The following is a 72,089-nucleotide window of genomic DNA, read 5'->3' on the forward strand; positions in this document are numbered from 1 at the left end:
AGAACTTAATGTGAAAGTTGGGATCGACTGAGATGAAAAACCTAAACTTGGGGGTCGACCGAATTGGTTTACCAAAGGTCCTAACCCCTGGTAGGGTGGGAATGGCGACGATGGATTTTTGCCAAATGTCAAACTTCTATTATGCATACTTGTCATAAATTCAATTGGCATTCCTAAAGTTCGATACATGGGCATTGTGAAACTGGGCATATATTGCCCTGAAGTCCTTATCGTCGTCGGCCTTGGAGTCTTAGGCTGACGTGGTGTTAATATTGGTCCATCATATGCAGTCGAAACTGCAGATATAGTGCCAAAACCAACATCAGTTGCTTGTGACGCAACTGTATCTCCTCCCGAAGACGTTTCTTCGTTTGGATTTGGACGTGGTGATACCATTTTACCACTATGTAGTTTCATATACTGAACAAAACGTGTCCCATCGGGTGTGCCAATTTTTTTGCACGTGGTTTTCACGCGAACAGTCTCTAGCCTTCCTATCGAGGTTTAGTTGCAAGACCGGCTACAAAGTCCTAGACTAATGTGTTGAGCATATGGTGTGTTTTGGTGAAGTGTTTGAATTAAGAAGAATGATAGGTAAAAATGCTTGTAAGAAAGGGTGCAATGAAAATAAACAGACAAAAGCAAGATAAAGATGTAAATAAACAAAGCAAATGAAATGACTTGATAAGTTATATTGTTGGAAAATAAATGTGGAAGCAAGTGTACATTTTTGCAGGAAGTTAACTCTTTTCTCTTAGACGCTTGATACTTCAAGTGTTTTCCTTTTGCAATGTTACAAATCCCACCCTTTAAAATTGGAAATGAAATCTAATTAAATAGTAATAAAAAATAACTATTATGTGATTGTTATCCATTCACGATGCACCACACGTCTGATCTTGTAAACCCGCGTCCTTTGTAACTTCCTCCACGTTCTGCTTAACCGATTTATATCAATCCTTGCATGTTTCGCTTCGACTTCAATAAGATCACCCCCCATCGACCTTCTTTCGACTTGGCTTAGGTCCCTCTTGATTATCGAACCGCTTCGACTACATTCCTCCTACTTCGATTTTTTTCTCCTACGTAGTCAAAATTTGCTGGCTAATAATGATGTGTGAGCCTACCTATTATATTTGGTTGGCACTACCATTTTTGTGGACAAGAGTGCCACTTATGAAGATGTCGTCTACCTACGGTACTTCGAGGACCCATGCGTACAATTAGGGGACCACATGTTTGGCTTACTTATACTCTAAGTTATCTGAGGGTTGTAAGTGGAAGACGAAGCAGGTGACAGGAAACATCGCACTTCTGACGGTAATATTTATTCGTCTTTTAGTGTTTGTGTATCATTTTCATTACATTTTTGCAATTCCCTAATTGATGATTTGTGTGTTCCAACACTTTTTAGACTTGGGTCCTCCAGCACTTCCCGCGCATCTCCTGTTGATCGTGTATACCGACCTATAGTGAAGATATACCACATGTTTCTTCATTTTCCCTGCTCATAGGTAATCAGATGACAGAGTCGTTTCGAGTGCATCTTGACTACTTGATAGCCAAAGATATGCACTTTAACAGCTATGTCGATCACTGTGAGATGCGACCTGTAGCGGGAAATTCATGATCATCAAGCTATTGACAAGCTAGAGATCAAATAACAAGAGTCGCCACCGCGCTTTTATTGTTTCCAAGGGAAAAGGGAAAAAGTACGAACAAAACCCAAAAAGTAAGAAGTTTTCAAATCAAAACTAATAAAAAGTCAGAGATCACAGGTAAGGGGGTTGGTTACACAGAGGGAAGGTGTTAGCACCCAAAGTGTCCTAGGTACTCCTAGGGAGCCCTTTTTGTGTGCATATGTATTTTGTACAAAGTGATGTTTACAAACAAATAGAATGGGGGGATGAGGAAAGAATTCATTAGTTATATTTTTGTGTTTGACAAGACCTTCGGTCTTGTGCCTACGTACCAACATAAAAATGAGGGATCAAAACCTCTTAGTTCGTGATACAAATTTCAAAATGGATGCATTGCTTTTAACAAAATTAAGTTTGAAAGGCACAAATGCCTAAAATGGTTTGAATGAGTTAGTTCTTTTTGGCTTTTTTGAAAGTTTAAGTCAAGTATAGTTAAGTTTATTTACAAGTTTGATTTAAGAAAAGAAGTTTGAAAATGCAATGGCATAAGGCCAAAGTTTCTATCCTTTTGCAAAAGTGGTCAAAGTTTAGAACAAAAGTAGTTCACACAAAGAATATTTTTAAAAATGGAGGGAGAGATTTTGAAATTAAAGAAATGGGGAGAAGATGAAGAGACTATCCTATGTACAAAATTAAAAGTTTAGAGTTGAAAAGATCTGACCAAGTGGGTAGCAATCCAATAGACAAGAATGTCAATAGAAACCCAGAATTCCCTTGGACTTTTAGAATCAAGCAACACACAAATGCACAATTATATTATCTTGAAGAGTAATGCATCAAATAAAGATGGCCACATCCAAGATTATCCATTCCATGATCTTCTTCAAAGTAGCCCATGCAACAGATGAATTCCACAAGTCACAGGTTCAAAATAACAGCTTCACAATGGTCATGTTGTAGATGAGCTTAGGGATGTCTTCAAAGATGTATCAGATGAATTTCAAATTACAAGCACTTGGTTCTTCAACAAGTTGGCATTGGCCAAGTTCTTTAGCTTAGGAAGGTTGCCTAGATTCTAAGTCCATTTGTCCAAGATCAAGCCAACAGTTCACTCAAAAAAAAATTAGGGTTTTTGTTATTATTATGTACATTAATGGTCAAAGACCACACAAACGAGCAAAGTATACACAAACAAAATATATCACACAATATGGTCCAAATGGACAAAGTGAAAATTTCATTAACATAAACAATTAGAATGATATGAACAATGGCAAATGAAATAGAGTGCTAAAAATAAATGGCATTAAAGTAAAAGCTTGAAATTAAAAGTTAGTAGTTAATAGGTTAGAAGTTAGTATTGTTTTGCTTTTGCTTTTCATTTCAAGACATTCTTTGGAGAACACTCAACCCACTTATCACAAGCATGGATCCTTGAGCCAAAATATCTTCCAAAGGAAGGAAAGAAGGCCAAGTTTCCACACAATACCATGAAAGAGGGGAGACTTACAATCTCACAAATTAGAATGCTTATGCCTTTTATGTCACAAATTTAGCGTTATGTTAAGCAATCGTAATTGGACTTATGTAGAAGTCACAACTATTTGAGACCGGGCAATAGAATTTTGGTGTTAGTGCATGTTAGAGACATAGTATAATGGACTATGCTCATGAAACATACCACACACAAAAAGAATATGCAAAAGGTGTGGCCTAATCTCATCCATACTCATGTTAATTTTTCAATCAACTAGCATTAGGACTTTGAGATATCATAGGCCAAATAGAATGAATGAATGAAGAAGAGGAATGAGATGAAGTCGGAGGGGAATGGATCAAAACACAAATTGGTCAAAGGAGAACTTTTACCAAATTAATATCATCCATTCATTTTGGGAGATGGAATGTACATTCCATCAATCCCCTAAATCCAATGATATTAATTTGACAAAGTCAAATCAACCTTGACCAAGGCCCAACAACAAGAGTTAAACATAAACAAGTCATCACAATTGGTCAACAAATTTATTTGGCATTTATTCAATTTAAAAATACTAAAATAGTGCATTTAAATTAAATATGGTTTGTCCAATTCCTAAAATCTCATCAAAACACCAAAGAAATGGCTATGAGATTTATCATAGGTCAAACAAGGTCAAAAGACCTTGGAGAAAAAATTTCATAGTTTTTGGACATTTAAAAATATTTTTAAACAATTAAAAACAAATTCAAAATCAATTAATTCATGAAAAATATTAATAATGATCCAAAAAATAATTTTAATTCAGAATATGAAAGAGAAAAATATTTGAAAATTTTTGGTGAAAGTCTCATATTTTTTGGATCAATATTGAATTTAATATGAATTATTGAAAATAATGCAATTAAAATGAAAATTAAAATATCAGAAAAAACGTGGACCACTTGTTCTCCCTCATTAATTGAGGTGGCGGATCAAGTGGCCAGAAACACGTGTTCTACCATGGTCATGAGTCAGCGGGCTGCATAGTTGGTAATCACAATGGACGCGTGAGATTAAAACAAATCAAGAGGATCATGTGGTTGTGAGACATGCCAGCGCATGGCCGGAGCTATAGCTCCGGTCTTCTTCTCCGGTGGACCTCACCGGACTGGTCCACCATCAACCATCACCAAAATTAAAAACAAGGACATGATGATTTCAAAGTAAAAATGGCACTGAGCTCAAATCTGGCCTCAATTCACTCTAACTCCAGGTATATTGAGAGATACATGGAGTTGAAATTTGAGGTACATGAACTGAGTTGCTTCGATTTGGCCTCAAAGCATCTCAATCTTCTTGCCTACATTGGTAAGACTTCAGACAACCAAAGAATCAATAGAATTGAGCAAGAATTTGAGAGAATCGAAGAGATCAAAATTTCTGGAAAATACCTTCAATGGAGGTCTGGATTCAACTGATCTTGATCTTGCTTGTGCTTGATCTCACTCCACTTGCTTGCAGAAGAAGGATTAGAAGCTTACAAGATTGTGGATTCCTGGAGATTTGAATTTCAAAACAGTGGAAATCCAACCTCAAATTCAAATGAATTTCTCAGGTTTATCATTTGCAAAGTGAGGGTTTGAGATGAGGGATCAAAGCTGACGCGAATGTGTGTGAAATTCTGAGCATATGGAGCTCTATTTATAGCCAATTCAGTTGATATTTGCACACTTGAAATGAACTTCCAAAATTAGCAATGTGTGATGCATGAGTGCATAGGCGTGTGCAGGCCCATGAAATCACTCTATCTGATCCATAATTGAGTGTAAGCAAGGCTGAAGTCATGTTGGAATGCTAAGCAATTGTGTATGGATGTTTGAAGTTTGATTCTTGCCAAGTGATGTCACCATGTTCATGCCATGCGCAGCCTATGCATTACTTGTCCAAAATGAATGAATTTGAGCTCTTTGGAAAGGTGAGATCAAGAGGAACAACTTTCATGTTCAACATTTTTTCATTTGGAGCTTGGAACTTGTAGAAATTTGAGGTGGAAGTTTGGAAATTTTTGACATATCAAAAGTTTTCTAAGTGTCAAGCCATATGTCTCAATATTCCATCTTGCTTAACTTTTATATGAGCTTCAAATGAGAAACGTGTCTTCATAAAAGTTGTAGATCTTTCAAATACCTTAAAAATGGTCATCAATTTCATGTCATTTGGATTTTAAATGATAGAGTTATGCATTTTTGAAGTTTCGGAAAAATCACTTGATCAATGGTATAGGTCAAAAGTGACATATATTGTAACCTCATATCACATGCTCAAAAAATTTGAATTAGCTCTCACTCCAAACATAAATGTTGAATTAGACACATTGAATTTGATTTTGCAACTTGGAAATGTTTCATCTTATAAAAATTGAGCAAGTTATGGCCTTGGGAAGTTGACTTTCAAATTAGGGTTTAGACAAAATGACCTATAATGTTTCAACATAGAAAATGATTTCCCAAGCAAAACTAGCTCTAGGTCTCAACATTAAAGTTGTTTGTAATGTAATTTAGAGTAAGTTTTATCTTGGAATAATTTTCATATGGTGAAAATTGTAGGAGATAGGGTCTAGGGAGACCCAGTTTTGATCAGATGAATTCATCTGGCCAACCACCATCAACCAACTTGTTAACTTCCAATTCTCTTGACTTTTTTGGCTCATTGTAGATCATATATGCATAAGATGATGAATTTTGAAGTGTCCCTTGAGAAATTTGATCAATTGGTGAGATAGCTTGTTGGATAAGTTACTCAAGATACCTAGTCAAAGTAGGGTTTCCAAGGCAAATCACCCTCAAACTCTTGAAGAAAACTTGATCAATATAACATTTAGAGAACATTGGGACTCATATATGATGTTCATGACCATTCTTGAATCAATTCTTGGTTATGCTCTTTGTTCATGAGGGTCTCAAACCCTAGATGTGAACTTGATGAAACAATGGAATCATGCTCTTCCTACAAAAGAGTTAGACAAATGCAAAGACATATTTTTGGTATTTTGGTTAGTGAAATGATAAAATACAAGTATGATATAATCATAAAGTGCTTGGTGATCTCTCCCAAAACAAACCCAATGAAAGAGGGGTAAGTAGGATGCCAAGGTGTGATCCCAATGCTAGTGCTTATGATGAGATTGCATGAGGGAATTTAGGGTCAAAATCGGGGTCTTACATGAACATTTAACGATATAATGTTATACTCGGGATGGTTGACTTGCGATTCACGTGTGACATTTCCTCGTCTTCCTAACCGCGTCATGAGGCAGCTCAACTACACTCAGATTATTCCTAGACATCTTATTGTCTATGTTCCTCCTGTTATGACACAAAGAGATATGGATGTCATGTTTCATGATTATCTTAGTCATCTGGTATCGGAGGAGGCACGAAGTATCATAATTGAGAGCGATTAGAGCTATGTCGACAAGTACATCAAGTGGCTCTTCAGGGCATCACATCCATATATGGTGTGGCTTTTCTAGAAGGTCCATCGAGACCATCCCATTAGGAGATATTAGAGGAGGAGCGGTCACAATTAAATCATGCACATGATGTCTTGCCTAGATGTCGTCGTATTATGGAGATTATGTAGGCATACATTGACACATGTATCTTTCTTGATGGTTCTGAGGTGAGGCATGTCCTAAATGCCATTATGACGGAGGCACAATAGGCATTGATGTACCGGAGGCAGCGTTTAAAGACAGTGGGCAGAGGAGGTCGATGAGCTCTAGTTCGGCATACGCATTAGTTGATAGTATTTGTAGTTTTGATTTAGTATCGATAGTATTTTATTTTGACGTATTTAGACTTTATTGTGTATTTCGACTTTATTATGTATCGATTGATGACTTATTTTGATCATTTAAATTTATATGTCATTTTTTGCATATTGATTGTATGCTTATCATATAACATTGTCTTTAACATTTATAAATCATCATTTTCATCTGAGTAACCATAAAACCAACTTAACTTCATTGTTCTGATAGATTGCGGAGATGCATCTCCGTAAACCCTAAACGGAGATGCATCTCTGGATCAATGAATGTTTAAAATGGATCTTTCTGAGAGGGGTGTATGGGATGTATTTTAAAATATTTTTGAGATGCATCTCCAGATCAGTTAATGTTTTGATTTTACACAAGTACGTTTGAAGATGCATCTTTGAAATCTGAAAAATATTTTCAGTAGAGTATTTTTTTCACCTAATAGGATGAAATAAAAAAATTAAATTCCCTTAGATAAAACTTTATTATAAAAAGTACTACTGCACTTGATGTGGCGTCGGCTATGCTGTTCTGGTTTCACATCTTTTGTTGGAATAGAATCTCATAAAACCAAGTCGAAAAGGAAACCCACCACAAGTTGTCGGGGAATGGAAATAAAAATGGACAAGGATGTGCTTAATTTACTTTAGTTTTAATGATACGTCTCATTCTTTACACTTTCTTTCCAAATTATGAAGTTTACCCGGAAAAGAATGAACTTTATAAAAACTGAGCACACAGACAATTTGATACCTCAATGAAACACAATAAAAAAAATTAGTTCTTATTATAGAATAAGTAAACCATTAGTTTGTTCTTTAAACTTTTACTCTACAATAGTCTTGAATTATAGAAATATAATAAGTAATCCATAAACTATCTTGAATGCGACTTCAAAATTCCTTAATTATTATTTAATTTTTAAAAGCAATTGGATGACTAACTTGATAGATTAATAATAGTTTAAGAATTATTTGGCATGATGATGCCAATCATATAGCATAACATATGCTAATAAATAAAATTGTGATTGTTAAATTCTGTTTTTATAAATTACTACATAGGGCTTAAGAAAACAAATGTATATAACATTAAGACCTGGTGCACATAAATAGAGTGTAAAGTGTTAACAAGATATCACAGTAGTTTCATTCATACTCAAGCTCAAGCAACCTCGATAAAATCATTTCTTGAATTCAGTCCGGCCGATTCAATTGAAACCAAAGCAAATACACTCTAAAATACAAGTGTAGGACGGAACAACAGGATAGACAAGCATAGAACAAAGAAAACCATCAATATTATGTCCAACCAACAGAATGCTGGATTACAGTTTATGTAAGATCATCCTCTTCAAGTTCTTTGGCTTTCAGCTTTTCCTTCACCCTCAAAAGAAGCGTTGTCTTCCAAGAATCCTGCACAACCAGGCAAATAATGTTGATGAACTGCAGACACTAAAGCTACTTATGATCAAAAAGATGAGGAAAGAAATCGGCACTGTCGTGACGTTTAAGTCAACAACATTTCCAAATCATTTCCACAACAGTTATGTAGGCTTTGAACACTAGAATGACAAGCACACGGTATTTCAGAAGCAATAATTTATTTTTATTTTAAAATTTCATACAACTTGTCTTAACAAAAGATACACAGCTATCATTACAGGAAAAGAACCAGTTGCATGAGTCAAGAACAGGTAACATCCTGTCCATGAACCATAAACGCTGACCACTCTCAAATACACCAGAAGGATAACATCATAACAGAGCTGTCTATCATCAAAATTCAAAGCATAATGTATTATGTAACACTGACAAAAGAGGGGGAAAAATGAAAAACCGATGCTACAAAGCTCCCACTCTAGCAAACCAAGGGAAGGATTGGTTCCACTGAGTTAATTATAGGTACTCCTACCTTGAATTTACAAGAAATTGATTCTACTGCTTAAACCCTTGACCGTCTAGTCACAGCATTTGTAACACCGATAAAAGAGACATATTCTATATTTCCTTGATTAAAAATGACAATATTAGAGAAATTGTAGTAGCACATTTAATAGAAAAGATTATCGAAAATAGTAGTTTTGGTGTGTAAAGGAAATATTTGTAAATTATATTATACAGAGAGTAGATCAAATGAAGAGTAGTCAAACAACTAAAGTGGAGGAAGACCTAGAGAAACTATTTAAAAAGATCATGAGATTCATAAATTGGATAGAAACATGATCTTGAATAAAACATTATTGCGGATCATGTAGCCGATCCCACTAGTGAGATAAGGCTTAGTTGGTTTTTTCTTTTTATCTATTAGTCTAGTGGCCGGAATCTCACTCCTTGAGATTAATAAGTGGAATGTCGCAGATTCGAACTCAACCACTTGCAGTCGATGACCCTGAACAACTATCAATTGAATTGACTTAACGAGCCATAAGACATGGTTGTTGTTGCGTTAAAGAGAAACCAGAGGAGTGCCATGGGCAATAGTTGGAGTTGCTGTCGTGTAACTAGAAAGTCATGAGTTCATGGCATGAAAGCAACATTTTGCAAACACAAAGACTACCTCAATAGATCATTAGACCTACAATCAATCCAACCCTTCCCTAAAAGATTCATAAAGGGAGCTTTGTATCATTAGGAAACTGAAAAAAGCAGCTGAGATATAAAAATAACATCAGAATTCAGAACTTCAAAATCAATCCAACCCTTCCCTAGAAGATTCATAAAGGGAGCTTTGTATCATTAGGAAACTGAAAAAAGCAGCTGAGATATAAAAATAACATCAGAATTCAGAACTTCAAACTTGGCTCCTCAAAAGTGAAAACTTACTTCGGGGCATCTCTTTTAACCATTAAGTTGAAAGGTTTAATAGGACAAAAAAACAACTAATGTTTCTAAGCATAACCATGCGGCATGGGTCAAATCTCACCAATTTTCATGACTTCTTATTGCCCATTATTCTACCATTCTAAACAAGAATGCTTGAATTCAATCAAATAATGCACATTTGTTAAGAAATGTGGTTTGGTCTAACTTAACAATATAAAACTGGCTCATAAGGTGAGGATTGCCCCCCACTTATAAATATATGTTCGGTCATATATTCTCCAATGTGGAACTTTTAACTCACCCTCAAACCCAGGACTGGTCCTGGAGCATTGGACACTCGTTATTGCTCTCGATTTCTCCGGACTCCCCAACAAGTGGTATCAAAGCAGGAGCTGAATTCGGTGTTGGATCCTGTTATAGGATGTTCCCACGTCGCCTATGAATGAGAGGAATGTTGGATTTATAAGAGAGGGGATCCAAATAGCTGATGTCTTAAGATTTTGGATCGAGACGTAGTGTATCCCTCTCTAGTGGTTTTGGAGCAATGGGCGCGCCAGTTGGAGCTCCCGACTTTTCCGTTCTCCCTAACAAGTGGTATCATAGTCTGATTAAAGACAACAATGTGGACATTTGACCCAACGTGAAAGTGAGTGTTGAATATATATTTATGTTGGTGGAGTACTTAGCTTCCTGGACTATTGAACATATAATATCTGAGGACACAACCTCACCCTTTGAGATTTTCTTTGACTTCTTTTTTAAAATCTTTTAAGTCAAACAGTTCCTGGATAACCAATTAATTTCCATCCCAACTTTGCTTCTTATTGCCTCTTATCCCTTTCTCTCAACAATGAGCAACGACAACAAGCAAGTTTTCAACCTTTCATATCTCTCTTTTGCTCTCAATGATGATGGCGGTGGAGAAGTAATTAACACTCTCAAGGGCTTGACCGGACAGCCCGAGAACAAAATCATAGATTCTAAAAAAAAAGTCAAAGAAAAGCTCAAAGGCAGTTAACGCTTTCACATATTTATATGTTCAATAGTCCAAGAATCTAAGCAATGTGAGACTTCAAACAAGCTCCAACGACACATGCATATTCAAAATTCACCCTTACGTTGCGTTAAATGTTCACATTGCAGTTCTTAACCCGACTCATATACCACTTGTTAGGGAGATCGGGGAAGTCGGGACCACCAACAGACGGCCAATGCTTTATGACCACAAGAGAAGGAGACATCACGTCTCCACCCAAAACCTTAAGGCATGAGTCTCTCTTATAAATTCAACATTCCACTCATTCATAGGCGATGTGCAACTTTAACCACTCACACTTGCACCCAACATTCTCTCCCACATATGTGAGCCCCACATCATATAATAGGATCCAACACCAAATCCAACACCCAATCCAGCTCCCTCGCTAAGCCTATCCCCGATACCACTTACTAAGGAATCAGAGGAAGTGCAACAACAAACGCTCAATGCTCCCGAATTGGACATCTAGAGCGTGTGGAAATAAATGGTGGGTGACCCGATAGCAGGTGGTCCAATGGATCTTAAACGAAACTCTAATACCATGTTAAAAAATGTGATTTGTCCTAACACAACCATACAAACCGGCTTGTATGACGAGGATTGTCCCCACTTATAAACACATATTCAGGGTATATATTGTCCGATGTGAGACTCTTAACAATATTAGTTAAACAACATAACATACAAGTTTTACAAGAGTTTAGTCAATTAGAACTTAATTTTAGCATAAAACTCCAAGCAGGTGTAAGTTAATGAAAATATTTCCATTTAATTGAAAATTTATTTTTATTTTGTTATAATTTAATATGAACAGAAACTACACGTGAGAAATTATCTGCTAAATATAAACTATATGGGAATGTTGATTTCAAATTTACATTTTTTGAAGCTTACCAGAGGGGTCATGCTGTCAAATTCCTTGACAACATCAGTAAACTTTCCAACATCCTCTTCATCAACTGCTGCAGCAACATCCTATTCATCCAAAAATATATGATTATTTCATATGCAAAACATAAGTAAACTGTTATTAGAGTTTGACCTAACTCATTCTTACAAAACTGACTTGTAAGATGAGAGGTGTCACTCTATATAAATTCTTTCAAGACTCTATGTCTAACCAATGTGGAACTTAGAATCTTTAGTCATGAAAAAAACTAATAATGAAATTCAATATTCAATAATGGTGACCTACCGCCAATAACCTATATTCACGTGTTCCTGAAAATGTTGGATCTAATTCCTGCAAAACAAATACAAACCCAACCAAAGAATTCAGCAGCTAGTAAGTTGTTTAATGTCCTAAAGATGTATACTGTTAAAATTTATAAACCTGGTATTTCTCTAATGCATTGTTTATGGCAACAACATCCCCTTTGCAGAGTTGGCAAAGGCCAGCATTAAGAAGATGGCCTTTAACTCCATATTTCAGCAAATTATTATTTAGAGATTGGCGTGCGATCTCTTCATAAATCTCAATCGACTTCTGATATCTGAAGAGTTATAATAAAAAGAAAAGGAACAGTAAATATTCAACCCAACATAAAGTAGAGGCAGTTATAAAATCCCTTCCCTTTAAAAAAATAAAATCTGCATTCCTCTAATAGTTGCTGCACTTACTAGAGCAAATCACACACCCACATGTCAGAGACCAAAGGCAGAAATGGACACACTTTTGCTAACACCGTGTATACAAGTAAACACTATGAATTGTAGAGAGAAACATGCTAGATTTTGTAAGATAATAGACATTACTACAACAATCTGCAATGCACTGAAAGAATGTTAATCTGAAACGAAGAGTGAGGTGGGGAAATACTGAGAAAAAAGAAAGCCAAAAAGGAAATTCTCAGAGCAAATTACTAACCAAAGGACAAAGGAATAAAAAAATATGCAGAGTATAGAATCTTACTGTTCCAGCTGAGCAGCGAATTGGGCCACTTTCTGCTTGCACTGGTTTGCCGAAGTTGTCACCTCTTCACTTTGATAAAAATCAGCTGACTTTTCATAGTAAACAACAGCCTGCTCAATATTTTGTTCGGATTCATATAACTCTGCAATTTCCTGTGTATAATAGTAAAACCCAGTTATCACATGTTCATGAAGATTCCAGTTCAGTCACACAAGTCAATACCCAGAAGCAGGGATATGGGCAAGAGTGCACAAAAAAAATGTCAACCCACAAGAGGGGATAACATTAGCCATTAGTATAAAATTATTGTACTGAATCAAAAATCTAATAAAGATGCAGAGATATACCTTCAAATATCTAGCAGCCATAGAGAGCCGGCCAATATCACACAAAAGATTCACAGCATGGTCTAAGCATGATACAGCCTCTGTACCAGAAAAGAGAGAAAAAAAAGAATAAACAGTATCATTTTTTACACTATGCAAGTGGTAAAAATGCTAACATGTGCTAAACTGATACATATCTCATTCAAGTTAAGGTACATGATCAAGAATTCCAACTAATCAATATCCAGAAAACATCAAATCAAAATAAGGAATAAAGACATCTATAAATGATGGAGGCAAGTGCAGCATTTGGAGCATAAATTATAAAGATACCAATGGAAGGATAAGAATTCGCAGCACACACATATATGTAGTTTTATATTGAAGTGCACGACAGATATTCAAAGCCAATATTACCAATTATTTTTAGATTCAGTGTTGATTTTGATCAGAATAATATACTCACTTGGTTTCAAAATAATTGTTGTCATAGGTCTTTTCAAACCGAGTAAGAAAAACAATAGTTAATTAAAGAATGTTGCAATTTCAAAAAAACATCCTTATTAACTACTGGTTGTTAATCCTTGTCATAAATGTATTGTAGAATATAAAAACTTGAAAGTATGCTGACAATTTTTGGAAAAGCAAACGAGTCAAAACACTCATTTTTTAACATTTTTTATGCTAAAACGACAATTATTTTGGAATGGAGGGAGTCGTATACACTCAATTGAGCTTTGGGCCCTATAATTCTTTTTCTCAAGTATAGATTCCCTATAGCATTAAGTTGTTGATCCACCATAAAGCAATACTTGACTGACTTAAACTACAAGAACCAATCCATTATGCAAAATAGGAAGATATGAATACAAACCCAAAATTTCAATATAGTAGCAGGTCCAAAATAAATTAACAGTGTCAGCAACCATAAAAGAATTCTAGTTCAGATACCGATAACTACTTACATAACATACATACATACATACATACATACATACATACATACATACATACATACATACATACATACATACATACATACATACCACTTATATTAGTCTTTTTATAACAATGTGCAGCATCAACATAAGCCTGTGAAGCCTCGTGCTTGCTTTCCAACTAGAAACAGAAAAATACAATGTCATTGCAGGCTTAAAAAAAAATATAACAGGAAAAACCACATGCCAAAAACCTAATCATATTTGTTACCTTCAAGTGACAATTCGCCAACTTAACGTATGTAGATCCCGCTTTGTCCCCTAAAAAGCCAAATAGATGAATCAAAACAACATACAGAACTATTCCATCCTAAACCCTCATTTACAAAATTAATCACATTTATTCATAATAAATTAAAGCAAAAAGTAACCAAATTTAAGGCATGCAACCTATGCTTGATCAGTTTAGATTACTACCAAAAAGAATCATGCAACAAAAATCAACAATCACATTAGTAAAGTATAGTATATACACAGTGAAAAAGAATGATAATTCCATAATATCTCACAACTCCAAAAATTAATATTTTTTATCGCAACTAATTTATAACAAAATGAATCAGATCAAGAACTATTTCAAATCAGATAACATTTCATCAAGCAACAATTAAAATAACGATAAACAATTTCACTTAGTTTAACATTTCATCGAGTAGCAAAACCTAATAAAAAAGAGAAAGGGAAAATACATGATTTAGCGAGTTTGAACGAGTTGGCGGCTTTATCGAAGAGATCGGCGGCATCTTCGAATTTTGAGCTGAATAAGCCCCAACCGCTGAGCTTCTTCTCAGCTTTCTTCTCGAAATCCTCTGCCCTTGCTAACTGATCGGCCATTTTACTCCGATCGGAAGCGAATAATGGATCGATTCACTGTGTTGTAGAAAATATGAGGTGAAGAAGAATCATAAGAGAAAGGAGGAGAATATAGAGATATTAGAGATAGACTCTGAAGACCCGAAAACCGCAAATGAAAAAGTGGAAAATGAACGAGACGAAACGAAAAGGTTAAGCCAGCGAAAATTGTCAACTTTTTTTCTTTTTTTTTTTACTTAAAACAAATTATTTAATACGACTTAAGTCCATTTTATGAAAGTATAATTATTTATAGTAAAATTTTATTTTAAATTAAATTAAAATTTAAAGAAAACATATCATTCAGACAAATTAACTTTACATTATCAATAGGGACGGAGCCGGAAATTTTATATTATTGGGATAATATATTAATTTATGAATTTGTAGCATAATTTATCTACGACGAGTAGAATTAAAAATTATAAATATATATTCTCCTATAAAATTTATCTTTAAAATTTAAATTTTTTATTTATGTAATTATTTAATGAGATTAATTACTATACACTGTCAGTGTAAAAAATTTTACACTATCGATTCATCACCATCACCCGTTTGCATTACTTTATAGATTTTTAAAATAAAAGTCAAAGTTGTTTCAACATCCAACGTCTATAATTAACTGATGGTGTAGAATTCTTTTACACTGTCAGTGTATTTCAATTAAATCCATATTTAATTTCATTATTAACAACAATATTTATTTATTATTTTTATATATAAGTAATTGACGATGATACGAGTAGTTTTGATCGTAATTTTTCATAATGACATCTTAGTATTAAAATAAAAATATATAAAACGATTTTTTAAAAAAAGATTTTAGTAAAATATTATTTTTAAATTAAATAAAAAATCAATTTAACTATATTTTAATCGAACATATTTAAACTAAAAATTAATTTTTAAAATAAATAATTCACAAAAGAAACCATAAACAATTGTTTATATATTTACATCCTTTTAAATTATTTTTTTATAATAAATTGGTCATTTAAAAATTTTTTATAATAAATTGGTCATTTAGATTGATTTCAAATCTTTTTCTTCGTGTTTAGAACATTTAGAACATTTAGAGATTTCTCATTTCACTTTATCATTTTCATAACCACTCAAAATAATTACATCCACAATTTACACATTTACACCGTTAAAAAAGACTAATGATGCACATGTTTGATAATTTAAATGACCGAATTGTTACACATAAAAATTTAACAAATCTATTACACAAAAATAATATAAAAGACTTTTGATATAATTTTGCTAATATATCATATAATTTTAAATTATAAATTCATAATAAAATACTCTTTCAATTATTTAATAAATTACTATTTTTAAAATAAATATTTTTTATCAATTATTATATAATAATATTTTTAAAAAATAAAAATTTAGTGGGGCACATGCCCCTTTACCGCATAATGTGACTCTAATCCTTGTCATCTACCAATGAAAATTATGTATTTTACCAAATCAGATTATCAATCAATGAGGATGACGATCATCTATCTCAGATTAAAAATTTTAAATAAATTAGATGACAGGATACATTGAATGTGTCATTGTATTTTTCATAAAACATTTTTAAAACTTTAAAATGGTTAATTTTCTATAAAATATTTTTTTTATTTAAAATTCTTAGAGAATATCAGGTAACATTTGTTAACAAAATCCTTATTTTAATTTTAAGTAAAATGTAAATATAATTATTCAATAAAAAAATAATATACTTTTCAATGTAATTTTATATGTTTGTATTAATTATACACAAAAAATATATAATCATAATAGTATAGTTTAAATGATAAATGACATAAAATAATATTTATATTTTATTATAAATTGAAATTTTAATATCATTAATTATATTTAAATATGTAATCGAATTTATAATAATAATTAATATATTATATCTTTTAAAAAGAATGATCAAATAAACAAATGTATAAAAAAAATATCTAAAATAGAGTAACATGCAATTATAATTACTTTGATTGATTATAAAATTATAAAATCACAAAATATAAGATGACATGTATATTTAAAATAAATTTATAAATGAGACATATTTTTCTATATTAGAATAAATAATTAATAATGCTAAGATATATCTTCATAGCACATTTTAAAGAATATATAATTAAAAAAACTATCTTGAAAAAAATAATTAAAAAAATTGTTATATATTTATAATAAATTTAATATACAATTTTTAAGATAAAATTTATTTATTTAGTTCTTAACATGTACCCTTATAACACATATTAGCATATAAATAATATATATTTTTTCATAAATATTCTTGTATTTATATCAATGATTTATATTCATTTCATTATTATTTTAATCTTATATATTTCCAGTTTTAATATATTATACATTAGGATAATGTTAATTAATATTTTAAAGACACAAGATAAAAAACCTACAAAAGTTTGTGTTAAAAAAAACAATTAAAAAATTAATTATATAAATAAGTTTTTTAAATAATATTTTTTATCGTAAATATGTTTGGCTAACAAAACCAGAAAAAAAAAACATATTTATTTTCATATTGGAATAAATAGTTTTTTTTTATCTGCATCAATTACATAGAGTATAATTTAATTGTATATTACAAAAATAATATTTACATCTTATCATAAATTTCAAATTATTTATTATTTTTATATATGTAACAGTATTTATTTATAATGGTAATTTGTATATTATGATATTAAAAAAATTAATAAATAAACAATTATCAAGAAACATGGATTAAAAATAAGGTAAAATGCGCATTGCTCTATAAATATTTATAGAATTTATGACATATATTTTCTCATATTAGAATGAGCCGTATACTTTTCATGTATACATTCTCGTATTTACTTCAATGACTTATATTTTTTTTTATAACTATTATTTTAATTGTATACATTTCTAGTAGTTGCAAACGTTATAATGTTAATAACAAATTTAGCTAACAAAAGAATAACATTTTTTTTTGTTTAAATAAAGAATTTTTTTTTGTACTTTTTTTATTTACATCAATTACACAAAAAGTATAATCATGATGGTATAGTTTAAATGATATAAAATAATATTTACATTTTATTATAAATTTAAAATTTAAGATCATTGCATATATTTAAATATGTAATTGTATTTGAGAGAGAGAAAGAGTAAGGAAAGAGCGGTTCTAACCATAAATTGTGAGAGAGATAGTTTTTATCTTTGACTGATACCTACATATCGTTGCTAGTTGAACACCTCGTGAGTCATGTGTATTGAGCGAAATAAGCATGGATATTAGTTCGGGTGACTGAACCCACTTAAGATTTTCATGTCTATTTCGGGCGATCAGACCCACATCGGACGTTCACCTAACCTTCTTGCACTTAGTTCGCTCTTGACATTGGTTGTCCTTTATGACCTAATTAAAAGAATCTTAGTACACAGGCCCTCAAGCACGAAGCCTCTGAAAGGTGAAGTAATTTAATTCTAATATATTGTGATCTCAGATACCCCACAATAATGAGTTCCTAAGGAAAGACTTAGATAGTTGAGTTCCTCAGGAAAGACTTGGATAGTCGTGTCCCTCAATAGAGACTTAGATAGTCGAATCCCTCAAGTGAAACTTATATAGTTGAGTCTCTCGAGTGTTGTTTTCAATAAAAGTTAGATACACAAAAGTTGCTTCATGTGAGACTCAAATAGTCGACTCCCTCAAGTGTTGCTTAAAGCAAGACTTAGATAGTTAAGTTCCTCATACGAGACTTAGATAGTCGAGTTTGTAACACCCTGTTTTTTTATTAGATATTTTATTATATTTTAATTGTTTAAATTATGGATTTTGAGGATTTATTTTATGGCTGGGTGTTGGCGGAGTATATATCCTTGAGTTAGGGGTATACAAGGATGGTAGAAGTAAATAGAATAATTTAGAATTGTTTTGATAATTAAAAATAATATTTTATTTATTTTTATTATATTAATTAGTGGAGATAGAATAATTTGGTCAAATATGAGAAATTGAAAAAGTTAGTGGGAGAAAAGAATATGAGATAATTAAGTTTGGGTCAAGTTGATGATTTGGAAAAGTTTACCCTGAAAATAAAAAGTTAAGAGAAACCTAGGTTTAGGGAGATTTTCAGAGTACGTGACATTTGAGAAAAAAGAGCAAAAAGACAATAGGAAAGATGATAAAGGAAAGAGAGTGAATGTTTCAATTCAGAATTTTCGGAAGGAATTCAGGTAAGGGTGGGAACTTGTTCCAATAGTAATGGGTATGATAGAATGGTAGAATGGAGGAACCTTTAACCTCCTTAGGGTTGGGTGTTTTGATTCATAATTTTGAATTTGGATGTTATGACGGTTGTTATATGATGATTATATGATGAATTTTGTGTCCCTTGTGTGTGTGTATTTTTCTGTTTTTATGATTGAACATATATTCACCATTGTTACAATTTCGAAGGTTTTAGGCATAATCTTAAAACTGTGATTAAATTTTTTTTTTGTGTTAAAACTGTAAATTAAATTTAGATAATTAGAGTATTGCATGGATTATAATTTTCCGAGCGTTTTACTTTTTACGGAATCGAAATCGGAGGTCCGGAAGGCTTCCAACGATGAAAAATGTAGAAAATTCGATATTTTGTCTGTCACGATCGCGCTCAGCGCGGGAGCCTTTTTTTGTGTTTTTTGGTCGAAATCGTTTTGACCATAACTTTTGATTCATAAGTCCAAATCAAGTGTCATTTGAATCGTTGGATATCTGAAATAGAGATCTATAACTTTATTTCAAGGATAAATAATTTTGGTGATTATTTCATGGACGTTTTGGGGTTTGAAGAAGATGAAAATTGTGTTGGAAATTTTAGAAAACAATAACTTTTTAGTAACGCATTCGTGCACGATTTTGATCATAACTTTCAACTCGTAAATCATTTTGGGTTGGGGTTTGAAGTATTAGAAAGCTGGCTCTCAGAGATATAATGTGATTGTGATAAATGATCGGTTAATGAATTGTTGACATATCCTGACGATTTTGGTCATAACTTTTATTCCGTAAGCCCGATTTTGATGTCGTTTGAAGCCTTAGAAAGCTAATACTCATACCTATAACATATTAGTGATTTTTTAGATGTTTTAATAATATTAACATGCCTACTATGTTAATAAATGTATTGGTTTATATATTTGGTTGGTGAATCGTTGCATTGTTGTAATATCGTGGTGTGATAATTATGTTGTTCTGTTGATGATGTTAAGATGTTGGCAAGTTGATTTTATTTGTTTATATTATTCATGTGGTAACATGAATTGGTTGTTGCATGATGAATGATGTGATGCATAAATGACGAGATGTGTATGGTGATCCTTTAGGTGAACGTTGTTGTGTTAATGCATGTTATTTGAGAGTCATGCATCTTGGCGTACGGACTTCGGTCCAATTTTGTTGAGCCTCGATTCTATGGTGATGGATTGGGTGCTAGTAGTTAATTCTTATCATGAGGGATTAGTGAAGCGTTTCCTATATTGATGGTAACGAATTTTGGTGAGCCTCGATCCCATTATGATGGATCGAGTGCGAGTAGTTAATTCCTATTATGAGGGATTAGTGGAGCGTTACCTATGGTGATGGTAGCGATTTTGGTGTGCTCTGGTTCCAAGAGAGAATCGATCCTATGGTGGGGATCATGGAGTGAGATGAACCTGAGTGTTCATATTTGGTACCACATGCATGTCGAGTCAGTGGTGAGTATACTGCATAAGTGTTGCATTTGTATTGGTTGTTATTGATGTGTTGTTGGATGAGATGTTGTTGCATATGATGTTAATGATAATTGAGATGTGGTTTTGTATGATATTGATGATAATTGAGAAGTTGTCGTGTATGATATTGGTTATGATTTGGATGTAAGAATGTGATATATTGTTGTGCATGATTGTGCAGATGTTGTACTCTATTCTTCATTTTATATCATTATTAATGAAATGAATTCTCACCCTTCTGTTTAAATGTTGTCTTTACATGGGCATCATGCAGATACTCAAGAGTAGTATTGTTGAAGTAAGTGGAAGGTAGCTCTTGGATTACTTCTTTATTTTGTCGCTTTTACTAGTGGTACCTTGCTCTGATCATGTAACATCGGGTTAGGTTAAACGCTTATTTTATTCCTTATGTCTGATTATGTTGAAGTCATAAGACTAATTTTGTTGTTGAGAATTCTTAAGACGTTGAGTTGATTGATTATAACTCTCTTATTTTATTATTACAATTGAAGTTGAGAATAGATGTTATTACTTGCTTTATCTTCCATAATTGCGATGATAATTCCGCTGCGATGATACTTTAAAATGGAAGTGAGCATGTAGTGATAAGTTATAAATGTCTTATTATGTGAATATATAATACCGATCAGATGAGTTAGATCTCGTGTAAACATCCTTATTACAAATGTGTGTATTGAAATTTATTGTTGAAACCCGTGTTACGGAGCATGTCATATGTGTTATGAATGTGTGACACCCTAGTTTTATTTTATATTTAATTTATGCGATAAATTATGTGTGGGGTTTAGGGTGTTACATTAGTGGTATTAGAGCAGGTCGGTCCATCTGGCCAGGTTGTTTAATTATGTTTGTTCCCTATTATGCGACATGTGTGTGAGAACATTGTCGATGCTTGTTTTATTTTCCATTTGCAGGTTGGGAATGAAACAAGTGGGGGAGAAGTGTCTGCTTCTCTTGGATGTTCCAACTGTATAGAGCTTGGACATCATGTTGCTGTATGCAAGAGCGCAACGCTGACTAGTTGACATGTTTTGAGAATGTTGTGTTTTTCTGTACCCAATGAGAGGTCAGATTCGAGGATGGTATCGGTTAGCAAAATTGTGTGATCCTTGAGGGAATACGGTTAGGTGTTCTTGTTGGTCGCTTCCTTGTGAGGGGGAAGGCGATGTTTTAGCCAGAGATGAGCCAGTGGTGTGTTGAGTATCATGACGTGTTCCCTGAGGATGTGTATGGTTTATATTTTGTTGGAACAAGTTGACTTTATTCTTGGAATGAATTGGTTGGAGTTAAACCAAGTGTTTACCAATTATTTTGATAAGTTGGTGCAGTGTGTCGTTGATTGCAAGAGCTTAGGCGAAGGTAAAACTGTCTTGTTCCTAACACTGAAGATGTTGTGGATTCGAGATTCTTGTCTGCCGGTCAAGTTGGGAAGCCTTTAGGGAAAACGATCAGGTATTATTAATGTTGTTTCTCAGAGAGTAGATAGCGATATGACAACTAGTGTTATGCCAGTGGTGTGTGATTCTTGATGTTTTCCTGAAGATATTCACGACTTGCCTCTAAAGCGTGAATTTGAATTCGATTAAGGTGAAGAGTTGACGTTTGTATCAGCTAAGCAAGTGAGAGAGTCCGTGAAGGATATGGAACAAGTGTTTGTGATGTTAGCTTTGTTGGAAGTTAGAGGAAAGGGAGTAGTTTGTGATCTTCCTGGAGTGTGTGAATTTCCTAAAGTGTTTCCTGAAGACATCAGTGATTTACCTCCAGAGTGCGAAGTGGATTTTTCTATAGACTTAGTACCTGGTACTAGTCTGGTGTCGATGACTCCTTATAGGGTGTCTACTTCAGAGTTGGGGAATTGAAGAAACAACTAGAAGATTTTCTTGAGAAGGAGTTTGTTTAACCAAGTGTTTCTCTGCGGGGTGTGTCAGTGTTGTTAGTGAAGAAGAGGGACGGTAGTATGAGGCTATGAGTGATCTTTGAATTGTATTGTAGGCATTGAAAGAGAATCATTTGTATGCAAAGTTTTTCCAAGTGAGAGTTATGGTTAAAGAAAGTAAGTTTCCTTGGTCATGTGATTCTAGTGGTGGTATAGTTGCGGATCTACCAAAGATAGATGTCGTGTTACTATGGGAGACTCTGAAGTCTTCCATTGAGATTAGAAGTTTTCTTGGATTGACTGGTTACTATAGGAAGTTCATTAAATATTTTTCAAATTTAGCATTGTCGTTAACTCAGTTAACTCTAAAGGGTCAAGCCTATGTTTGGGATGTGTGTTGTGAAAAGAGTTTCCAAGAACTCAAGAAGAAGTTGATGTCTGCTCCAGTTTTGATTTCGCTGAATCCAAGTGAGTGCTTTGTTATATATTGTGATGCTTCGAAGATGGGTCTAGGAGGTTGATGATGCAAAATGGTCAAGTTGTGGCTTATGCTTAGAGACAATTGAGATTTCATGAAAGGAATTACCCTACGCATGATCTTGAGTTGACAATAATGGTATTCATATGGAAGATTTGGAGGCAATACCTATTTGGCTCCAAATTCTAAGTGTTTAGTGATCACAAGTGTTTAAAATATTTATTTGATGAGAAGAGTTGAATATGAGGCAGGGGAGATGGCTTGAACTTTTGAAGGGCTATGATTTTAATTTGAGTTACCATTTGGGTAAAGCTAATATTGTAGTTGATGCGATGAGTAAGAAGTATTTACACAAGTCGATGTTTATGGCTCGAGAGTTAGAACTGTTTGAGCAATCCAAAGATATGAGTTAGTGGGTGGAGAAACTCCTAACAGTGTGAAGTTGGGTATGTTGAAGCTGACAAGTGGTATCCTTGAAGAGATCAGAGAAGGTTAGAGATCTGATTTGAGTTTGATAAATCATCTCACATTAATCGACCAAGGTAATTGATGTGATTTTCGAGTTGATGGAAATGGTATGATGATGTTCAGACATAGAGTTTGTGTTTCTGATGTACCCGAATTTAATAGGAGTATTCTTGAAGAGGGTCACAGAGGTGGATTGAGTATTCATCCCGATGCTACGAATATGTATCAAGATTTGAAGAAGATGTTTTGGTGACCAAGAATGAAGAAAGAGGATGCCAAATTTGTGTATGCTTGTTTGACCTGACAAAAATCAAAGATCAAATATTAGAAGTTGTAGGGTCTGATGCAACCATTGAATATTCCATAGTGGAAATGGGATAGTATTTTCATGGATTTTGTAATAGATTTACCGAAGACATCAAAAGGATGGATTCAATTTGGGTGATTGTGGATAGATTGACTAAATCAGCTCATTTTGTATCGATGAGGATCACTTATCCTTTGCAGAAGCTGAATGGTAATCCTTTAAGTATTGTGTCAGATAGAGATCTGAGATTTACATCGAGGTTCTGGGAGAGTCTGCAGGCTACTTTGGGTACTAAGCTGAAGTTGAGTTCTTCTTATCATCCGTAGATGGACAGTCAAATAGAGAGGACTATCTAGTCTTTGGAGGACTTGTTGAGGGCTTGTGTGCTAGAACAAGGAGGTACTTGGAATAACTACTTGTCATTGATTGAGTTTACCTACAATAACTGTTTCTATTCTAGTATCAAAATGGACCATATGAGGCATTGTACGGTAAGAGGTGTAGAACTTATTTGTGTTGGTATGAGTCGGGCGAAAGTGTTATGCTCGGACCTAAGATTGTTCACTTGACGACTGAAAAGATCAAGATGATCCAAGAAATGATGAAAGCGTCGCAGAGTCATCAAAAAAGTTACCATGACAAGAGGAGGAAATCCTTTGAGTTCTAGGAGGGATATTCGATGTTTTTGAGAGTTACGCATGTAAATGGTGTTGGTCAAGCTTTGAAGTCTCAAAAGCTCACGTCGCATTTTGTTGGTTCGTACCAGATTTTACAGAGGATATGAGAGGTTGCATATCAGATTGCTTTGCCGCCTCCGCTTGCTAATCTTCATGATGTGTTTCATGTGTCTCAGTTGAGGAGATATATTTCTAATCCATCTCATGTGATCCAGGTGGATGATGTGCACGTGGGAGATAATCTGACTGTTGATGTATCACCCATGCGGATAGAGGATCGGGAAGTGAAGCAGATTCATGGTAAAGAGATTACCTTAGTGAAGGTAGTTTAGGGTGGACCAGCTGGTGGGAGCATGACCTGGGAGTGTGAGAAGCAGATGAGGGAGTCGTATCCGACTCTATTTTCCTTAAGTAATTTTCGAGGGCGAAAATTTCTTAAGTGAGGGGGAGTTGTAACACCCTGTTTTTTTATTAGATATTTATTATATTTTAATTGTTTGAAATATGGATTTTGAGGATTTATTTTATGGTTGGGTGTTGGCGGAGTATGTATCATTGAGTTATGGATATAGAGGGATGATAGAAGTAAGTAGAATAATTTAGAATTATTTTGATAATTAAAAATAATGTTTTATTTATTTTTATTATATTAATTAGTGAAGATAGAATAATTGGGTCAAATATGAGAAATTGAGAAAGTTAGTGGGAGAAAGGAATATGAGATAATTTAGTTTGGGCCAAGTTGGTGATTTGAAAAAGTTTACCCTAAAAATAAAAAGTTAAGAGAAACCTAGGTTTAGGGAGATTTTCAGAGTACGTGACATTTGGGAAAAAAGAGCAAAGAGGCAATAGGAAAGGTGATCAAGGGAAGAGAGTGAAGGTTTCAATTCAGAATTTTCGCAAGGAATTCAGGTAAGGGTGGAAACTTGTTCCAATAGTAATGGGTATGATAGAAGGGTATAATGGAGGAACCTTTAACCTCCTTAGGGTTGGGTGTTTTGATTCATAATTTTGAATTTGGATGCTATGATCGTTGTTATATGATGATTATATGATGAATTTTGTGTCCCTTATGTGCGTGTATTTTTCTGTTTTTATGATTGAACATATATTCACCATTGTTGCAATTTCGAAGGTTTTAGGCATAATCTTAAAATTGTGATTAAATAATTTAATTGTGTTAAAAATGTAAATTAACTTTAGATAATTAGAGTATTGCATGGGTTGTAATTTTCCGAGCGTTTGGCTTTTTATGGAATCGAAATCGGAGGTCCGGAAGACCTCCAACGATGAAAAACGCAGAAAATTCTACATTCGGTCTGTCACAATCGCGCTCAACGCGGGAGCTTTTTTTGTGTTTTTTGATCGAAATCATTTTGGCCATAACTTTTGATTCGTAAGTCCAAATCGAGTGTTGTTTGAAGCATTGGATACCTGAAATAAAGGTATATAACTTTGTTTCAGGGATAAAATAATTTTGGTGATTATTTCATGGACATTTTTTGGTTTGAAGAAGATGAAAATTGTGTTGGAAATTTTAGAAAACAACAACTTTTTAGTAACGCCTTCGTGCATGTTTTTTATCATAACTTTCAACTCGTAAATCATTTTGGGTTTAGAAAGCTAACTCTCAGAGATATAATGTGATGGTGATAAGTGAATTATTTAAGTATTATTATTATGCCTACTGTGTTGGGGAAGTTTTGTTCATACATTCGGTTAATAAATTATTGACATATCCCGACGATTTTAGTCATAACTTTTATTCTGTAAGTACAATTTTGATGTTGTTTGAAGCGTTAGAAAACTAATACTGAGACCTATAACATGGTAGTGATTGTTGAGATATTTTAATAATATTAACATGCCTACTATGTTGATAAATGTATTGGTTTATACATTTGGTTGATGAATCTTTGTATTGTTGTAATATTGTGGTGTGATAATTATGTTGTTATGTCGATGATATTAAGATGTTGACAAGTTGATTCTATTTGTTGATATTATTCATGTGATAAAATATTGGTTGTTGCATGATGAATGATGTGATGCATAAATGACGAGATGTGTATGGGGATCCTTTAGGTGAACCTTGTTGTGTTAATGCATGTTATTTAAGAGTCATGCATCTTGGTGTACGGGCTTCAATTCAATTTTGGTGAGCCTCGATTCTATGGTGATGGATCGGGTGTGAGTAGCTAATTCTTATTATGAGGGATTAGTGAAGTGTTACCTATGTTGATGGTAACGAGTTTTTGTGAGCCTCGATCCCATTATGATGGATCGAGTGGGAGTAGGTAATTCCTATTATGGGGGATTAGTGAAGCGTTACCTATGGTAATGGTAGAGATTTTGGTGTGCTTCGGTTCCAAGAGGAAATTGATCCTATGGTGGGGATCATGAAGTGAGATGAACCTGAGTGTTCATATTTGGTACCACATGCATGTCGAGTCGGTGTTGAGTACATTGCATAAGTGTTGCATTTGTATTGGTTGTTATTGATGCGTTGTTGGATGAGATGTTGTTGCATATGATGTTAATGATAATTGAGATGTGGTTTTGTATGATGTTGATGATAATTGAGAATTTGTCGTGTATGATATTGATTATGATTTGGATGTAAGAATGTGATATATTGTTGTGTATGATTGTGTATATATTGTACTTTATTCTTTATTCTATATCGTTATTATTGAAACGAATTATCACCCCTTCTGTTTGAATGTTGCCTTTACATGGGCATCATGCAGATACTCAAGAGTAGTATTGTTGAAGTAAATGGAAGGTAACTCTTGGATTACTTCTTTATTTTGTCGCTTTTACTAGTGGTACCTTGCTCTGATCATGTAACATCGAGTTGGGTTAAACACTTATTTTACTCCTTATGTTTGATTATGTTGAAGCCATAAGACTAATTTTGTTGAGAATTCTTAAGATGTTGAGTTGATTGATTATAACTCTCTTATCTTGTTATTACAATTGAAGTTGAGACTAGATGTTATTACTTGTTTTATCTTCCATAATTGTGATGATAATTCCGATGCGATGATACTTTAAAATGGAAGTGAGCATGCAGTGATAAGTCATAAATGTCTTATTATGTGAATATATAATACCGATCAGATGAGTTAGATGTCGTGTAAATATCCTTATTACAAATGTGTGTATTGAAATTTATTATTGAAACCCGTGTTATGGAGCAGGTCATATGTGTTATGAATGTGTGACACCCTACGTAGTTTTATTTTATATTTAATTTACGCAATAAATTATGTGTGGGGTTTAGGGTGTTACAGAGTCCCTCATGCGAGACTTAGGTAGTCGAGTCCCTCGGGCGAGACTTAAATAGTCGATTCCCTTAAGTGTTGCTTGGGGCAAGACTTAGATAGTTCAGTCTCTTAGGCAAGAGTTAAGTAGTTGAATCCCTTAAGTGGTGCTTAGGGTGAGTTCAAAAAGTCAAGGAACCAACCTCACCCTAAGCTTAGGAGTTTTCTTGTAACCACACCTTTTGAAGTTTAATAATAAAACGTACATACTTTATGGGGATTAACTTTATGATAATTGAATTTCGTCCCAGTTTTCACATTAATTTCAAAGTTTATATTGTCTTGGTTGCACAAATTTATTGTTTTAGGTGATTCCCTCAACGTTGCTTAGAGTGAGTCCTTCAAGCGTCGAGTAAAGTTATCCTTCGTGAGGATCCTTTAGTGGTGTTTCTACAGCGATATGCCTTATAAGTGGGAAGGATCTTTTAGTGAAAGTCTAGCATATAATTTCCTTATAGGAGAAGAGGATCATTTAATGAAGGTTCAACTTATAATTGTCTTGTAGGCGGCAAAATCCTTCAATGAAGGTACAACGTATAACTTCCTTGTAGGCGGAAAGTGTAACACCCTGGGATTTGATTAATTTATTTAATCAAATTATTTATATTTTTATTTAATTAAATTGGTATGTCATGTATTTTAACTAAATATACTTACATGTATGTGGTGTACGGTGGGGTGTAATGAGAGTGTTGGTGGGGTGGTAGAAGGACTAAAAACACTAAAATAATTAAATAATTAGAATTATAGTTATTTTGATCTATTAAATAAAATAAAATAGAAAATGAGATTTTGGGTGAAATAATATAAAATTAGAGAATATGTGGAGAGTGGTGAAAATTGTAACATAAGTTAAGCCTTAGTGCAATTTTTAAGAGATTAAATAATTAGGTTAGAATATATACTAGTTAGTAGAGTTTTGAGAGAAAAATGAATACGTGGAAATAGAGTTTGGTGGAAAGAGACAAGGCTAGGGCTTGAAGAGGAAAGAAAAACTTTGAGCAAAATTTGAATTTTTAAAGCAATATAAGGTAAGGGGATTACTCTTAATATGGTGTAGAATGCATGATTGGGTTGAGGGAAGCCTTTAATCCCATTAGATTTCCCCCTAAATTTTCCTTTTTAATGAATGAGTGATGAGCATGAGTTGAATTCTGTAATAACGTGATTTAGGTGTGGTATTAGGTGAAATTCGTGTATTGTTTTGCTATGGAATTTGTGTGTTCTTGTTGATGATGTTGGTATGAATTGTTGTTTTATGTTGTTGTGATTTTGATGAATAAAGTATGTTAAATTTATGACTAATTGATGAGATTGCATGTTAGTTGTTGGATAAATGGTGTATTGATGTTAGATAATATCTTCCCTGATGTTATTGTTTGATTTGGGAGCGGGGAAGGGAAAATCGGAGTTCTGAATTGAACTCCAATGGTAAAAGCGCAAAATATATGTTATGCTTTAGGGTGACAGGCATCACCTTCGTGATGACCAGGTCGTCATGGCTTTTGAGGCGGTGACAGACGTCAGTTTCCTGACGCATAGATCGTCATGGTCCCCAAGTATAATTGTATGGGACAGTCTTCATAGCGATGACGTGTAAGGTGACATGGATGGTGACGGGTAACCCGTCATACTGCTAGAATGAGTGTTGTTTACTTAGTTGCATGAAATTGAGTTGTTGGTTCCGGTTTTTTGATGTTGTGTTGTGATTAGGCTACTGTTTGGAGATATTTTGGTGTTGTTTATTATTTATTGTTGAACTAATCAATTATTATAATGTTGTGCATAATTATGGTGATTGTATGGTGATTATTGGGTGATATTGCATTATTATAATGTTGTGAATCATGCATCATGGTTTATTATTTGATTCAAATTATTACTTAATGATTTGATAAAATTTCATTGTTTTCTTGTTGTTATATTGTGTCTATCCTCTAGCACCATTTCTCCCATCTCTTCTTTCTTGTATATGATATATAGAGAATGTGCCAAAAAAAACCAAGAGAAAAAGTGTGATACTCACAATGAGAGTGTGACACTTTATGTGTGTTTTTTTAGTATAACAAAAAATCAAGAGAATAGAGTTGATTAATAATAGATTGAATTGATCAATATCTGAAGATTCACCAAGAACCAAGAAACTCATATTTGCCAAGAATCTTGAGAGAATCCAAGTGTGTGATATTCATTCACCAACATCTATCTCCTTGTTGACACCTTGTGATCAACCTCATAGAATATGGATCTTTGTGAGAATTATATTTTTTTGTCTATTTAGAGAGAGAGAGAGAGAGAGAGAGAGAGAGAGAGTACTTAGATATTATTCATCAGGCTTGTCTTTGAAGGTGTGCAAGGAGAGCTACCACACAAGGCCCAAAATTTGTCACGATTAAACTATGGTTAAAAGAGGCCTAAAAATATACTTTTATGGTTAAACTATAACAAAATAGGGCCTCGATTTATTTTTCCATAGTTAATCATAATAAACCTAAACAGGGCCTCCAAAAACTTAAGACGATCATGGTATTCATCATCTTTAACCTTTGTCAAGAACCATTTTTGTGGATCTCCAACTCAAAAAGGTTGAGTGAGAGAGGTAGACTAAGGATACGTTAAGGAATCTAATGTTTTTCTTTAAAGTTGTGTTTTTTTTTATCTGGTGAAAGAATTGTTTTTTGGAGATGGATTCTGGTTGTATGTTGTTCATAAAGAGAGAAAAGTTTCTCTATACTCTATTAAAGACTTTTGTGGAATCATGTGAAGGTTGTCGGATACAAAAGTTGGGACTCGTCCAATTATACTAAGCTAATGGTAATCGCTCAGACAAGTCTACGTCAAATCCGAGAGAAATGATGTTGCAAAAATGAAGCTTGGAGTAGGTTATCATGGATAATAAGATTATTGGATAAGATCATTGAGGATCTTGAATGTAGGAGTTGGGTATCTGCATTAACAGAAGAAATTATCATTTAATATATGTGTAAGTTAATACAATGTGGCTATTAATGTTCTGATTGATGATAGTTCGTTGTATCAAAATACTTGTGCTTTAACTTTTGAAATAATTGATATGTTGATTATTTTCTAACATTTTTAAACCATTGAAGACTTGAGTAGGTGCATGCAAGGACGATAACACCAAACCAATATATATATTTATGTGTATTGTTTTTCTTCCTTATCTCTCTTTAATTTTCTGTATTCGTTATGTAATTGTTGCATCATAACATCGTTTGTATGTCACATAGGTTAGGCAATGCCTATAGCAGTTTATTATGTAAGCATAGGTATGTGTTTCATCAAACCTATTAAATATTTATTTAATTTAATTATGATGAAAAACATGTCTATGTTGGGATATTAAATAGCTTGGATCAAGCGGCTTAAATTTTTCAAGTTTGCTTATGCATTTGAAAGAATCATTAGTTTTGTGACAGTGTTGAAATATATTGGTTATAAATCATCTTAATGAGCTTTTAAACTTCCATCTTATTTTGTTTTTACTTCCGCTCATAAATCTCCGATCACATGTTAAAAGGTTTTTGAAATTATTATAAGGAGAAGCGGTCAATTCAACCCCCTTCTAAACCATTTTCTTATTTATATCCTCAACCAACAAATGCATCATTGGCCCATATACGCCCATGACTATTGTATCATCCCAATAAAAAATAAACCATATTTATTTATTTATATTTAAGTGAAATAAGTGATAAAAGATTTATAGTTAGCTGTCAAGGACACTAGGTGTCAAGGACACTAAATATCTCACAATTATATAAAATCTTAGTTATATTTATTTGATACTTTCACAATTATTAATCACGTTTTTTAAGAAGTTAGTTCTTCCCAATCGAAAAGATCCGAAAAAAATCAAAGTTCGCACACTCTATTTCCCCTTTCATTTAATAATCAATAGTCGTCAACTGATACATTGCTTACGTGGAATTGACGGTCACCACGAAGAACACAAAGATTAATTATTTTAAAGTATATATTTGTAATATTGTGGTTTTATTCATTTATAGATTTTAGTTTTTGTGGTTTGTATATTATACATAATATTTTATATTTATTTTAACTATTTGTCAAAGTAATAGTTAAATTAAATTAAATTATTAAATTGAGATACTATTTGTTTGAAAAAAGAAAATGGAGATTTGGGGGTTAGAAGGTTGAAGGAGTTTAACTTAGCCTTACTTGGTACATGATGGTGGAGGATTCTAAACGATCATGTAAGTATGTGGTATAGGGTTCTGAGTGCTCGGTATGGAGAGGAAGGGGGACGACTATATTTTAGGGGTATTGGTGGATCTGTTTGGTGAAGGAATTTAAAAAACATAATGGAGGGTGTCAGTTTGGTTGATGGAAAGTGGTTGCTTAATAACATTGATCAGATAATAGGATATGGGTATTCTACTCTATTTTGGATATATAATTGGTTGAATGGTATACCTTTGAAGGAGAGATCTAGTATGCTATTTGATTTAGTGGAGAATAAATGAGTGATAATAACATAAATGAACAAATTGGGTGGGGAAGAATGAAGAGGCATGGAATTGACATGGGAGGTTGTTTGCTTGAGATGAGGAGTTAGTGGGAGAGTGTATTGAGCGACTAACCTCAGTTGTTTTGCAGGTGGAAGTAGAAGACTGTTAGATGTGGACTTTACATTTGTCTTCTTGCTACACGGTTAGTTGTGCTTATAATTATATGTCTGAAGTTGACATCATCAACAATCAGGCTAATTCCCAAATTTTAAGTTTGAAGACTGTGTCGCTTAAGGTAACTATTTTTGGCTGGCGGTTGTTTATGAATCATATAACAACGAAGGACAATCTGGTTAGGTGGCAGATTCTTGTTACAAATGATCATAGATGTGTGGCAAATTTTGGAGTGGCTGAAAACAAAGATCATTTGTTTGTAACTTGTAATTTTTTGGTGAACTATGGATTATTATTATTCTTAATTGGTTAGGATTTTCAATGGTACCTCGAGGAAAGGTTCTAGACCATCAGTTACAGTTTAAAGGTCTTATTGGGTTCTTAGAAAATAACATGTTGGATTTTAACACCAAATATGGTTCGCTGTGGTGTGGATTATTTTGAAAGTGCGCAATAGGCATATTTTACAGAGTAAAACGGGGTAGTTGAAGGTGTTATCTGAAAGGGTAAAGCTTCATTTGTATTAGTGGTTAAAGTCGAAATATGTTTCTTCTGATTATGATTATCAGTTATGGAGGTTAAATCCTTTATCTTGTTTAACTTTTGTTGTATAGTCCATTTTTTTCTTTTGTTAGTTTTTTGGATTGTATTCTTTGACTCCTTCTTGGGCTTTGATTCCCTGAGATGAACATTTAATTTATCTTTTTGTTGTTAGGGTTCTCGAGGAAACTAAAATTGGTTTAGGTTTTAGGCTATGAATTGGGTGAAATTGCCATTGGATATGGATAGAGCATAAAGAAACGAAAAGAATGGTATAATGTTTTGGTTGATTGACCCTCTGTCGCCGCTGAAGGTAACCTCCGGCGCGATGGAGGACGGTTGTTTCAGGCCAAGATTAAGAGATGCTCATGAGCACACACATTTTCATTTTAAACTTTACTTTGATCTGATGACATAACAATCATTTTCCCTCTCCCTTGATATATTGGGCCAGCCTTACCCCAGACCCATGCCATTTTTCTTTTTGCACACTTATTTTGCTTCATACCCCTATTGACTTAAGCCAAATCTGATGGCCCTTCAATAATGGGCTATGCACCCTGGCTACTTTTCACACCATATTTTCCAACCTCATACCCCCTACCATTTTTATGTTATTTATTTTTTTATTTGTTATTTCTCTTTGTTAATGATCTTTTTACTTCTTTTTATTGTTTTGAATGAATTTTGGACATAAAAAATAAGAATTAACATGATTAGGATTAATTGAATCTTTTAATTACTTTGAAAAAAATTATTAATATGGAGTTAATTGGAATTTTCAATATAATTCATTGATTAACTTCTAGAAACATTGACCCATAATGATAGAATCTTAATGCCATTTGTATGCTCATTTTCATTTAGTTTTGTGGTTAATATGCATTTAATTTCCCATTAGATCTTAATTCATTTTTGGTTGAAAATCATTTGATGTATGATGCTATTTAGACCTTTGGTTGCCTTACTTTTATGCATGATTAATATTAGGCCTAATTTCTAATTTGCATCCATTAAAATTTGCATTCTTATTGTATCCATTTATTTTGCATTGCATGATTGTGATTGTGCTTGAGTATTACCATTACCACTTGATTATTTTAGGCATGGTACTATTGTAAGCTTGTATAAATCTTTCCCATGTCTTGTATGGTTTGTAATTCATTCCCTCATTGTGGGCAAAGTATCCCCCATTCCCATAAACACGTAATAGCTTAAGGTTTACTTTCCTTTATCTCTTTCCTTTGCATGATAACTAATAAGACAAATTCGAAACGATAAAAAGAACTTTTCCAAAGAGTAAAAACACACTTGATCTAACGTAAAGTGCTTTTCCCAAATCAAATTCACTTAAATGCAACATGAGTGCTTGATCCAACATCAAGTATCTTATCCCTTCCATTATATTCTCACACTTCTATCTCTATCCCATTCTTCTCACACCTCTTTCACAAATCAATTCTAAATACTCAATCCAACGTCAAGTGACTTTTCAAAACATTTTCACAATAAACTGAAAGACAAAGATGAAGTATACATACTTGTGCACAACTTTCTCAAGTACTTGGGTTATCGGTCGTACCTAGTTTGTGGCATGATACTTGACTTCCATTCATTACACTTAACAATAAAACAAGTTCAATTCGGTGCTCTAAGAGTGAAAAAGAGTGGTTAGGATGCAATTGTCCTCTTAACTCTTGAGTATTCTGATTGTTGATCGTACTTAGTCAATGGTTAGATGCTTGTCTCCCTCTAAGTACCAATGATTAAACTCGCCAAACAAATTTCATAAACAAAAACTCTTTGGATGAAAAAGAGGGGTTATGATGCAATTGTTCTCTCAACTCTCGAATACTCAGATTGTCGGTTGTACCTAGCTTATGGTCTGATACTTGTCTCCTATTCTAAAATCAACCACAACTCATCAAATCCAATTTTCCACCTTAGGGCGTCCAAAACCTTTTCACAAAGGACATGTTACTTCCGTTCACTACGCCAAAAAGGTTTTTTAACAGCGCATCTTAGACAGCGCTTTTAAAAGAAAGCGCTGTCTAAGGTTAAAATAAAAATAAAACACGGAAAATATTCTAAAAAAATAATGAAAGCGTTGTCTAAGGGGGGGTCTTAGACAGCGCTTTTAGAAAGCGCTGTCTAAGACCCCCCCTTAGACAGCGCTTTTAGAAAGCGCTTTTAAATATAGACCTTAGTCAGCGCTTTTGAGAAAGCGCTGTTTAAAGTCTTTCAATTAAAAAAAAATTAACATTGGTTATGTATAGGTTTTTGAAGTTTAAAATGAATTGAACTTTATAATTGTTAGGATATTCAAAGATACTACCTTAGTTATGTATAAATATACCACCAGTCAAAGTAAAAACATAAATTCAGCATTCATCAAAAAATCAAAACCGATAATAAAAAAGAAAGCGAAAAATAAACCCTCGCCCAAGATCGAAACGGAGCGTTTTGGGAACAAAACTTTGGTACTGAGGAGGAAGAAGATGGAGCAAAGCTTCACCTTCTTCTTCTCTTATTGATCGTTTCATGGCCTCCTCTCAGGCCCAACATCGCTGTGTCTTCGGTATCTATATCTATACCCTTTCTCTTTCTATGCTTCTCGATTGTTCTATTGAAATTTGTGACCTTTTTTTGCTGATTGCGTTACGAAAATTGTTGCAGTTGGGAATATACCGTATGATGCAACGGAAGAACAGCTTATTGAAATCTGCCAGGAAGTTGGTCCTGTTGTTTCTTTCAGGTTACTTTTAATTTTTTTATTTTATTTGTTTGTAATTATTATTGATTTCTTCAACTCTGTAATTAGGGGAATGTGTTTTAGATAGTAGTGGTGACCCTTTTCTCAATGTAATTTGATTTGTTTATGTTAAAAAACGTTTTTTTGAAAGTGTTTGTGGTTGTGGATAAGTACTAATTTGAGAATAAAGTTTGATTTTTTTTTTGGGGGGTTTAAGTGTGTTGTTGATTTTGTTTTATCTACAGATTAGTTATTGATAGAGAAACTGGGAAGCCAAAAGGTTATGGATTTTGTGAGTATAAGGATGAAGAGACAGCTTTAAGTGCTCGTAGGAATCTTCAGGGCTATGATATTAATGGGCGTCAATTACGTGTTGATTTTGCCGAAAACGATAAAGGAAACGATAGAAATAAAGATCAGGTATACTGTCTAAACTTCTCGAAGTAGCAACATAAGTAGTTTCATAAATCTTTGCTGAGTTTTCTTTTAGGCTTTGTTTGTAAGTTTGTAGGAAAAGATAAGTTTTTTTTTGCGGGGGAAAGTGAGGGGAGGGGAGGGGAAGGAGAATGGGAAGTAAGACTCCCTCCCTAAATTCCCCAATTTCATATTGACCTATGTCTTTTGTTTGTTAGTAATTACATCACTCAAAGCCATTACAAAAATAAAGAGTGATGTGAATATGTTAAAATTCACAATTAATTTCAAAACTGGTGGTGAAGGGCATTTAAAACTCCTTAGAGATTCTGTCGCTGTTGTTGTTGCCCCCTTCCATCCCATTTTTTTCCATGCTTGTGTAGGTAAAATATAAGTCGTGCGCTTAATGTCAATTCCATCACTGATTAAAATGTTTCTTTTTCTTTTACTAAAGGGTCGCGGAGGACCAGGAATGACGCCAATTGTTGGTCAGTTCTTTATAACCTATCTATTCTTATATCTAGTCTTAAACTACCTTGTGCATTTAATCATTGGTTTTTAGGTCCCATGTTTTGATTTTCTCCTCTTTTTTTTTTACTGTTAAAGATCCTCAGAAACAAGTAGGTATCCCAGCTGTCCAAGGGGAATCTGCTCAAGCAGCTCAACACCAACCTATTGGTCTTCATTTTGCCGTAACAGTTGCAGCTGTCATGACTGCAGCTCTTGGTGGTGCTCAGACTGGCATCCAGTCAAATCAAAATGGTTTGCAAAATCAGTCAGCATTGACAAATGATCCTTTAACTTTGCATCTGTCCAAAATGTCCAGGAGCCAGCTGACTGAGATAATCTCTGAGGTTAAGGTAATACTCGGTCAAGCTAACTTATTTTTCCTAGATAACCCTTTATTTTCTTGACTTATTTGTTCTTGTTATGATTGTAGGGAATGGCTACACACAACAAGGAGTTGTCCCGTCAGCTGTTGCTTTCAAGACCACAGTTGCCCAAGGCTCTTTTTCAGGTATAAACTTTTCTCCCATATCGTTCCTGTGTACATTAATGCAAGCACATGCAAGATTGGAAGCCATGCAAGCTGAGCTTGATGCATTGAGGAGAGAAAGAGAGGCTAGCGCCTCAACAGTATACAGAGATGCTTCGGACAAAGACAGTATCAACTGTACCTTTCAGCCGAACATTCCAGAGGTAATTACATATAATTGTCTTAAATTGAACTATTTGCTTAAATTATGTATTTGACATATATACACATTAACGATTTCTTGTTATTATTGGTTTTAGGGCATTTCCCATTGTCAGCTGTATTTGTCGTCACCATACTATCGGATGGTTGGCAAGGGAAAAGTGCATAACGTTAGCGGAGTATTACTCCACACTAGAGAGCTCCCTGCTGGATGTTTGAAGGTATCAGTTGATATTGCAGTTGAGCCGAATGCAGCATTACCATATCCTAGCGATGATTCGGATGCAACAACGGTGCACGAAGCAGTAGGTTCGTTTGTTGCATGGCCGACAAACCTCATATGCGTAGGATATGAGGTATGCTTAAAACTTATGTTAACTTTAATGTGTATATTCAAAGTTTAAAATTTATGCTTAAAATTTTACTTACATATTTTCCTTGGTTATGTTAAATAGACTCCCACAAAATCCAAATCAAAAGATAATGCGATTCCACGGCATACCGAGTCCACGGTTTCAAGAAAAGAGGTAATATACAATTATATGACATATATTCATGGAAGTTGTTACATTCTTAATTTGATCTAACTATTTATATGACATGTAGCTTCAAGAAAATGAGGTTAGCAATGCCTCCGCACAACAAAAAAAGGAGGTTAGCAACGCCTCCGCACGGGTAAAAAGTTCTGGTGCTAAGAAGACCGTAGCTAGGAAAAAACCTACCACCAAGTATAGGTCGTGCCTCAGGACATTTCTAGAGATGACCGATATACCGACCGGAGGTGTTCGGACTGTACATATGGAGGTAGGGATTTTCGGCTTTGATTACGACCAAATGATTGGTAATGAAGACTTCATGCAAGTTTTTAGTCATGAAGAAATCGGCGTCACCGTTGTCAATACATATATTAGGTAAATCCGGTCTACTTTGTTTTATTAATTAAACAACTTATGTTAATGATGTTTACTTTATGTTAATGATGTTTTTATATTAGGTTTTTGTATGACAAATTGATGCGCCCCAATGGTTTGGACGTGTCATTCGGATTCTTAGCACCCGCGACCGTCAACTTAGGTTTAATCTTAAGTAGACCGGATACCGTGACGGAGTACGTTCTTCGGATCCTCATGGACAATAAAGATGCGGAGAAGTTGTTTTTTATACCGTTTAATACCGGGTTAGCATTTCATTCTAAATTCATCTATTATAATTATTTTCCAAGTTACCATCTAACATTTGCCTAATCATTACAGTGGACATTGGTTGTTGCTCGCAATCAATCCTATCCGAGAAATTGTGTATTATCTTGACTCGTTAGGAAATGATTGGACAACATACCCGGATATGAAGGTCCTAATTGACACGTAAGTGAGAATGTTCAAAATTTTTCTTAGTTTATGTGAATTGTTCTAATTGCTTCATTTTTATTTTATTAGCGTCCTACAAGCTTTTCGGGCCCAACGAGATATCCAAACCTCAAGGAGGGGCGCCAACTCCATTACATGGATTAAAGTGGCGGTATATTTTTAATTACCACATTTTTTATTATATTAGTGATGACACTTGATAAAACTTAGGATTTATAATCCATATTTTTTTTCATATGTAGTGTCCTCAACAACGTAATCAAATAGATTGCGGGTATTTCATGTTGAGGTTTATGCGAGATACTCTTGCTTTGGGCCGATTAAAGATTCCCACCGATGTATGTATTTCTAACTTATGAGTTATTTTTATATTTACACATATCTCATATAATTAAATAGTTGGAATTAATTCAAAATATGTTATATTATTATGTAGTACTTTGATGAATTCAAGTGTGCATTTTATACAAAGGATCAAGTGGACGAAATCAAAGAGGAGTGGTGTCAATTCATGATAAAGCTCAATGTTTGTTCATAAATTTGTGTAATTAATGTGTACATTTGTAGTATATGTTATGACTTGTAAATGTGTACATAAATTTGTATATATTTTGATACATTTAAGGCAAAATTGGTTTGAATTGGTATATATATATATTTGTTAACCAAAAATTGGTAGAAAAAAAGCCAAAATGGCATATATAAAATATGATAATTGTCTGTCAAAATCTGGTTGAAAACAGGTAGAAATTCTGGTTTATAAACCTGGAAAAAATGTGGTTTAAAACAAAAGCTTCAAAAATTTTCGTATACCTTAGACAGCGCTTTTGTAAAAAGCGCTGTCTAAGGGGGGATTAGAAAGCGCTTTAGGCAAAAGCGCTGTCTAAGGGGGGGGCTTAGACAGCGCTTTTTGAAAAGCGCTGTCTAAGGTATACCTGAAAAAATTAAAATAGGAGGGTCTTAGAAAGCGCTTTTGGCCAAAGCGCTGTCTAAGGGGGTGGGGCTTAGACAGCGCTTTTCAAAAGCGCTGTCTAAGGTATACCTAAAAAATTTAAAATAAGAGGGTCTTATAAAGCGCTTTTGGCCAAAGCGCTGTCTAAGGGGGGGGGGGGGCTTAGACAGCGCTTTTAAGATTTAAAAAAGCGCTGTCTAAACCTTTAACAGCGGAGGTTTAGACAGCGCTTTAAAGCGCTGTCTAAGGCTAAAAAAAGCGCTGTCTAAGGTCTTGTTTGTTGTAGTGGTTCTACCGTTGTATGAACAATGCTTAAGTCTCCCATACGCGAGCATACAAGTCGTGTTTAACTACTAGAATGCACTTCAATCGCATCAATTCTACCACAAACAAACAAACACTTAAGCCTCTCATGCGCGAGCATACATGTAACGTTAACCGCTAGAACGTGAACGTTAACATCGCCTACTAAAAACAATCAACACAAACTCTATTTTGTACTCGAAACTACAAAGCTCTGATTTCCTTATTACACGATGATGATACGTAGGCACAAGGGATCGAATCCTTGGCGAGTACACTAATTTAAAATTTATTTTCTCTCTATTAACAAATAGCAAGTAACCTTCAGATAACAACATACATACACACAAAGAATAAGCAAAATGGTTCCCATTGAGTACAACGGATGTGAGAGATGCTAATACATTTCCATTACATAACCGACTTCCGAATCCGCTCTTGATTACGAAGACAATTCTTTTAAAATTATATATATATATATATATATATATATATATATATATATATATATATATATATATATATATATATATATATATATATATATATATATATATATATATATATATATATAATATATATATATATATATATATATATATATATATATATATATATATATATATATAGATATATATATATATATATATATATATATTATATATATATATATATATATATATATATATATATAAGACTAAGTTTTTTCAACCTAGCCCCAAACTCTAAATTTCAGCCTTAAAATTCAATCTAATCTAATGGTTTAATTTACATTTTTATTTAACCAACTATTCAATTAAATATAATTTAAGGATTATAATTTGAAACAAGATAAAAAATTTACTTTAGTTGAACACCACTTTTATATATATATATATATATATATATATATATATATATATATATATATATATATATATATATATATATATATATATATATATATATATATATATATATATATATATATATCTATATATATATATATATATATATATATATATATATATCATTTTAGCTTTTTCAAAAAATAAATAAAATAACAAGTAATATTAATATTTTTAATAGAAATTTAACTTTAAAAATATCAAAACTAAATTGAAGATCATATGAATTTAAGTGTAAAATTCAATTAAAATTATAATATTTAGCATATAAGTTATTAATTATATTATTTAGAAAATATGTATTTCATATATTTATAAAATTTAAATTATTGATTAATTAGTTAATAAAACAAAATAATAAAAAATATAATTAACAAAAAGACATAAAAAAGGGTATTAGCGAAATGGTGGATATGAGGCTAGAATATTTAAACTCTATCGTCCATTTGGCGTAGGGAGGAGAATATTACTATTACTTTTTTATTTAGGTCTAGAAGTAGAGCATTTGGGAAATTTATTTACAGCAGGGTCAGGTGTTTGCAAAATATTTTCTAGAAAGAAGGTTATTTAAAAGAAAATCAGTCTTAAATAGGCAAATACGCCAAAACAATGATTTTAATGTATTTTATGAAATGAATTTTAATACTGTATCAACAAAAGTCATAATAAAAATTATTTTACAAACTAAAAGAAACGCATCCTATACAAGATAAATAATTTACACAAAAAAGTTCTTATATTTTTGAAAAATATTTTAAAAATTGAATCGTATAATTCAATTAATTGAACCATAAATCAATCGTTATTATAATTCTACTATTTTGACACTTGTAACTATTCAGTGCTTTTCATTTTTACATTTATTTTAGAAGTAATAAAATAATTAGTTAACGTTTAATAATGTATTTATATACTAATAATATTTGTGGAAATATATTACCAGAACTTTCTCATCTAGAAGTACCAAGCTCAAAGTTCATGTGTTTCTTAAGTATATATATTTATGGATCTAGACGTAATTCCATCCAATTAACTTGTATTTTTTTTTATGAAACTTTTTCTTATTAAAAAATTAATATAATCAGGTGTTTCATGATATTACTTGTCGTTTCTTATATACTTACCACCTCAATATTCACGCGTTTCTTGAAAATATATTTTAGATCCAGACGCAATTCCATCTAAATTTCTTTCTTTAATTAAAAAATTAGATAATCATGAGTTTCATGATAGAAAAAAAATTATGCATTTGGACGCAAATCCAACCAAATGATTTTCATATTTATTTTTAAAAATAGTATATAAATGAACAGTAACATTCAATTACCTATAACTAACAAACTCCACTTTCTTTTCTCAACTAAAAAGCTCTACTGCCGGAATGTCACAGTTAGCCGGAGTTCATATCCCTCTTCTGACGGGACCAAAATCGGCGGTGGAGCATGGTACTGTACCTGGCGCCGTATTCAATGTCATTAATTCCGTAATTGGATCTGGAATCATGTCAATTCCGGCAATCCTAAGAGTTCTCGGAGTGTTTCCTTCTCTGGTTGTAATTCTGATCGTGGCGGTGCTAGCTGAAGTTTCCGTCGACTTTCTCATGCGTTTTACGGATGCCGGAATAAAGCCGACGTATGCTAGTGTGATGAAGGAGGCTTTTGGATCCGTTGGAGCATTAATCACTAAAGTTTTTATTATTATCAACAACTTTGGGGGTTCAATTCTGTTACTTATTATAATCGGTGAGAAGAGAACTAATTTTCTTTCTTTTCTTCTTAACATTAAATTCTATCATTAGTTAACAGAGTATTTGTTTAATGCCATTGATTAGTAGAGAGTTTTTTTTGTCGCTTATTGTATTTATGAAAGCGACTTATTAATATTCTTTAAAGTTTTAAAGGTTACATTTTTGTATTTAATCACGAAATTATTTTTTTATTTTAAAATCAAATAATTTTTATCCTCTCTCCTTCTTTTTTTTACACTATTGAGAAATATTATATTTTTTAATGTTTCACAAAAACAATTTACTTAATAATTTGACAAATTTTGCACATCATTTAAAAATGAATAAATTATTGCAAAAAATGTAAAAAAAAATAAAATAATTAAAACTATGTGATTTTGAAATAGAATAACCAAAATAATAATTAAGTCAATTTTAAAATTACTTTAAAAAAAATTATTTTACTATATCATTCTACCTTCATAAGAATATTTGAGATTAGTGAAAGTATTATTTTAATACCAGATTTTATCATAAAAAAATGTAACAAAATAATACTCTATCATAATTCAATTATTTTGACAGTTTGATAAGTACTGTAGTTTTGTCCAAGTTCAATGTTACATAAATATTTTAAAACATTGGTTTTAGGAAACATCTAATTTGACCATTGTTTGTTACTTGTTTTCATTTTTGTTTGTTTGTGTATAATGGAACAACAGGGGATGTTCTATCTGGAAAGAAAAGTGGAGATGAAGTGCACTTGGGAATTTTGCAACAGTGGTTTGGGATTCAATGGTGGAATTCCAGGGAAGTTGCTCTTCTCATCACAGTGGTTCTTGTTATGCTTCCATTGGTCTTGTACAAACGTGTAGGTCAGTGTTTTTCAATGCTTATTTAGTTCATGATTGGAATTGTGGGGAATTTGACAAAAACGCGGCTACTCTGTGATTCTTGAAAAGATTTAATGGCATAGACTCATTTGTTATTGTTTTTGATTTTATGCTGTTTTGAATTTTGTCAGAATCCTTGAAGTATAGTTCTGCAGTATCAACTCTTCTTGCTGTGTCATTTGTTGCCATTTGTTCTGGTTTGGCTATTGTTGCTTTGGTGCAAGGAAAAACACAGACTCCTAAATTGGTTCCTGGATTAGACAACCAGACATCTTTCTTAGATTTGTTCACTGCAGTTCCTGTTGTAGTCACAGCATTCACATTTCATTTCAATGGTATTACTAATTAACTTAAATTTTGCATTTTTTGGTGTTGGATAAGGGTTTCCCCCTTTTCTTCCTGTTGTGCTGATGAGTCACTTTATTTTACTTTGCAGTGCATCCAATTGGATTTGAGCTCGCAAATCCATCTGATATGAAAATAGCAGTTCGATTAGCATTATTGTTTTGTGCTGTTATCTACTTTACAATTGGTTTATTCGGCTATCTCTTATTTGGAAATTCAACACAATCAGACATTCTAGTCAATTTTGATCAGAATGCTGATTCTGCTGTTGGTTCATTGTTCAATATTTTAATTCGTGTAAGCTATGCACTCCACATTATGCTAGTATTCCCTGTCTTGAATTTCTCTTTGAGAGCCAACATTGATGAGCTATTCTTCCCCAAGAAGCCTCTGCTAGCCACAGACAACAAGAGATTTATGATTCTCACTCTTTTGCTCTTATTATTTTCCTATCTCGCCGCCATAGCAATCCCAGATATTTGGTACTTCTTTCAGTTTCTAGGATCAACAACTGCACTGTCCCTTGCCTTTATTTTCCCTGGCATTATAGTTCTAAGGTAACCTATTTTCATAATCTTATTAGTTAGTATAACAAATTGGAAAGGAATATAAGTCATGATCCTAACGTTCTTTGTTTGATATGACAGGGATGCTCTTAGAATATCAACAAGAAAGGACAAAATAATAGCCCTGGTTATGATTATACTAGCCGTATTAACAAGTGCAACTGCAATTTCCACCAACATATACAATGCTTTTAAGTAGCAAGTAAAGTTGGCGTTCTCCTTTCCCTTTCTTTTGTTGTTGCTTTCAACATCAGAAAGTTTTATTGGGGGAGATTGGTTATGAAAGGGGTAAAAACATTCTAGGTGTATTTTTTAAGTTTGGGATGCCTAAAAATCGAATATGTTGAAAGGAATTGCTGTGTATAATATCAAACATCAAAGCAATGAAACCCAAAAGGTTATGTGAAGCATGGCAAAATTGGAGTTATCATTTCTATAACAATATGTTAGTCTCTTGTGTGTGAACCTAATTTCTGTTTGAATGACTTGTTTGTTTGGAAAATTATCATTTGTCCCATGTCCCATGTCATGATGAAAGGGAGATAAAATAAAAGGGGGACATGAGATCCAAACTCCAAGAATTAAAGAAAAAAATTTGGAATATTTAATCTATTACGGAGAAAAATTTCATAAACAATAGACATGATATTTTTCCATTAAGTGTAAATTTGGATATAGAGAGATTAAGACTATCCAATGATTTCTCTCACAAATAAATAAAATTACACACCATCAAAAGGATACTTAAAAAAGTATCAAAATATCCAAACTTACTCAAGTATTAATTAAGGAAATCAACGTTCTCCGGCCACGGCTCAATAAATACATGAGGTAAGATACTTATAGTCGTATCCGACGATTGCCACGGGGTTGTCCGTCTAGGCCAAAGGGAAGAGAGGGGTGTCATTTACCCCTACAACAACTTGGGAACCCTCCCGTCCTTTCACTCGTACAAACTTGTCTCTTCAATTCTTGTAATAATTGGAGTAGGGTTTGAACATGTTTTTTTCAAAAGGACGTAAGGTTATCCATCCCCCTTTTGCAGAAGGTCCAGTGACGTAAAATTAAAATAACACCCCTATAGTGGGGGTACCTCTAACCCTCTTCACACAATTTTGAATTTCTTAATAAAGCCTCAACTATTGAGTGCCATCTAAGAAGGCGCAATGTTCAGAACTCTCTTAACTTCAGCCTCGAAAGGGAAAAAAGGGAAAAGAACTCTCATGTCTTTAATGATGGGGAGGTAGAAGTAGAAGTAATGATAGATGGAGTCAGAAGAGATGGCCATGTTATCCTTCTTCGTTGAAGAAGAAACCTCCAAAACAATCATCTACTCGTCTTCCAAAGAAGAGATATCAACCTCCTCCCGAAAGAAGATTTTCTTTTCCTCAACAGTACAAGAGGACTCGATATATCTGACATCCTTAGACACCACGACGGAGGAAACCACTATCTCTTTGTTTTTAGGGAACATATAAGACAAAAAGAAATCACTACCACTATCGTAATCGCTAATAAAACTACTATAGCCCTTGATCTCCAAAAATTAAAAGATCTACGTCAGTCTAAGTCCCTATGAAATTGTCTTTTTTTTTTCTAAATCCCTAACCATTGTTATTATGAAGGGTAAAGAGAGAATGAATAAATACTTGAAAGGGGTTTGAATAGAAGGAAGTTGTAAGGAGATTGCAAAAGGTTGCGCGGACAAAATGAGTGAAGAAAATGAAAATGGGAACAAAAAAGTCCTTTTATAGAATAGTTAGATACATGCTCAAAAGTATTTTAGACTTCCCTTCGAAAAGCTCAAAATTCCCTTAACGCGTGCAATGGCCAGGTCTATTTAGTGTCTCAAGGGTAACTCATCATTACTTACTTTTAATTTAATCAAGCATTTCCATCACTTGACTGGTTCTTGATATCCTTCAGCTGACATACAAGCTACATAAGAGACATCTGACAGGGGGTTTATGACTCTCCCTTAATTGAGGGACTCTTCTCTAACCGAGGGACTCACTCCTAACTAAGGGATTTACCCATAACTGAGGGGTTTTCCCATAACCGGGCGACATACCCCTAACTGAGGGACCCTCACTGTCATACATTAATTTTTAACCCTATGATGCCACCATTATTTGTATCATTTGCATAACATCTAGCATCTTTTCATTACTAACCTATTGAAAATACAAAAAGATTTTCTACTTTGTTTGTCTTAAGCTAGGGTTTTGCACCAAGAGCTTTCAAAGATTGATCAATCAAGACTTGACATGAGTTTCAACATTTCAAACTCCTCATCCTTCCAAAGTGATCAAGTGACTTCCATCAACAAGAATCAAGTTCAAGATCATTCTATCTCAAATTCATCAAGGCCAAAGTTCATCTGATACCCTAAACTAGGGTTTTGACCCAAAGTCAACTGGTTGACTTTTTTTAGCCAAGACATGATCTCAAATCTTGAAGTATGGTTCAAAGACTTCAAATACATCATAAGTGATCCATTCACACCATCCAATGTGCCCAAGAGATCCCATTCATTAAAGATTGCAAGAATTGGATTTATCTGATACAAAGTCACCTAAGGCAAAGTCAAAGTTTGACTTTTGACATTTTTGGTCAACCATGGACTTTTCAACTCAAAGATCATGAAAATATGATTGATGGCTGCATTTGATCAAGAGAAAACAAGAAATTGGAGGTTACATGCAAAAAGGGCAAGATTTGGTTTTGTAAAATTTTCCAAGTTATGAAAAAAATACATGTTTAAGGAGCCAACTTTCCAAGTTCATAACTTCCAATCCAAGCAACCATTTTATTTTATCCAAAGCTCAAATGAAATACCTCTTTCCATACTACAACTTTGTCCTTGATGATAGGTTCCCAAAAAATGCAAGGATTTCAAGTTATGAAGCCATGAAGTTTGTACCATAAAGTTGAAACACTTAGAAAATTTTCCAACCAAATATGCCTTCCAAAAGTGACTTACCTGATCATCATTTTTCTCCATGATCCATATTTATCCAATTAAAATTCCCAACATGAAAGTTGTAGAGGATGTTCTTAGCTTTCCAAAAAGCCAAATAACATGAAATTATCATATTTGAGCCAGGCGTTTCGAAGAGATGAAGCTGGCTCTCCAAATCTGAAGTTTGTGTCATTTTCATGGCAAGTTCATCATGCAACCTTGAGCCAAAGTTACACAATATTACTTTGTAGTCTATCTTTGTAGATGTTTGATTGGCTGCATTTTATGTTAAAACACTAGCCGGACTCTAATGTCTTGACTGATGTCATGACATGCTTTGGAGATGTTTGATTGGCTGCATTTTGTGTTAGAACATCTAAGTGTACTCTGATGTCTTGACTGATATCATGACATACTTGAGTAGTATGCTGCAGGTTTAGCTAATACAGGAGTTACTGAATGTCAAACTAGATGTAATGATATTCATCCCTGACAGCAGATACTGAGGTGTAGAATAGTTGGTTGTCTGCTATAACTCAGTATTTAATTTCAGTCTGTTTATCAGGGGAATAACAAACCTGGCATAAGGCCTACTGTCTGAATGTCAAACTGGATGTTATGACATTCATCATTGACATCATATACTGAATAATAGGCAGGTTGGTTTTCTGCTACAGTTCAGTATGTATCTCAGTCTGTTCTTCAGGAGGATAACAAACCTGGCATAAGGCACATTCTGTAAATGTCAAATTGGATGTTTTGACATTTATTACTGTAAGCTGATACTAAAGTATAGACTGGTTGGTTTTTTACAGTACATCATTTTGTACAGTCTATTTTCAGAAAATAACAGACTTAGCATATGATCTATGTTCTGGACGTCAAACTGAATGTTGTGACATTCATTCCTGACAACATATGCTAAATTGTAGGATGGTTAGTTTTTCTGTTTCAGTATTTTTCTCAGGCTATTTTTCAGGAATCCAACAGCTGAGCTAAAATCCAGGAAACTAACAACTAAGCTACAATTAATGAACCTAACAAATAGCCTATTTGTTAGTACCCTAATATATGGAAATTAGGTTAACTTGCTTAACCTTAATTTTAGGAAATACAAGTACAAGGCCCAAGTGCTGCAATATAAAAGGATGACAATCTTTCATTCAGAACTCGGGGATTTTAGGCGTGAAGATTTTATTGTTCCATCATACTTCACTGCTGTATTTTTGTGTGTCTTGTATTAGGTGTATCTTGTGAGCCAAGCAATTATCACCTAGATGATTGCATTGGACTAGGGTGTTCATTGAGTTGTAAGTGTTATGTCACTCTAAGCTTTTAAGCGTGAGTGCTGTGTATCTTGATTAAAGCTGTTAAGCACAATCAAGAGTTGTTTGAAGTGTGACTTCACCATTAACTTTAATCTAATTAAAGGTTGTAATCACTGAGGTGATTGAGGGGGAGTGAGTAGGAACTCTGATTTTAGTGTAAGATTGAAATTGCATTGGGTAGGTATTAAGTGATAGGATTAAACAGTTGGTTTAAGGTCTGAATTAATACTACTAATAGTGGATTTCCTCCCTGGCTTGGTAGCCCCCAGACGTAGGTGTGTGTGACACCGAACTAGGTAAACAATTCCTTGTGTTATTTACTGCACTTACTTTTTAAGTTCTACATAATTCTTGTTTGCGCAGAATTGGATGTCATAACATCCCGTGTGACATCGAAAGTCTGTTAACTAGAATTTCAATTGGCATCAGAGCAGGCACCCTGCCTGTTAATTTCTGGGTGAGATCTAGGGAAGTTACTTTCTAGTACCATGGACAAGGATGTAGGATACTCAAATAGACCACCCATGCTGGATGGTTCTAACTATGATGACTGGAAGCCTTGTATGATAGCCTTCTTAAGGTCTCTAGATAGCAAAGTCTGGAGAGCTGTCAACAAAGGATGGGAACATCCAACGAAGACAGGTAAAGATGGAGTCAGTATGCAAATTCCTGAAGAAGAGTGGGACAAGGAGCAAGAGGCATTAGCCCTTGGAAATTCTAAGACCTTGAATGCATTGTTCAATGGAATAAGTAAGAACATCTTCAGACTGGTGCATCACTGTGAGCTGGCTAAGGAAGTTTGGGATACCCTCAAGATAACTCATGAAGGTACCTCCAAGGTGAGGATGTCTAAACTTCAGATGCTGACCACCAAGTTTGAAAATCTGAGGATGAAAGAGGACGAGACTATTCATGACTTCCACATGAATATTCTTGAAATTGCCAACACTTCTGGTGGCTTAGGTGAGAAAATGGCTGAAGAGAAACTTGTAAAAAATATTCTCAGGTCATTACCTAAGAGATTTGCCATGAAGGTCACTGCTATAGAAGAGGCTCAGGATATCTGCAATATGAAGGTGGATGAGCTTATTGGTTCTCTCCAAACTTTTGAAATGGGCTTGTGTGAGAATGTTGAAAAAAAGAACAAAAGCGTAGCTTTTGTATCAAATACTGAAGAGGATTCAGAAGCAGGAAGTACTGGAGGTGATGAAAGCATATCAGAAGCCATAGCCATGCTTGGGAGACAGTTCAACAAGTTCGTAAAGAAGATTGATCAAAAAGGTAGACCAAATGTCAAGAACATCTCGTCTGACATCAGAAAAAGATCAACTTCTGAAGAAAAGTTCAACCAAGGCAAGGGAATCCAGTGTCATGGATGTGAAGGTTTTGGACACATTAGAGCTGAATGCCCTACTTACCTCAAGATGCAAAAGAAGGGGCTATCAGTCACATGGTCTGAAGGAGATTCTGAGAGTGAATCTAAAGGAGAATCTGCTAAACATGTCACTGCACTAACTAGTGTTTGTGCCACTGATGATGACTCAAGTGGAGATGATCTGACCTTTGATGAACTTGTTGCATCATATAAAGAGCTATGTGTCAAAAGTGCAGAAGTGCGTGTACAAGGAGAAAAGCAGAAGAAACTCATCAAGGAGCTGGAGGATGAGAAACAGAAGCATCTGACAGCCATAGATGGTCTAAATGGTGAGATAACCTTGCTGACCTCCAAGATAGATCAAATGACAAAATCCATCAGAATGCTAAATAAAGGAACAGACACTTTGGAAGAGATCCTAAAGGTGGGACAGAAGTCAGGAACCATGTCTGGTTTAGGCTTTGTGAAGAAATCCTCAGCTGAACTCAAACGCTCAAATGCTGAAGTTCAGAAATTCAAGCAGAAGTCACACCCAATGTCTCAACATCAGGGAACCAGGATGAGTAACCATCAGAAGAAGAAATTTCAGAGATGGAGATGTCACTACTGTGGTAGGTTTGGTCATATAAAAGCCTTCTGCTACAGGCTGCATGGTTATCCTAACAAAACCCCTCATGTCAGACCTAAGCATAAGGCATATAAGCATAATGCCCCCAGCAAGAAACGACAATGGTTTGCTAGGTTAGCTCACACAACTCTAAGGGCATCTACCAGAGAAGATTGGTACTTTGATAGTGGTTGCTCAAGACATATGACTGGTATGGAGAATCTATTGGTGGATATACAACCTCACACTACCAGTTATGTGACCTTTAGTGATGGTGCTAAAGGAAAAATCAAAGGTGTGGGTAAGCTGGACAACTCTGGTGTTCCAGAACTGAATAATGTGCTGTTAGTAAAAGGACTAACTGCTAATCTCATCAGCATAAGCCAGCTGTGTGATCAAGGGTTCTATGTTCAGTTCACTAAGGAGCTATGTGTTGTGACGAATGGGGATAATCAGGAAGTTATGAGAGGATCCAGATCCAAAGATAACTGTTATCTGTGGGAACCTAAAGTCTCAAACTACTCCACAATTTGCTCCTCAGCCAAGGAAGAACAGGAGGTGAAGCTATGGCATAGACGTATTGGTCATCTCCATTTAAGGGGAATGAAAAAGATCATATCCAAGGAAGCAGTTAGAGGAATCCCAAAGTTGCTTATTGATGAAGGAAGAGTCTGTGGAGAATGCCAGGTTGGCAAGCAAAGCAAGATGTCACATCCCAAGCTGGGACATCCTACAACATCCAAAACTGTGGAACTTTTGCACATGGACTTAATGGGACCTATGTAGGTTGAAAGTCTGGGTGGAAAGAGGTATGCCTATGTGGTTGTTGATGACCATTCCAGATACACTTGGATAAACTTCATCAGAGAAAAGTCAGATGCATTTGATGTCTTCAAAGAACTGTGCATCAGACTTCAAAGGGAAAAAGACAGTTGTGTTGTCCGAATTAGGAGTGACCATGGGACGGAGTTTAAGAATTCCAAGTTTGATGAGTTTTGCTCGTCTGAAGGGATAAGTCATGAGTTTTCCTCTCCTATAACTCCTCAGCAAAATGGGATAGTTGAAAGGAAAAACATAACTATTCAAGAATCTTCCAGGGCAATGATTCATGCAAAGAAGCTTCCTATGCACTTTTGGGCCGAAGCTATGAATACAGCTTGCTATGTTCACAATAGAGTTACCTTGAGAAAAGGAACCTCTTCCACTCTATATGAAATATGGAAAGGCAGAAAACCCACTGTGAAGTACTTTCATATCTTTAGAAGCAAGTGTTACATTCTTACAGATCGTGAACAGAGAAGGAAAATGGATCCCAAAAGTGATGAGGGTATATTCCTAGGATACTCAACTAACAGCAGAGCCTACAGAGTGTTCAACTACAGGACCAATTTCCTGATGGAATCTATAAATGTTATTGTGGATGATAAAGAGGAAGGAATCAATGTCATAGAGGATGTTGGAACATTCCTTGATACGTCAACAGACATTCCAGTCAAGTCCGAAGAGGTACAGGAGACTCCTCCTGAATGTGAGGTAGATGCATCCAACAAAGTGCCCTCTATCAGAATTCAGAAGGACCACCCCAATGATCTTATCATAGGGGATCCCAATAGTGGTGTGACTACCAGATCAAGGGAGAATAGCTCAAATTCCTGTTTTGTATCCAAGGTTGAACCAAAAAATGTGAAAGAAGCCCTGACTGATGAATATTGGATCAATGCCATGCAAGATGAACTGGAGCAGTTTAAACGGAATGAAGTATAGGAGTTAGTTCCACGACCTGAAGGGACTAACATCATTGGTACCAAGTGGATTTACAAGAATAAATCTGATGAGAAAGGAGTAATCACTAGGAATAAAGCAAGACTAGTGGCTCAAGGATATACTCAAGTTGAAGGGGTTGATTTTGATGAGACGTTTGCACCTGTTGCTAGACTTGAGTCAATCAGATTGCTGTTAGGTGTGGCCTACATTCTGAAGTTCAAATTGTTCCAAATGGATGTGAAGAGTGCCTTTTTAAATGGCTACTTAAATGAAGAAGTCTATGTGGAACAACCTAAAGGGTTCTGTGATCCTAACCTGCCTAAACATGTGTACAAGTTGAGGAAAGCCTTGTATGGGTTGAAGCAAGCACCTAGAGCTTGGTATGAAAGGTTGACTGAATTTCTGACCTCTCATGGGTACAGAAAATGAGGGATAGATAAGACCTTGTTTGTGAAGGATGAAGATGGCAAAATCATGATTGCCCAGATTTATGTGGATGATATTGTCTTTGGTGGAATGTCAGAGAAAATGGTGAAACATTTTGTTCACCAGATGCAATCTGAGTTTGAAATGAGTCTGGTTGGGGAATTGACTTATTTTCTTGGAATGCAAGTTAACCAAATGGAGGATTCCATGTTTCTCTCTGTCATACGGTGAACTGACTTCGTGTGTTTTTTGCTTTGAAACGCAATGTCGCGGATAGCAAGAGTCGCCACCGACTTTTCTTTTATCCAATAAGGAAAGGCGGAAAAGAACAGGAAAGACCTTGATTAAATTTTGGGTTCGGGAGGTACATTATACAAAGGGAAGGTGTTAGCACCCTTTGTATCCATGGTTATCCATGGGCTCTTAATTGCTTGATCACTTATGTTTTTCTTGTCTGAAAAAAAGTGTTTGAGAACTGTTTAAAAAATGTCTTGAAAAGAGAGTTTAACTTTGTAATGATTCTTGTACGAATGTATACAAAGTATTTATCTCGTTTAATTTTGAAAGCTGTTTAGAAAAATATAACTTGCCAATGATTCTAGTACGAATGTATACCAAGTGGTGATTTTCTAATGGATATTTTGCAAAGTGTGAGGTGTGAAAAGTATTTTAAGTTGTGAGTCAGCATTTAAGAGTTATACCTACCCAAGGTCTTTATGGGTATTTCCTATCCTTATGAAGGTAAAACTGTCCTTACTATTGAGAAGCAAGTAGTCTTGTCCTTTGGATGTAAGGGACATCGTAGGGTCATCGATTGGTCATTGAAGGCAACATTTGTAAGGATACCTTAGCATTCGAAGGGACGATCATCATTTAACCGTAGGTTACCACGACGGGCCATCGAGGGACAAAATCATATATTCGCGGGCAACATCCGAGGGACTATGATTTATCTTATAGTGACATGATGATTTAATCGAAGGGTCTTTGCTAAGTTTATCCCCACATTCACGGAACATGACCGTAATACCGTAAGGCAACAAAGAGAGGGTCAAAATCATATATTCAAAGGCAACATTTGTAATCAGTTAGGTAATTAGGATGAGTCTCCACAGGGGTATCCCACAAATAAAGTGGAATACCTAGCAAGCTACCTTCTTCGGGAATATGTGAGCCCTCACAAAATTCAGCAAACAGGTCAGAATACCAAATGGGGTGCAATCAATAGTTACACCGAACAAAGGAATCGCAGCAGTAATAATGTCAGGCAAATAATACACAGCTATGATAGGACATGTCAGATAAACACAGAACAGAACAGAAAAAAATCAGCGACTGTCATGTTCTCTACTGCCTCGCCTAGCGAAGGCTTGGCGAACACTCGCTACATGTTCGCTTAGCGATGTGCTAGCGAACGGCTGCGGGTTTTGATTTTAATAACAGTACGATTTCAGCAAGCTCCAAACCCTATGGCATCCATTACAGAAATTACACGGTTAAACATTCAAGACATCCATGCATACTTAGATCCACATGCAAAACCTAAGATATATTTATAAATTCAATCATTATGTCACATGTAAATCGGGAGCATAAATCGGTAGTGGTAGTGCAAACCTGTTTGCAATTGAATTGCAACGTTGAATTGGCAGATCACTCTTAGGGTTGGTGCCGGATTGAGTTGGGCGGAGGTAACCTTTGTGCAGATGAGTTTCCTTCGGGGTATCCGGGGGTTACTCTGAATTCTCTTCGTTAGCCTCCAGGGTTTTTCCGGTTGCCTATGTTAGGGTTTGCTTGTTCCCTCTCTGTCCTCTGTCTGTCTTTTTCTGAATGAGGTCTTGGTATTTATAATAGTTTTTGTGACCTAATGGGCTCAGAATGAAGCCCAAAATTTCTGGTATTCGCAAGCTTCACTAGGCGAATGGTGCAGCGAAGAGTTCGCTAGGCGAAGGATTTTGCTCGCCTAGCGAGCAAGCCAATTTAAGCCATTTTCTGGATTTGGCCACCTGTGTGCTAGGTCTTTGTTCCTTTAAGATCAATGTCTTGAAAAATGAGTTGGAGTGCCTTGAAAAATGTCTCGCAAGATTAACGGGAAAATTTTGGGGTATGACAGTTGCCCCTGTTCAATATTCTTAAACCGAGAGAGTTAGAATGGTATGTATGCCATTCGTGGTCTGGAGGTGGAAGATTATTGAACACTTAGAATGCCCCAAAAATTTGCATTTGTTAATTAAAAGTTAGTCTTGATGGAGATGGGCTTAAAGATGCCATCCAGGAAGTTGGATGATGAGAGCTTCAGAGTGCGTCGTTCATCAGACCAATTTGAAGACATGGGTGCCACACCGGGTCATACGCTAGACCGTATAGTGAGTCATCCATTAGGCTGTCGACTTCACTGGGGATAAAGGATCAGGATGGATCATACGCTAGATCATATCTGAGTTGCAGAATGAGCCGTACGTTAGGTTGTATCTGACGAAGTAAGAATCAGAATGGATCGTACGCTAGATCGTATCTGAGTTGCAGAATGAGCCGTACGTTAGGCTGTATCTGATGAAGTAAAAATCAGAATGGATCGTACGCTAGATCGTATCTGAGTTGCAGAATGAGCCGTACGTTAGGCTGTATCTGACGAAGTAAGAATCAGAATGGATCGTACGCTAGATCGTATCTGAGTTGCAGAATGAGCCGTACGTTAGGCTGTATCTGACGAAGTAAGAATCAGAATGGATCGTACGCTAGATCGTATCTGAGTTGCAGAATGAGCCGTACGTTAGGCTGTATCTGACGAAGTAAGAATCAGAATGGATCGTACACTAGATCGTATCTGAGTTGCAGAATGAGCCGTACGTTAGGCTGTATCTGACGAAGTAAGAATCAGAATGGATCGTACGCTAGATCGTATCTGAGTTGCAGAATGAGCCGTACGTTAGGCTGTATCTGACAAAAAAGTAGTCGTACGCTAGACTACACCTCGGAATGTACCGTACGCTAGGTAGTATCTGAGGAAATGAACATCCAGATGGGTCGTACATTAGACCGTATAGGAATAGTTGAAGGAATCATATGTTGGGCTGAATCAGAATGAACCGTATGCTAGGCTATATCTGATAATATTTGTATATGTTGTATTTGCAATAAATGTCTGGGATGGGCTTAAAGATGCCACCATTAGGAGGATATCAGAGTGCTTGTCAGAACGAATGTTCATATGGATTATATCTGAAAGATGTATTTGAATCTTGAATGTAATCGATGAAGATATCCGTCTGAATGGATCTTTATTTTGACTGTATCAGGAGGATAATTAACCTGAAAAATAAAGTTAGCTTCATGCCATGTCATGATGCATGAGATGTTTTATGCTCGTGAAAATAAATGCGAACATTGCATGCATGTATATGATGCGAAATGATGCATGAATGAATTATGCGTCTGAAATTTTTTGCCAGGGGAAAATAAATCCCCATATTCTGGTTGGAGATATTTGTATTGATGACCCTTTCTTAGCTGGGGATACTTGATTTCTGTCTGATGGTAGAAATATTCAACAGAGCCTGGCTGGGGGATGAAAGAGATGACCAGTCTGTCTAGTGATGCCAATTTCTTCTGGGAGATAACTGGTTTTGATGGGGAATAAGATTAGCAACCGGATTCATCGGGAAGCATGGTTAGACCTTATCCTCGACCCTAAAGTCTTTTAGTAACTGCTATTGCTATTTTATGCATGTATTTTCGGTAAACATCAATCATGTTCAAACACATATACTCATTTGAATCAAATCAATGGACGTTTATGCAAACAAAACAGAGAAAGTAAAACAAAAGCATCTTTTTGGAAATAAAATTGTATCGATTTGATAGAGGGCCTATAAACAGGCAATTTGTGTACAGGGAGACAGAAATCCTAGTAAGAGGAAGTTGTCAAGAAAACAAAGACAAAGCTATGCAGAAAAAGTCCCATCGATTTTAATTCCACTACTATCATTATGTCTTCAAGCCTCTCATCTCCTGCTGTCGGATAAAAGTGATTGGCTTGTTCAATCCCTTTGATTTGGGTGAAGCTGACTGAGAACGGGACATAGTCATACGCTTTAATCCCTAATTTTTTCCTGGACCACCTTTTCAGGTTTTCAGTCCACTAGGATATCCTTTTTTGCCCAAGCCGCCTTTTCAGGTTTTCGACTTGCCGGGTGCACATTTTTTATATGTTTATCCCTAATTTTGCCCAAACCCTTTTGGTTCGCCGGGATGCCCTTACTTTTGCCTAGATACGTCGACCTAGCGGGTCTCTTTTATGCGTAGTATTTTTTAACTATGCCTGCGTTCACGGGATGTGGGAAGTCTTCGCCATCCATTGTAGCAAGCATCATGGCTCCACCAGAGAATACCTTCTTAACTACAAATGGCCCTTCGTATGTGGGAGTCCATTTGCCTCTAGAATCGCCTTGTGGTAGAATGATACGCTTTATCACCAAGTCGCCAATTTGATACACCTGTCTCTTGACTTTTTTATTAAATGCCTGGGTCATGCGCTTCTGATATATCTGCCCATGACAAATAGCCGCAAGTCTCTTTTCATCAATCAAATTTATCTGATCGAGTCGAGTCTGAATCCATTCATCTTCATCTAAGCCTGCATCTTTCATAATTCTTAGAGAGGGAATCTGAACTTCCACTGGTAAAATGGCTTCCATTCCGTAGACTAAAGAGAAAGGAGTTGCCCCTGTCGAAGTGCGCACCGAAGTGCGATAACCATGAAGAGCAAAGGGTAACATCTCATGCCAGTCTTTGTATGTTACTGTCATCTTTTGTATGATCTTCTTAATATTCTTATTAGCAGCTTCTACGGTGCCATTCATCTTTGGCCGGTACGGAGAAGAATTATGGTGTTTTATTTTAAACTGCATTCAGAGTTCAGTGATCATCTTGTTGTTCAAATTAGTACCATTATCAGTGATAACTCTTTCAGGGATGCCATACCGACAAATAAGACTATTCTTGATGAACCGTGCCACCACATTCTTGGTGACAGAAGCAAATGAGGTTGCCTCTACCCACTTTGTAAAGTAATCAATAGCAACAAGAATGAAACGATGTCCATTAGAAGCAGTAGGTTTAATCTCCCCAATCATATCAATGCCCCACATTGCAAAGGGCCAAGGTGCTGTCAACACGTTCAATGGAGCAGGAGGCACATGTACTTTGTTCGCATAGATCTGGCACTTGTGACAAGTTCTGGAGTGATGGTGGCAATCAGCTTCCATGGTAGACCAATAATACCCTGATCTCAGAATCTTCTTGGCCATCGTATGTCCACTAGAATGAGTCCCAAAAATACCGTCATGTATGTCTTCCATAATCTTTTCTGCTTCCCTTTTATCCACACAGCGAAGCAAAGTCGAATCATGATTATGTTTGTATAATACTCCATTACTCAAAAAGAATTTAGCGGAGAACTTCCTCAGAAATTTTCTGTCATTGATGGATGCCCCTTCAGGGTATTCCTGAGTTTCTAAATATCTTTTTACTTCGTGGAACCAAGGTTTCTCTTCTACTTCATCAGTATTAAGTTCATAACAATATGCTGGTTCATCTAATCGTTCAATGGTGATCATGGGAACTTCATTGTCCCATCTGACTCTGAACATAGATGACATGGTAGCCAATGCGTCTGCCAACTGATTCTCTTCTCGTGGAATATGTTCGAATGTAATCTCTTCAAAGTATGGGATTAATGTCAACACCCGCCCTCGATAAGGGATGAGATTCGGATGTTTAGTGTCCCATTCTCCTTTGATCTGACTGATTACTAAGGCTGAGTCTCCGTACACACTCAAAAACTTGATTTTCAGGTCTATAGCAGCCTTGAGTCCCAAAATACATGCTTCATACTCAGCCATATTGTTGGTACAGTCAAAACATAGTCTAGCAGTGAAAGGCGTATGGCAACCCTTGGGAGAAATAATTACAACACCAACACCATTGCCCAACGCATTAGAAGATCCGTCAAAAACCATAGTCCATCGGGATCCTAGTTCGGGTCCTTCATCTGGTCCAGGTTCTTCATAATTAGTAACAAGCATGACATCCTCATCTGGGAACTCAAAATTCATAGATTGATAATGATCAACTGCTTGATGAGCCAAATGATCAGCTAACACGCTTCCTTTGATTGCTTTCTGAGTAGTATATTAGATATCATACTCTGTTAAAATCATCTGCCATCTTGCTATTCTTCTGGAGAGGGCAGGTTTCTCAAATATATATTTGATAGGATCCATCTTAGAAATCAATAAAGTGGTATGATTCAACATATACTGTCTTAGTCGGCGAGCAGCCCAAGCCAAAGCACATCAAGTTTTCTCGAGCAATGAGTATCTTGTTTCACAGTCGGTAAACTTTTTGCTAAGGTAGTATATGGCATGCTCTTTTCGACCAGACTCGTCATGTTGCCCCAACACACACCCCATTGAATTTTCTAACACGGTCAAATACATGATTAGAGGTCTTCCTTCAACTGGTGGCATCAGAATTGGAGGTTCTTGGAGATACTTCTTGATTTTGTCAAAAGCTTCTTGACATTCATCATTCCATATCACCTCTTGATTTTTCCTCAGTAATTTGAAGATGGGTTTGCAGGTAGCAGTCAAATGGGAGATAAATCGAGCAATGTAATTCAAGCGTCCCAAGAAACCTCTGACTTCTTTATCTGTACGGGGAACTGGCATTTCCTGAATAGCTCTCACCTTAGCCGGGTCAACCTCAATTCCTTTACCACTGACAATAAAGCCCAAGAGCTTACCGGATCTTACTCTAAAGGTGCATTTGTTCGGGTTCAATCTCAACTTGTATTTCTTCAACCTCTCAAACATTTTGAATAAATGATCGAGATGTTCTTCTTCAGTATGAGATCTGGCTATCATGTCATCCACATATACCTCTATTTCATGATGGATCATATCATGGAACAAAACCACCATAGCACGCTGGTATGTTGCCCCTGCATTCTTTAAACCGAATGGCATCACTTTGTAACAGAAAGTGCCCCATTGCGTCACAAACGTAGTTTTTTCCATGTCTTCAGGCGCCATCTTAATCTGGTTATAACCTGAGAATCCATCCATGAATGAGAATACCTTGTGTTGAGCGGTGTTATCTACCAGAACATCAATGTGCGGAAGTGGAAAGTCATCTTTGGGACTCGCTTTATTCAAATCTCTGTAATCTACACACATTCGCACCTTACCATCCTTCTTTGGCACTGGTACCACATTAGCAACCCATTGAGGATAAGAAGTAACAGCCAGAAAACCTGCATCGAATTGTTTCATAACCTCGGCTTTGATTTTCTCAGACATTTCCGGACGCATGCGACGAACCTTTTGCTTAACAGGACGACAATCTTCCTTCATTGGCAAACGATGCACCACTATATCAGTATCCAGCCCTGGCATGTCTTCATAAGACCAAGCAAAAATTTCTATATAGTCATGTAACATCCGAATCAATCTTTCTTTGACACTGTTTCCCAAGCCTGCTCCTATTTTAACTTCTTTCTTGTCTACTTCAGTACCCAGATTTACAATTTCAATTGATTCCTCATGCGGCTGTATAGTCTTTTCTTCTTGCAGTAACAGTCTGGCAAGCTCTCCAGGTACTTCACAATCTTCCTCACTTCCATCCTCGGCTTGGTAGATCGGATTTTCAAAGTCATAATGAACAGTAGCAGAATTATTATCAACAGGATCCATAGTGGATATGGATCTGCAATTTGTTACGTGAGTGTGTGTAAGAAAGTATAGCTTATTTGCAAGATGACAGGAAAGATAAAGAGCGCAATATTTGAATGCAAAAAGTCCATTGATTTATTGAATGTGAATATGCTTATGAAAATGACAAAACCCTTAACAAATTAGCTATTTGTGCCCCGGGCATAGACACAATGCTTTGAGAAGTTCAATTGTAAAAATTAAAAAAAATTGCAACACTAAAATAGCAATAACAATTACTCCTGACTAAAGGAAATCGGGATAGTGTCTTCAGCCTTCCAATTATTGAGTCCGTCACCAATCGTTGGGAAAATCCAGCTATCCAAGTCGCAATCACTATCAGCATCTTCTACAACATTAATCTGATCTTCGACTACCTTTTCAGAGCTAAATCCCAGGCCAAATCTATCAGACTTGTACGGTACATCGATCAGTTGACCCCAGCCAGTATGACCACCATCTTCAACCACGGCTTGAGCGTCTTTCAGAGAAATCATAGCAGGAGGAGCACAGATAACCTTGGGTACACGGGAAGTTGGCTTAAGGACAGGACTGGTCGGAGGAACTACTTCAAATGACTGAGAAGGAGTCTCAAAGAATTCACCATCCATCTCGACGTATCTGAAGGTATGCACACTACTGACAATATACTCTTCTTCTCCACACACAGTGACAATCTTACCCTCTATTGGATACCTCAGCTTTTGATGGAGAGAAGAAACTACACCACTTGCCCCATGAATCCAAGGGCGTCCCAACAAGCAGGAATAGGCAGGACGAATGTTCATTACGTGAAAGGTAGTGTTGAAGACTTGAGGTCCTATTTTCATAGGGAGAACCACTTCACCATGGACAACACTCTTCGCCCCATCGTAAGCACGCACCACAACGTCGCTAGGTTTCAGTTCAATGCTTTTACAGTCGAGTTTATCGAGCACAGCTTTCGGTAGCACATTTAAAGAAGAGCCATTATCGATCAACACATGAGACAAGGTGATCCCCTTACACTCAATGGAGATATGCAGAGCTTTATTGTGATTCTTTCCTGCTGGTGTCAGGTCAGCATCGGAAAAGCCTAGGCCATTGTCAACAGCCAAGTTAGCCACATAGTTTTCGAACTGATCGACAGATGTCTCCTGAGGTACATGAGCGGTCTTCAAGAATTTTATCAATGCACTGGCATGAGACTCAGAAGATAACAACAAGGATAACATCAAAATTTTAGACGGAGTATGCCCCAACTGTTCTACCACATCAAAATCACTCTTGCGGATGATTTTCAGCATTTCTTCCATTTCCTGTTTGGCAACATCTTCAATAGTAATTTCGACTGGTGTCTTTGACTGAGAAGGATTGATTACTGGTTCCTTTCCTCGAGTTTCAGGGGCGGGAGGTGAGATTTCTGGAGAGAAGATCCTTCCACTTCGAGTAATTTTACTAGTCCCAACAATGTCATTAGGATTAGCAGAATTATCAACTTGCTTTACGCCATGGATGTAAACATCACCTCCATAATTCCACGGAATGGCTTTGCTTGAGGAATACGGTACCGGGCCAGGTGCAGTAATAATTATGGGAGCTACCTTGGGCTCAGCAGTAATCTTCACAGGTACTCTAGTAGCGGTAATCTTCACTGGAACTTTGGACCTAGCAATCACAGATATTTCTTCAACAGGGTTTTCCCCCTTAGGAATCTTTTCAAAGAGAATCGTACGATCATCCATCAGCCGTTGAACACCATTCCTCAACTTTAAGCAATCATTGGGTCGGAGTATACAAAGATCGCAGTTTTCAGCACAACCTGGAAATAAACCAACTTGCAATAAATTCTTCTTGATGATCAGGAGAGGAGATGCTAAGTCAGCTATATTAGAAATGTGAGAATTGTCATCCGCAACATTAACAGTCTTGTCATGATTAGGCATAGGAGCAGTGATGACATTAGGAGTCTCTGGAGGATCAAATTCAATTTCTCCAGCGTCGGTCATATCCTGAATCTTATTTTTCAACAACCAGCAATCGTTTGTATCATGCCCGGGGCTATCAGAGTGATATGCACACCTGGGATTGGGATTATAACGAGGAGAAGTAGTGTTGAGATTTGCAGGAGGGCCTCTGAGGGTAATTAAATTTGCCTTTAGCATACCCTGCAGTGCTTGTGCTAAAGTCATATTGATCTTGGTAAACTGCCTTCTTGGCCTGTCTTGTCTGTGCTGGAAGTTTTGAGATGGCGGTGCTGCAATCGTAACTACTCCAACAACATGGTCACGATTTTTCTTGTTATGACCCCTTTGACCGTACACAGCATTTGATTCGTTCCTCCCCTGATAGGACTTTTTGGTGCTTGCAGAGGTAGCCACTTGTATCTTTCCGCTTTGAATGCCACTTTCAACACGTTCACCTGTTAATATAAGTTCAGTGAAACCCGATGAGGAACTTCCCAATAGATGGCTGTAGAATGGGCCAGTCAGTGTACCCATGAACATGTCCACTAATTCTCGATCAGTCATAGGGGGTTTGACTCTGCCAGCTAAATCTCTCCATTTTTGAGCATATTCTTTGAAGCTTTCTTTAGATCCCATAGTCATATTCTGCAACTGTAGCCGAGTAGGCGCCAATTCAGAATTATACTGGTAGTGCTTGTAGAAAGCTGTCGCTAAATCAGTCCAGGTGCGGATGTTAGAGCTTTCGAGCTGATAATACCACTCTAACTGTGTGCCAGACAGACTCTCTTGGAAGAAATGGATCCATAGCTTCCTATCAGTGGTATACGGCTGGATCTTTCTCACATAAGCTCTCAGATGCATCTGAGGACAAGACGCACCATCATACTTAATGAAAGCGGGGACCATGAATTTGCGAGGAATGACCACATCAGAGACCAGACCTAAACTTTCAAAATCCAGACCGGGCGCCTTCTGACCCTCCATAGCTAGCATGCGTTCCTCCAGCAACTTATACTTATCATCTTTTGGAGAGTACTGTTCGTTTTCATAATCTTCATCGTCGTCCTCAGGGCTGAAAGGATCAACATTCTCCTCTTCCGAATCATTTTCTGTCTCTTCTTCTTGATCCTTCGGAAGTCTAATCTTAACTCCTGCGGCCTGTCCTTTAAGCCTTCTTCCCGGGTTAATGTAACTCACAGCTTTCTTATCTTTCTTCTTCTCGAGCAAGAGAGCCTTCAGCTCTTCCTGCCCCTTGGATAAGTTCAAGATCATCTCCTGGAATTGAGCATTCTGAGCCTGGAGATCCTTGACAGTTTGTTCGAGGGCCATTTTTCTGTTTAGAAGGAAGACCGTGAGAACATTGATCCTTTAGAATACCTGTTATGCAATGTTGTGTTATGCTATGCAATGTATGAAATGTTTTCAAGGACTTTTGGATTTTAACTTTGCGTAAACCACCAAAAGAGGGAAACTTTTATTAATAATTTCTTTAATCAATGTTCATTACAAAAAATAATAATAAAAATACAATGAAAGCTCAAGTCTCCCAGGGACGGCTTCTTTTTGGGCGAAGATATGCATTGAGTCTTCGTTCCTCATTAAGCTGGCTGGTGAGCTCTAATACTTTCTTCCTTTCAGCACCGAACTGAGTTTCAAAAGTATCCCTTTCCTCTCTCAACTGGATCCAGGATTTCTTCAATTCTTCCATATTGGTAGGCATATCTGGATAAGGAATGATCTGAGGGGCCCCTCATTCAACTTTTGGTTCGACAATCAGAGGTCCGATTGCAAGATATGGCATGGCAAGCTCACGAGCTCTGGCGCGTACCCATCTGAGATAAGGTTCCATAGGAATAGAGTTTTTCTGTCCTAAAGTACTTCTTTTCACCAGGCCCCAAGCCCGTACAAACTTTTGACAGAGACCTTGAGAGTCGTTGTCATAGTCAAACACAGTGCCTTGAATAATTATTTCATGTGGACCATCTTTTCGAGCATAACCAAACTGGCGTAGGGCTAAAGCTGGGTTATAAGTAATACCTCCTCTTATCCCCAGGAGTGGTACGTTAGAGAATTCTCCACAATGGTCAATGATGATAACATTTTCTTTGGGTTGGGGACACCAATGGATGTCTGAATGGAAGAGCGACATTATCCTTTGAGACCATTTCAAATTTTGCTCATTCTTCAAGACTGATTGAGGAAGGTGCAAAATAAACCACCTAGATAATAAAGATACACAGCACATGAGAGTTCCTTGCCTTTTCATAGTACGAGTGTGAAGGGAATGCAAAATGTCTCCAAGCAAGGTAGGCACAGGATTATGAGTGAGAAATATCTTAACAGCATTCATGTCTATGAATTGATCCGGATTAGGAAATAGAACCAAACCATAGATTAGTAATGCTAGAACATCTTCAAAAGCATGGACATTCATAGCTTTTAGGAATTCTCGGGCCTTATTTATCAGAAATTTGGCAAGTAAACCCTTAACTCCACTTCTTGTTACCCAATTAGTTTCAATGTCGGACTTTGTCATGTGTAAAGCCGCGACAACTTCTTCAGACTTCGGAATCTTTTCTAAACCACTGAAAGGTGTTTGATCAAGGATAGGTATCCTAAGCAGCCTGGAAAATTCTTCTAATGTGGGTACCAACTGATAATCTGGGAAGGTGAAGCAATGATGTTTAGGATCGAAGAACTGGAATAGAACTCTCATCATATCTTCTTTGAAACCGACGGTAACTAAATTGAGGAGAGAACCATGTTTCTTGATGAATCGAGCATGATCGGGAAACTCTGATACTAAATTCTTGAGTTGAGGAGAGATCGCTACAAGATTGATCCGGATGGTCTTCCTGGAAGCCATAGCCTTACAAAACAGAGCAAAGTTAAATCCCTAAGTCCTTGAAATGGTTAGTACAATGTCATGATGTTATGATGTTATGTAAGTAACAAACACAAACAAGTCACACCGCAATCATTCCTAGGTTTTAAGGCTTGTGATAACATGAAATTATATCATATTTTAGGACTTAATTCAATTAAATTTTATTATTATTTATTTCAATTTATTGCATTTTATTAGATATTACGCGGTATTTCCTTTCTATTTGTCTCAGGTGTCTTATTTGAAGCACAAGTAAAAAAGGGAAGAAAAGGGGGTGCAAAAAGGAATGAAAAGGCCCAAATAGCAAAAGCCAAGCCCAGCCCAAAGAAGACACAGGCGTCGTGCCTGTGACGACCGCCACGGATGCTGTGACGAACGTCACGCTGCATACACTTATGTGACGAGCGTCACACATGGTGTGACGGACGTCACGCCATCCCCCTACATTTCTGCCTTCAGAGACGTTGAGAGTCCATGTTTACACGCTGAATCCTATTTCCACGGCGATGCATCCGTTACGTGAAGACTCCTTGACGCGGGCTGCTTTGAAAACCGTTACGGAAAGCATCATTATAAATAGCAACTTTGCAAACCCTGCAGAGGTTCCACACTTCGACGGTTCCACACTTCGACATTTCCACGCTTTTTCCAGATTTCGGCATTTTCCAATTTTATTTTTTTCAGCAGTTTGAGCATACCTTTTACATACCGCTTTGGCAATTTTTATTGTTTTCTCTTGCAACTCTATTTTCCTCTCTAGCACTTAATTTATTTTCACATAATAGTTTCCACACCGGAAACTATTGTGTAACTTTTTCACCGGATCTAACCTTACGTTAGAATCTAGTTTTTTATTCCTTCGTTTTAATTTGTTGGTTAGTTGAAGAATTCAAGAACAAATCCTACCGGCTTGTGGTGGAGTGTTCAAGACTACTGTTTAAATTATTCAGGTTCATTATTGTTTAATGCTTTGTTTTATTATTTATTTATATTATTTGCTTGAGATGAGTCTGTTTATGCATGATAATTATTTAAGTTCGTTTAGCATGTCTGGCTAATTCGCCTAGATATCGGTATGTAGAGTAAGCGGAATAAGGGATCAAAACTAAGTCGGTTTAATTAAATTTGAAATTAAAATCACTCTTTTTACGGTCTCAGTTTACAGGTTTAATAACAAAGTTTTTATACGAGAGTAAAGGACATAAAGAGGTTAAAATCAATAGAGCGAAAGTTTGAGGTTTTAACTGGACAGTGTAAATTGGATATTAATTTTAGATCAGGGTGAGAGCAATTTTTAGAGTTAATTAAATTCTAATCTTTTCCAAAAAGTATTTTTAAAGATTGAATGTGAGGACGAGAGTTAAGCATTCGAATTTAATTGTATAACCTAAATCAACAGAGCGAGAGTTTGAGATAAGGGTGTTTAAACGGTTAGTGTTTTCTTAAAAAGAGTTTCTACGGACTTTATTGCTTTCAAAAAATGGTTTTTGACTTAATTATAAGTGACAGCTACGTTAACATAAAATCATGGTTTATTCAACAGAGCGAGAGTTTGAGATAGAACTTTTAATCAACAAAGTCAACTGAAATGATTTATTTTAAAACCAAGAAACCGACAAAGAATTGATTCCCTAATTACGACGAACTACATACCGATATCCGTTTATTTGATATTTAATTTAGATTCTATTTTTTTTAGTTTTAGCTTTTCCCCAAACAATCAAACATTATCCACCTTAGCTTTACGAAGTAACCTTAGATAACGGTATATCGATTCATAAGTCCCTGTGGGATCGATATCTTTTAAAACTACGCGATAGAACTGTGCACTTGCAGTTTGTACCCCAAATTCGACTCATAAAGTCGCGATCAAGTTTTTGGCGCCGTTGCCGGGGACTTTTGTTTAGTCGATATCGTAACTCTTCCGTTACGCTGTAGAGACTAAGGTTTCTTTTTCTTTTCTTTCTATCGTCGATTTGTATGCCACACACTCGCTCACAAGGCGAACCGCTCTATTTACGAATCAACGATATCGAACTATATCTCCGAGTCTTACGACGAATTCGGGAATATCGTGCTGCAAACAATCTCCCTCCTGTCGAACTTCCTGATTTCAAAAACATTTTCCCTTCGATACCCGAGATGGCAGAACCAACTCGTGCTCTTAGAGATTACGCCGCTCCATCACAAGATGAGCCGCATTCAAGTATTGCTCCGCCCGCAATCGAAGCAAACAACTTCGAACTCAAACCTTCATTGTTGCAGGCAGTGCAACAGAACCAATTCTCTGGAAATCCTACCGAGGATCCAAACCTTCATTTATCCGTATTTGTCCAATACGCTGATACTGTTAAAGCTAATGGTGTCACTTCAGAGGCAATTCGACTTCGTCTTTTTCCTTTCTCATTAAGAGATAGCGCTAGAAGATGGCTTCAGTCTCTCCCTTCCAACTCTGTCACCACATGGAACGAGTTGAAGAAAGTTTTTCTTGCCCGATATTTTCCGCCAAGCAAAACAGCTATGTTAAGAGCCCAGATAAATGGATTTAAACAGAAAGATAACGAGTCTCTTTTCGAAGCATGGGAAAGATACAAAGACATGATGAGACTTTGTCCACACCATGGTTTAGAAGACTGGTTAGTAATTCACACATTCTATAATGGTCTCTTGTACAACACAAGGTTAACAATAGACGCCGCTGCAGGTGGTGCACTAATGAACAAACCTTATGCTGATGCTTACCAGCTTATCGAAAGCATGGCCCAAAACCACTATCAGTGGGGAACCGAACGAACAATGGTGGAAAAACCTCAAACGAAAACCGGCATGTACGGGATAAGTAACCTTGATCATGTTAATGCAAAAGTGGATGCTCTGGTCCAGAAAATTGAAAGTTTAAATGTATCACCTCCAACCGCCGTGGTTGCTATAACTCAGAATTGCGAAGTCTGTGGAATCCAAGGTCACACTCCTACAGATTGTCAACTCTTAACAGGAATCCAAGCAGAACAAGTAAACTATGCTCAAGGAAGCCCCTACTCGAATACCTATAACTCAAATTGGAAGAACCATCCAAACTTTTCATATAAGAGTAATAATGCTTTGTACGCACCTGGACAGTCTCCAAATCAAGCCCCAGTTATACCTCCGGGATATCAGAAGCCGAACCCATCTACACATAACAATAACGCCCCTAGGAAATCCAACTTGGAGATCATGATGGAAAGCTTTATAGCTTCTCAACAACAAACCAATAAAGATTTCTTAAACCAGAATGTACACACTGGTGAACAGATTAAACAACTAGCAAGTAAAGTAGATGCCTTGGCTACCCATAACAAAATGCTGGAAACACAAATATCACAAGTAGCTCAGCAACAAGCGCCTACTGCTGCCCCAACTGGTACATTTCCTAGACAGCCCCAACCTAACCCGAGAAGCCACGCTCATGCAATCATATTAAGAAGTGGAACGGAAGTGGAAGGACCATCTGATCCAAGGATAGGAAACCAAAACCCTAAAAAGTCAACTGAGGAAGAAAATAGACCTAAGGAAAAGGAAGAGAGTAATAAGGAAACCATAGAAAAGAAGGAACCTTATGTACCTCCACCACCTTATAAACCACCTGTCCCTTACCCTCAAAGGCTTGTTAAAACCAAAGATGCGGGCCAATTTAAAAAATTTGTTGACCTCCTTAAACAATTAAACGTTACAATCCCGTTTACAGAAGCTATTACGCAAATGCCCTCATACGCCAAGTTCTTAAAAGAAATTCTTTCTAATAAAAGGAAACTTGAAGATAACGAAACCGTTACACTCCCCGGCGAATGTAGCGCTATAATCCAGAACATGCCTCCTAAACTCAAGGATCCGGGCAGTTTCTCTATACCCTGTCACATAGGAAAATTTGTCATCGACAAAGCCTTATGCGATTTAGGAGCCGGAATTAGTGTTATGCCTTTATCCATATGCAAGAGACTGGAAATGGGAGAATTAAGACCAACCAAAATGTCTGTGCAACTAGCAGATCGTTCCGTCAAATATCCTGTAGGAATTCTTGAAAACGTTCCAGTGCGCATAGGTCAATTCTACATCCCAACTGATTTTACAATTATGGACATTAGAGAAGATGATATTACACCCATTATACTGGGAAGACCGTTTTTAGCAACTGCCGGTGCAATCATAGACGTAAAACGAGGACGACTCACCTTCGAAGTAGGAGAAGAGAAAATTGAGTTCATTCTTTCCCAATTTTTGAAAGCACCTGCAATAGAAGATACATGTTACTTCATGGATATCATCGATGAATGCATAAAAGAAACAGAGTTAGAAAAGGACAAATCATCCGACTGTCCTGCAGAAGACAAGCTTAACCAATGTTTAGCAATAACACCGGACCCTACGCAATGCCTTAAGAAACCAACCCTAGATCTGAAAACACTTCCCAAGAATCTGAGATATGAATTCCTAGACTTAGAACTTGAACGACCTGTAATAGTTAATGCTGACCTAGGAAGACTCGAAACAGAAAAACTCCTGCATATCTTAAGAAAATATCTAACCGCACTAGGTTACAACATCACCGATCTTAAAGGAATAAGTCCTTCTATTTGTATGCACCACATCATGCTAGAAGAAGACTGTAAAACTTCTAGAGAACACCAGAGGAGACTAAATCCGATCCTGAGTGAGGTAGTGAAGAAGGAAATAACCAAATTATTAGAGGCAGGTATTATATATCCTATATCTGATAGCAAATGGGTTAGTCCTGTACACGTAGTACCAAAGAAAGGTGGTATAACAGTCATTGAAAATGAAAAAGGAGAAACTATAACCAAACGAATCGAATCGGGATGGAGAATGTGCATTGACTATAGGAAACTAAACAAAGCAACCCGAAAAGATCACTTCCCTTTACCATTCATTGACCAGATGCTAGAGCGATTGGCAAAACATTCACATTTCTGTTATCTAGACGGTTATTCAGGCTTCTTTCAAATACCAATTCACCCTGATGACCAAGAAAAGACAACATTCACGTGCCCTTTTGGTACCTTCGCTTATAGACGAATGCCGTTTGGCTTGTGTAATGCTCCTGCAACTTTTCAAAGATGCATGATGGCAATTTTTGCCGATTTTCTCGAAAACATCATGGAAGTATTTATGGATGACTTTTCCGTATGCGGACAAAGTTTTGAAGAATGCCTTGAGAACCTAGAAAGAGTTCTTGAGCGATGTGTAAAAGTAAACTTAGTACTTAACTGGGAGAAATGCCACTTTATGGTACAAGAAGGAATTATTTTAGGACACATTATATCAAATAGAGGAATTGAAGTAGACAAAGCCAAAATAGAGGTAATCGAAAACCTTCAACCCCCTAAAACCGTGAGAGAAGTACGAAGCTTCTTAGGACACGTCGGTTTTTACCGACGATTCATCAAAGACTTCTCTAAAATAACTAAACCTTTAACCGGACTATTGATGAAAGATGCTGAATTCATATTCGACAATAACTGTTTAGAAGCATTTCAAACGCTTAAGCAAGCATTGATCTCCGCACCCATAATGCAGACACCCGACTGGAATGAACCATTCGAAATAATGTGCGATGCCAGCGATTACGCTGTAGGTGCTGTTTTAGGACAACGAAAGGATAAAAAGCTTCATGTCATATATTACGCAAGTAGAACTCTAGATGAAGCGCAGATGAATTACGCCACAACCGAGAAAGAACTCCTAGCAGTTGTGTTTGCGCTAGATAAAATTCGTTCTTACTTAGTCGGAGCCAAAATAATAGTTTACACTGACCACGCTGCTATCAAATACCTCTTAACAAAAAAGGACGCTAAACCTAGACTCCTAAGATGGATCTTGTTGCTACAAGAGTTCGATTTGGAAATCAAAGACAAGAAAGGAACTGAAAACGTAGTAGCGGACCACCTCTCTAGACTTGAGAACCTTGAACCGGAAAGAACATCAATTAATGATGATTTCTCGTACGATAAACTTATAGCTACTTTGGAAGAGAATAACTCTGACAAGCGAGTAGAAACCACCTTAGCTATATCTGTTACGCCATGGTACGCTGATCTCGTCAACTATTTAGCTGCCGGAATAGTTCCACCTACTTTATCCTACCAGCAGAAGAAGCGATTCTTCTATGACATAAAACACTATTACTAGGATGATCCCTTACTTTTCAAAAGAGGCCCCGATGGTATTTTCCGTCGATGTATACCCGAAGAAGAGGTAGAAAATATAATCCAACACTGCCACTCCGCTCCTTATGGTGGACACGCAAGTACATCCAAGACCTGCTCTAAAATCCTACAATCCGGTTTTTATTGGCCAAGTATATGGAAGGACGTACATGCGGCTATTAAGGAATGTGACAGATGTCAACGCACAGGAAACATATCTAGACGTGACGAGATGCCACAAAAAGGTATTTTGGAAGTAGAGATTTTCGACGTGTGGGGAATAGACTTCATGGGACCTTTTCCATCCTCTTTCGGTAACAAATACATACTCGTGGCAGTAGACTACGTTTCAAAATGGATCGAAGCTATAGCTTCCCCAACAAATGACACCCGAGTAGTAACTAGACTCTTTA

General features: G+C 35.7%; 3 protein-coding genes and 1 non-coding gene across 4 annotated transcripts; 2 read left to right on the forward strand and 2 right to left on the reverse strand.

Moving 5' to 3' along the window:
* Nucleotides 1–8,046: 8,046 nt before the first annotated feature.
* Nucleotides 8,047–15,042, reverse strand: LOC127084054 (alpha-soluble NSF attachment protein 2). Its single transcript, XM_051024432.1, has 9 exons — nucleotides 14,712–15,042; nucleotides 14,234–14,283; nucleotides 14,071–14,143; nucleotides 13,046–13,125; nucleotides 12,699–12,850; nucleotides 12,120–12,279; nucleotides 11,982–12,029; nucleotides 11,681–11,761; nucleotides 8,047–8,337 (listed from the first exon to the last, which is right to left on the reverse strand). The coding sequence occupies exons 1-9, from the start codon at nucleotides 14,854–14,856 to the stop codon at nucleotides 8,257–8,259; spliced, it is 870 nt and encodes a 289-aa protein (XP_050880389.1). The 5' UTR covers nucleotides 14,857–15,042; the 3' UTR covers nucleotides 8,047–8,256.
* A 20,313-nt stretch (nucleotides 15,043–35,355) lies between these two features.
* On the forward strand, nucleotides 35,356–37,236 carry LOC127088193 (cleavage stimulating factor 64). Its single transcript, XM_051029111.1, has 6 exons — nucleotides 35,356–35,581; nucleotides 35,680–35,758; nucleotides 36,001–36,175; nucleotides 36,624–36,657; nucleotides 36,776–37,029; nucleotides 37,110–37,236. Exons 1-6 carry the CDS (start codon nucleotides 35,545–35,547, stop codon nucleotides 37,191–37,193), a joined length of 663 nt encoding a protein of 220 aa, XP_050885068.1. The 5' UTR covers nucleotides 35,356–35,544; the 3' UTR covers nucleotides 37,194–37,236.
* A 4,830-nt stretch (nucleotides 37,237–42,066) lies between these two features.
* On the forward strand, nucleotides 42,067–44,813 carry LOC127084055 (amino acid transporter AVT6C). The gene is made up of 5 exons (XM_051024433.1): nucleotides 42,067–42,618; nucleotides 43,325–43,477; nucleotides 43,627–43,830; nucleotides 43,932–44,397; nucleotides 44,488–44,813. Exons 1-5 carry the CDS (start codon nucleotides 42,258–42,260, stop codon nucleotides 44,603–44,605), a joined length of 1,302 nt encoding a protein of 433 aa, XP_050880390.1. The 5' UTR covers nucleotides 42,067–42,257; the 3' UTR covers nucleotides 44,606–44,813.
* A 23,180-nt stretch (nucleotides 44,814–67,993) lies between these two features.
* Nucleotides 67,994–68,100, reverse strand: LOC127088633 (small nucleolar RNA R71). The gene has a single exon (XR_007790462.1). It is a non-coding gene; the product is annotated as a small nucleolar RNA R71 (small nucleolar RNA).
* Between the last annotated feature and the right edge of the window lie 3,989 nt (nucleotides 68,101–72,089).

This window comes from Lathyrus oleraceus, chromosome 5 (genome assembly GCF_024323335.1).
Source record: "Lathyrus oleraceus cultivar Zhongwan6 chromosome 5, CAAS_Psat_ZW6_1.0, whole genome shotgun sequence".
Taxonomy (NCBI): Eukaryota; Viridiplantae; Streptophyta; class Magnoliopsida; order Fabales; family Fabaceae; genus Lathyrus; species Lathyrus oleraceus.

Bases quoted from the DNA above. Each gene is read 5' to 3' on its own strand.
- LOC127084054 (XM_051024432.1), bottom strand. From the start codon at position 14,856: ATGGCCGATCAGTTAGCAAGGGCAGAGGATTTCGAGAAGAAAGCTGAG. The intron at 12,851-13,045 runs GTATATCTCTGC...TATTATACACAG, and splicing joins TGGCTGCTAGATATTTGAAG to GAAATTGCAGAGTTATATGA. The intron at 8,338-11,680 runs GTAAGCTTCAAA...CTGGTTGTGCAG, and splicing joins TTGACAGCATGACCCCTCTG to GATTCTTGGAAGACAACGCT.
- LOC127088193 (XM_051029111.1), top strand. From the start codon at position 35,545: ATGGCCTCCTCTCAGGCCCAACATCGCTGTGTCTTCG. The intron at 35,759-36,000 runs GTTACTTTTAAT...TTTTATCTACAG, and splicing joins GGTCCTGTTGTTTCTTTCAG to ATTAGTTATTGATAGAGAAA. The intron at 37,030-37,109 runs GTAATACTCGGT...TTATGATTGTAG, and splicing joins AGATAATCTCTGAGGTTAAG to GGAATGGCTACACACAACAA.
- LOC127084055 (XM_051024433.1), top strand. From the start codon at position 42,258: ATGTCACAGTTAGCCGGAGTTCATATCCCTCTTCTGACGGGACCAAAA. The intron at 43,478-43,626 runs GTCAGTGTTTTT...GAATTTTGTCAG, and splicing joins GGTCTTGTACAAACGTGTAG to AATCCTTGAAGTATAGTTCT. The intron at 43,831-43,931 runs GTATTACTAATT...TTTACTTTGCAG, and splicing joins ATTCACATTTCATTTCAATG to TGCATCCAATTGGATTTGAG.